Source organism: Herpailurus yagouaroundi, unplaced genomic scaffold (assembly GCF_014898765.1).
Source record: "Herpailurus yagouaroundi ecotype Mexico unplaced genomic scaffold, PumYag 139, whole genome shotgun sequence".
In the NCBI taxonomy this organism is placed as follows: domain Eukaryota; kingdom Metazoa; phylum Chordata; class Mammalia; order Carnivora; family Felidae; genus Herpailurus; species Herpailurus yagouaroundi.
The window spans coordinates 42,626,687-42,698,775 of NW_024412394.1; the positions used below are offsets into that span (position 1 = coordinate 42,626,687).

Genomic DNA, 72,089 nt, shown 5'->3' on the forward strand with positions numbered 1-72,089 from the left:
ATCCGACGATCATGGGATAGATCCGTGTTGGGCCCCATCCTGAACATGGAGACTGCTTAGGATTCTCTCTCTTTCTCCCTTTACCCCTCCCTTTACCCCTCTCTCTAAAATTAAAGTAAAATAAAATTTTCTAACAGAACCAAGTTTTCAGATGCCTGCAGCCCCATATCTGATTGCAAATGCATGAGAGATTCCAAGTGAGAACTACTAGTTTGTAATGTTAGTGTTGGTGTAATTCATTATGCAGTATAATGACCAGAACAGCCAATAATAGAACCTAGGTGTTCTGGCCTCTAATGCTCATTTTAAGCTATACATTTTACTGCTTTCCTTAAACCTTTGATATTATTGCTACTTTTCCACAATAAAATCTAGTATGAAACTCAGTTTAGTATAAAATTATATACTTAGTTATTCAATTAACTTTAGAATATCCATAGTACTTAGAGTTCTGCAAAAAATTTCCCTGAATTCTATTCTGCCTCTTAACAATACAGAGAATCACTGCTTTACAAATAATGGTCAAGTTCTCATTCCCTCAACCAACATTTATTGAGTACCTACTATATGTCAGGCAGTATAAAAACTGCTCTCGATACAATAATGAATTAACATGAGCTCCGTCATCTTGTCAATGATGGGGGCCTGGGAGAAAATGAGGAAGGATGCACATATAACCAAATAGGACAACAAAATAAGAGAAGTTCTGTGATAGAAGAATGCATAAGAGAGATGTTGGTTAAGTCTAAAGTTAGTGCCTTAGGTGGTTGGAGGAAGAACAGGTACTAGATGGAGAAGGGAAAGGACTCCCTGGGCTGGTTCATCTGTAATACCAACCTCAAGCTCTTCCTTAGTCCAACACCCTTTGAACACTGACTACTCAGAAAGGGGAGGCTGGGGAGAAGAATTCTAAGTGTGAAAGCTAAAATGGTCTTCCAAAAAAAGCAGCTCTGGGAGGATTCTGAGCTTGAGAGAATCCAGAACTAGGCACCCAGATGCTATTCTGTCAGGAGTGTTTCTAAATTACAGGTCGCCTGTATTCAGTCTACCAGGCATCGACTTTAGATGAAGACATTTTCTCTCCTCTTGTTTTCCATTTAAAATAATTATAATAGCTCTTACGCATAAATTGATTTTTATTTTCAGAATAATGAGATGAGTTATGTATAACTCTATGTATAAGTCTATGGAGATTCATGATTTCTTCGCTAGGAAAAAAAAATGTTTCAGAGATGGAAGTTAACATTATTCCAGTAGTATAGGATTACATTTTAAGAATAAGGAAAACATCTCTTTATTTTTGTTCAAGCAGTGAACTCTGTTCAAGGGAGCTATTTTTAATACACTGTGTCTCTTGCTCAATGAGGTAGCAAACAGTGTTTTCTCATATGCTTGAGTTGCTCACATCCTTCATTTAGCCACCCACAACTAGTGACTGCCCTGTTTATTTAGTAAGTTAGTAATTTTTGTATCCATATTTATTTTCTTACCTTTCTTTGCCCAGACTCCTGTCTGGGGAACTGTTTTTTTTTTGTTTTTTTTTTTTTTGGAACAGAGCTGTGGAACATTTGGCCTCACCTGTCCTAGGAGTGAACCTGTTACTCAGGCTGGCCAGCAAGAGTATTGTACTCCTTCTCAAACACAGTGATTGGTCCAAGGATGGGCAGGTGATTCAAGGGAAGCCAGAAAGTTTTCCAAGGATTGATATAGATGATCAAGGAGAGAGGATTACTTTTACTCATTTGAGGTCATGAACTTCAAGGACTGTGTAAATATGGTGCTGTCAGGATGCATCTTCATTACGTAGACACTGTCAGCCTACAGATTAAAACCAAAACCAAAAAAATAAACGAATAAACAAATAAAAAAGCAAAGTTGGTAAATTAATACAAGCAGAGAATGCTTCCTGAAAACTTCATTTTAAGTACCTGGTTCTATGCTGGAAGTTGTTACCCCTTGGACTTGTAGGTTAAATAAGCCAATATATATATTTTTCTGGCTTAAGCTGGTTTGAATTGGGTTTCTGTCACCAAGAGTACTGGCTAATTAAATTTATTCTTGTATATGGATTCTCTTTTTGGGTTCCTGGACCCAGTTGCAACATGCACGTTAGGTGGCAGAGGTGTGCTTCCTCCACAACACCAAGAAATTCTTGGACATCAGCAGAGTGCCTGAGAATTCAACTCAATTTTATGGCTATCTATCCAAAGATAGCATCGGATTCCACAGGTTAAGAACTGAGTCCTATAAGACTCTTCCCTAATCCCCCACCCACTTCTGATGCTAGTCACAAATCCAAATTGTTACCTGTAATTCTGACTGACTGGCTATATATAATCAGAGGTTCCCAAGGCTCCCTCCTCAGGTTTCACTAATTTGCTAGAGCAGTTCACAGAACTCTGAGAAATGTTTTATTTACTAAAATATCAGCTTATTATAAAAAGATATAACTCAGAAACAGACAGAAGAGATACATAAGTTGAGGTGTGGGGAAAGGGCTTGGGGCATCCATGTTCTCTCTGGGCAGCCACTCTCCCAGCATCTCCACACGTTCACCAACGTGGAAGTTCTCTGAACCCTACTTTTTGGGTTTTACGCAGGTTATACTACATAGGCATGGTGATTATTGGGAACTGATCCAACCTCCAATCCCTCTCCTCTCCCCAGAAGTCAGGGGGTGGGACTGAGAGTTACAACCCTCTAATCACATGGTTGGCTCTCCTGGCCACCAGCCCCCATCCTTAGATGCTTTCCAAAAGTCACTTCATTAAAATAACAAAAAACATATTTACCACTTTCAATTCTTAGGACATTACAAGAATTTTGGAAGCTGTGAGCCAGGAACTATAGATGAAAACTAAATATATGTGAGAAATAAATTTCAGTCATCTGAATGATCAAATCTATATTTCTTTTAAATAGCAATATTGTAGATTCATAATTCTGGAAATAACTTTATCTGTACGATACACCATCTCACTACCCTTCTTCCAAACTTCCTGACACATTCATTCAATGCGGTGTGGTTGTTAGGAGCAAAGCTTTGAACACAGACAGAGCTAGGTTTTAAGATCAGCTCTACCATGTAGAAATTATGTGTCTTTGAGCAAACCAGTGATTTCCTTAAATCTGTTTTCTCTGTAAAATAGGGATATTTTAACATGCATCTCCCAGATTTATTTTGAGTTGATTAACATGAAGCACTCAGCTCAGCACCTCCTCTACAGGCTATCCCAGGCACCAAAAATGTGACAGAGAGGCTTGGGCAACATGTATGTCCATGTAAATACCATGGGTATTTCTCTCTTTTGTTCCTCAAGTCATGTCAGAATTAACTTTATAGAAGACAGTATTTTCCTGTTAGAAATTTCATGACACTCTGTCTTTGTCACCATAGTAAAAGGCGAAAGATTTGTTCGATCTGAAGAGAAACCAGAGTATCTTTGTCACCATAGTATATGCCAGGTACATGCAGCTCAGAGCCATATCTGCTATTCTATGATTGCTCCCAGGTGTTGAGGTAGTCATCAACCCATCTAGGGAGTTAGGTTGAACCTAGTGTCTTCCAGAAATTCTTCCACCACCCTCTTGGTAATTGTAGACACAACAGATAAAGGAGGACCAGGCAGGAAAACAAGTTGGCTGGAAGCACCTAGGAGTTTATAATGCAGCATCTATTCTCTGCAAAGAAACAAAGGCATCCCTCATTTTAGTATTCAGCCCTGAGGAAAGAATCACTCCTGTAACCATTCTCCAGCTTTTGGTAATTTGTTTTTGCCTCAGTGATTTCAAAGAGTAATGTAAACTCTTCTCATGGTTGGTGGAGAGCTTGAATTTAGTTGCAATAAAAAGAATTTAGAGTTCAAAAGTGTACATCCTCAATTGTGCTGGTTTCTCCAGGTGCTTAGCTTGACTTCTGGATCTGTTGTTGCAAGTTAGTTTTATGCTTCAATCATTGCTTTTCTATTTCTCATAATATAGAGTATCTCAAGCTAACCTGTGGTACAAATGCGGTAGGAATCTTGGTAATAAGACAAAGTGAATACTTCCTTTGCATCTTGCTTTGCCTGTGACTCAGAGCTTTCCCCAGAAGTAGGGAAGGTAGGGGGATGGCTAACCTGTCTCCACAACAGCCTTCCAGTGTAATAGAAGGGGAAAGCTTCTCTGTGAAACAAAGTTTGAATGCAGTTGTTTCTGCCTAAGAGTAAGACCATAAATGGTCCTTAATCTTAGTTTCTGCTTTCAAAGTTACTTCCAAATAAATACACAATCTCTTCTGGTTAGTCTTCATAACCTAACCCCATCCCATTTGTTCTGGGCCATGGGTAGGGAATCCTGCAAATGACCTCACCAGGGCTCCCCTGCCATCTGGCTTCAGTCCATGAGAAGCATCAATTGGAGTCTGGAGAACAAGAAGAATGAGACATCAGGGTATTTCCTTCTCTACTCCCTTCCTGCTTTGGTGCCTATAACCCCTATGATAACAGCTCTTACTGGCTCTTCCACAGGTCCAGCCATTAACAGGCTCAGAGACACTATTTCCTTCCCATGTTCCTTCAGGCCTAGGGGTGTAATGTCTCCCCACTGTCACTGTCCCTGGGTGCCTCAGTGTTCCTTGTTGGTTTCTCTAACCTATCCACACTTCTGGAGACACTCCCTTAAGTAAAGTCTCTTCAGTTAAATCCCTTTAAGCAGAATTTTGATTTCTGCCAGGACTTGGAATGATGCACAATTAAGTTAAAAATAGTTTGTTTGCTATGCAAGTATAATTTCAAGTTAAGGTTTCTCAATTGCCTTTCAGTTAGATTAACCCTACAAAGCTCCTTTATCATAAAAATTCTGGAACTGCCTTGAGAAATATCATAATTCAATCCTGGAGCAGATGGTTCTTTTAAGGAAAAGATCATAATGAGGGGCACCTGGGTGGCTCAGTCGTTTAAGTGTCCGACTTCAGCACAGGTCATGATCTCAGGGTTCGTGGGTTCAAGCCCAGTGTCATACTCTGTACTGACAGCTCAGAGCTTGGAGCCTGCTTTGGAATCTGTGTTTCCTTCTCTCTCTGCCCCTCCCCGCCAAAAACCAAATAAACGTTAAAAAAAAGAAAGAGGGGCGCCTGGGTGACTCAGTTGGTTAAGAATCCAACTTCAGCTCAGGTAATGATCTCACAGTTCATGAGTTTGAGTCCTGCATTGAGCTCTATGCTGACAGCTTGGAGCCTGGAGCCTGCTTCAGATTCTGTGTCTCCCTCTCTCTCTGCCCCTACCCTTGCTCACGCTCTGTCCCCCGCCCCCCGCCCCCAAATAAGTAAACATAAAAAGAAAAGAAAAAAGAAAAGAAAAGATCATAATGAGATGATTATCTTGGTTAATAAAGGCCCACTTGTCATTGCTTAGGGTGAGGTAAGGAGTAGGAATATATTTATATTTCTGGGGGAAACCTTGAAGAGAGGAGTAAATGAGTAAAGGACTTGGGAAACAGGGAGAAAGGAAAGCAAAAAGGGAAATGGAAGAGAGGAAGCTCAAGATACAGCAGGAGACAGGCAGTGAGAAATTGTCAGCGGTGGGAAATGCCCCATAAATGCCAGGAATAGTGAAGTCTGAAATTGCTGAAGGTAATTTGTGTCCTGTGTTGAAATTACTGCTATCCTGTTCCTTTCACCCCATCCTCTCCCACCTTGCCATTCCTCCCTCCAAACGTCAAAAAAAGTAAGTTGGCTACAAGTAACAGCTTTGTAAATCAGTGCTCCAGGAGGCATGAAAGAAGAGAAGTGGAGGTCCTAGGTGGAGCCCTTAAGAGAGAATGGAGTTTGTTCACACTAAGATGGATGTTAGGAGGAAGTACACGTGGGGAATTAGGCAGCTAGGAACCTTAAGAAAAATTGCGAGTCACTTAAAAATCTTCAGAGATGTTGGGTTGTGTTTGCATACTATTATTTAATTAATACGGAAGACCATGGTGATGGACCTCCACTGTAAACTCCAGAAGGCAGGAATATGGTCACTTAAAGCTTATGTGACTCAATTAGAACAAACAAGAACGATAACATTAACTATACATGAAGGTGTATTGCTGAGTTTGGAATTTTTAGAAAGAGTTTCTAAAGTTGTGAGCAAATGCATGGACCTTTACACTGACAAATGAGAAGTTTTCTCTAAGTGCTTAGAATGGTACCTGGTACAAAGTAATTGCTATATGTGTGTTTGGTGTTTTATTGCTTCAAATGAGAAACATCCATAAATAAATAACTTAAAAAAATTTTTATTTGAGAGAGAGAGGTGGGTAGGGGCAGAGAAAGAGGGGGAACAGAGGATGAAGCAGACCCTAATGTGGGTCTCAAACTCATAAACCATGAGTTCAGGACCTGAGCCACAGTTGGATGCTTAACTGACTGAGCCACCCAAGCACCCTTATAAATGAGAGATAAGGCCATACAAGTACAGTAGGACAGATGGGTGGATTGATGGAGGGATAGATACACAGATGGAGAAATAGATGAATGGGTAGATAGGTAGAAAGGTGGATAGATTTAAAATATTAAACAAGTAATGCTTACCATTTCATTGTTGTTTTTATGATCTGGGCTTCATCATCCAAAGAGTGCCCCCTTTTTCCTGCACTCAAATTGTGACTTCTGATTTTCAGGAGGATCACACAGCTACATAATCCAAGAAATTCTGATTTAAGTTAAGAATACAAATGTAAGTGTGTGCTCATGGTATATAGAAAGCATCATTGATGGAAGAAATAACTCAGGATACTCATAGGAAAGCAACCACAATAAATATTATTCTTCTGTACTATGTACAAGACCCCATTTAGATACATTTGATACTCAGAGCTACCTTATTATCTCATCTCACAGAGAAGGAAATTGAGGGATAAAGAATTAACTTGCTGGAGATTTTGCAGCTAGCAAGTAGCAGGGTCAGGATTCAAACCTAAATAGTTCAGTTCTAGAGGTGCAGCTCTCAATGACTAAATTACCTAATCTTAAAGCCAGAAATAACCAGCCTGGTAAACATTCCACTTTGGTCCAACTCCCTAAATATTTTATTGACACATTTGGGGACATAATTCTAAAACTGCATAAAATATACTAATTATCATTGAATGTGGGAAGGCAATAATCTAATGGGAATGTGTCCGTTTTTTCAATAAGTATTTAGTGAGCATTTACTAAGTGCGAGAAATTCTCTAGGCAATGGGCAATAGCTGTGGAAAGAAATCCATGCCTTCACAAAGCATAGATTCCAGTGAAGTGGATACAGGTAATAAACAAAGTAAGCATAAATATTATGAAATAAAAACAAAGTGAATAAGAAGGATGAAATACCATGGAAAGCCTCCACAAGAAAGTTGTTCATTTGTTTAGGAAGCCATGGAGAAGGAAAATGAAATATTGTGCTTACTTTTTTCCCCTTTACTTTCCCCTTTACTTAGTGTTCTTTTCACTAAGATAAAGCATGACTGGGAGCTAGATGGCCACGTGAACCTGCTTACCATAATTTTAGACATTACTCTTCAACCAATGCAAAGCCAGAAGTATTGCTAGTGTGCTGTCATTACTCCTCAAAACTCTTTTAAGGCCACAGGGACTTCCTATCTCGTGCTGGGGTTCACACACATGTCTGTGGTTCTTGAAAGATCCTTCTAAGCCAGAGCAGCTCCTCCACCTGATCATCTCTCTGTTAAAGTCAAATAGAGATTTATTTGAACTTTGCCAAATGCCTTGGGCAGTTCAGTGTTCTTTCATGTAGGGCATTTGACTTGTGAAGAGATGAGTTGGATTCCCTGAGGCTTGATCTCAAACTTGTCTGAAGTGAAGACCCTGGATGATGAGATTTTTCCCTTCTCTTTCTGTTTTGTATGTGTGCATGTCTGTGCTAAAAACGCAACATTGTCACAGAACCTACAGAGACAATCACTTTATCAGCATGTGTTTTTATCATGGTCGCATAAAAGATGTAGCCTAAACACTGCAGAATAACAGACTGTCCCCAAAAGAAGATAAATAAAATTTGAGCAAAATCCCCAATCATGAAAAGAATATATTTTAATTCACCAAAGGGTTTATTTCCACTTTTTAAAAAATCTCAGATATCCTAATTGGTCATCATTTACTACAGGTTTTTTCTGCTTCTTGAGGAAGGACATTTTCTCATTCAGAAGACATAACCATGACCGCCATCTCCAGTTTCAAATATGAACACAAAAGCTAGAGACTCAAGTATCAGTTGATGCTTTGGCTGTGGGGCATTTCTACACTAGTTCTCATAGTGCTTGATTTCAGTCTGTTCAGACATGAAACCATGCAACAAAGAAATGCATTCTCCAGGAGCATCCTTGCCACCTTAGATCAATTCCCCTTTCCCTCTATACCTGTTTCTTCCTCATCCAAAGCTACATTGCAATTATCACTATTCTACTGTCACTCTTCCTTCCCTTCTCCTGTTTATTCCTAGATTCTCAGTTGTTCTCAAACTTCAGAGGAAATACAGATCAGCTCAGAGCTCATTAGAAACATATAGTCTTGAATCCCTCCTCCCTTACTAAAGATTTTTTTTTCAGGAACATAATTTTATTTTTAAAACATTTCTCCCAGTTTTACTGAGATATAATTGATATTTATTTATTTATTTATGAGAGAGAGAGAGAGAGAGAGAGAGAGAGAGAGAGAGAGAGAGAATGAGCGTGAGTGGGAGGAAGGACAGCGGGAGAGAGACAGGGAATCTGACGCAGGCTCCATGCTCAGCAAGCAGCCCAACGAAGGGCTCCAACCCATGACCCTGGGATTATGACCTGAGCTGAAATCAAGAGCCAGATGCTCAACCAACTGAGCCACCCAGGTGCCTCAATATTATTGACATATAACATTATGTAAGTTTAAATTGTACAGCATGATAATTTGCTATATGTATATATTGTAAAATGATTGCCACAATAAGGTTAGTTAACACATTTATCATCACATAGAGTTACCATTTTGTGTGTGTGCTCAGAACTTTTAAGATCTACTTTCTTAGGAAATTTCAAGTATACAATACAGTATTGTTAAGTACAGTCACCTGCTGGATGTTAGATCCATCCTAAAAATATCTATTTAATAGGCTTGGATCAGGGTACAAGAGTCTGCATTTTATTCTTTCTTTATTTATTTATTTTTCATGATAAATGTACTCTTTAATCCCCAACACATATTTCACCCATTCCCCCACCCTCCTCTCCTCTGGTAACCACCACTTTGTTCCCTATAGTTAAGAGTCTATTTCTTGGTTTGTCCCTCTCTCTCTCTTTTTTTCCTTTGCTCGTTTGTTTTGTTTCTTAAATTCCATATATGGGTGAGATCATATGGTATTTGTCTTCCTTTGACTTGTTTCACTTATAGCATTATATGCTGTAGCTCTATACATGTTGTTGCAAATGGCAAGATTTCATTCTTTTTATGGTTAATAATATTCATACACACGCGCGCGCACACACACACACACACACACACACACACCACTTCTTTATTCATTTATAAATCAATGGACATTTACACTGTTCCATATCTTGGCTATTGTAAATAATGCTTGTGTAAACATAGATGTGCATATATCCCTTTGAATTAGTGATTTTGTATTTTTGGGGTAAAAACCCAGCAGTGCAGGGTTGTTATATTTTTAGCTTTTTGAGGAAAATCAATACTGTTTCCCACAGTGGATGTACCAGTTTGCATCCCCACGAAACTAAGGTCAGGATTGAGACAAAGATGTCCACTCTCACCAATTTTATTCAATACAGTACTGGCAATACTAGCCAGAGCAATTAGGCAAAATAAAGTAAAGCCATCCAGATGGGTAAGGAAAAAGTAAAACTCTCACTATTTTCAGATGACACAATACTATATATAGAATACCCTAAATACTGCACCCAAAACTACTAGAACTGATAGAATTCAGTAAAGTCATAAGATACAAAATCAATGCACAGAGGTCTGTTGCATTCTTATCCATTTATAATGAAGAAGCAGAAAGTTAAATTACGAGAAACAATCCCATTTACAATTGCACCCAAATGAATAAAATACCTAGGAATAAACCTAACCAGGGAGTGAAAGATCTGTACTCTGAAAACTATAAAACACCAATGAAACAAATTCAGGACAATACAAAGAAATGGAAAGATATTCCATGCTCATGGGCTTGAAGAACAAATGTTAAAATGTTTATACTACCCAAAGCAATCTACACATTCACTGCAATCCCCATCAAAATACAAAACAGCATTTTTCACAGAAGTAGAACAAACAATCCTAAAATTTGTATGGAACCACAAAAGAGTCTGCATTTTGAATAAGCATTCCCGGTGATTATGTTATATGGAAGTTTGAGGACCATAATTTGAAAAATAGTGCTAGTGACAGTAAAATAATTTCTCAAGAGAGGATCTACTAAAATTTTAGATTTCAGGTCTGTTCCATGTAGAGTGAGGAGTAAACTTGAGAACTGTAAAATCGTAGCATTATGGAATATTCTGGCTGAGAAAAAGATCATTCTAGTCGAGTGCCTTCATTTCACAGATGAGGAAATACAGGTTCTGAGTAGTTGGGTGATACGCCGAAGGGTTATAATAAGTTTGTGGCAGGAACAGGGCTAGAAATAAGGTCTCAATGTCTCATTCAGGTTTTCTTTTCCCCATTTTACATTCTAAAATGAAGTAAAATCAAGAGGATTAATTAGAAAAGTTCTCTTTGTGTTTTTAACCTTTTGTATGGCTCTAGAGTTTCTAATCGTCTCTCAAAATATAGCCCTGTTCTATTCAAACATTTGGAAGGGTAACAAAGGAGTTGATTACCACAAAAGCAGAAAAGAATGTGGAAAAATACAGCTGGTAGAGATAAGCTTTTCTATGTGAAGAGATTCTAAACCATGGTTTTATGTTTTAAATGCTTGTAATTAGACCACTCTATATAAACACTCCAGTCTCCCTTTTGCCTTTTCAACATACATTCATACTTTTTTTCCTGCACAGCAAGGTCAAACTGTGTTTCACTGATGCATGCATGATGACCAATGTCATGTGTCGTGAAGGCTAACATGTGTGGTCATTATTACTTTCAAGAACCAAGAATTACATACCTACTACACCAACATGGAAAACCAATCCTTTGACACTTGCCTGTCAAGCTCTTCTCCATTTTTATAGGATTAAAATTGATCTCATATTGCTAGCAGTTTTTCAGGACATTTATAGCTTTTAAACATGGCCAGTGATTTCCATGTAGGAAAATGACAAACATGAGTAACATATAAAGTTACTATACAAAACTGTGCTGGCCTGATTGCTTGGAATGTCCACCACCCCAAAAAGTCTCTTCTTCAAAGGGAAATATACATCAGAAAGTAAACCGCACATTTGAAACTTGAAATCTTTCTTTAAAAAAGTTTCCACTCTCTCCACAAAAGAGATGGTGAACATACTAGAATAGAAAGAGCACTAGTGTTGGAACCAGGTGACAGAAGACCTGGCTTGACTGCTATAACAAGTTTTAACTTCAGTTTGCTCATGTGCAAAATGAGGGTATCTCAACCTATCTGACAGACTGTCATGAGGCTTCTATGAGCTTATAACTGTGAAGTGATTAAATAAATAAGATACTGTTATTTAGTAACTGATATGTTTATTTGCAGTAAAAATAATATTAAGAATATTATATCATGTGGTACAAGGAGGAAATGGTGACAATATTTATTATTAAATAATGCCTATTTCTGGTAAAAGAAGAACACAGTCTTTTGCAAGCACAGCATTGCATAAAGCATTTCAGTAATGTCATTCAGTTGCCTCCCCAGGGTCTTGGAACCAGCTTGTAGGTGCTGACTTGTTCCAACCCCCAAATTCCATTCTAGGCAGGAATTAAGCCAAATAGAAGGAGACAGACATCTGCAGGGAAGGGTAACATGAATAGAGATTAATGACAGTTACACTCTCCCTGCTAGTTCATCAATTCCTTGTACACAAGTCCAAATTTAAGATTGTTTCTAAGTGGACCACCTACATACAGTGTTATTTGCCTCTTAAACTTGTGACATCTAATTCACTAAATTAGAAAAATCGATAGCAATGTCTGAGTGCCACATTGTCATAAAACAGAGCTTGGAGCTGGAAGAGAAACATTTTTAGGAAGCTTCTTAGATGATTCTGATACTTAACCATGTTTGGGAATCAAAGCTATGGATAATCTAATTTAGCAGTTTTCAATCTCTGTTAGAATCAATAGGAGAATTTTTTTTTTTTAACTATCCAGATATTTTATTGAACTGGAATCAGAATATTTCAAAAATCTTCCTGATGTTTCTTTTTTTATGTTTTTTTTTTTTTTTTTTTTTTTTGAGAGACAGCACAAGTAGGGTAGGGGCAGAGAGAGAGAGGGAGACACAGAATCTGAAGCAGGCTCCAGGCTCTGAGCTGTCAGCACAGAGCCCAATGATGGGCTCGAATCCACAAACCGTGAGATCATGACCTAAGCTAAAGTCGGATGCTTAACCAGCTGAGCCACCCAGGTGCCCCCAAAATCCTCCTGATGTTTCTAATATGCAGTCAAGGTTAAGAACAACTGATGTAGTTTAATTCCTTACTCAATGAGGAAACTGAGCTCCACTCCTCTTGAAAAGGGAGTAAATTATTAAATTTCTATAAGCATGCACAAATATGAATACTCAATTCAACTAAAAAAATCTTAATGATATAAATCCTGGTCCAAATGGCTTTATTGACTCATAAGAGGGTTGAAAATAATTCAAAACAATATCAGGCAAAATAAGGTAAATGCTATGAGGCAGGAAAAAACAAGGTGTTTTGATATTTCAAAGGCCTGGGAAATAACTGGAGTTCTTCATCAGGAACATGGCAGAAAATTTCTTAAAATCAGAGGATGTTGACTTCTAAAAGCTAGTGAGTTCTGAACCTGTGTAACTGTAGATAATAATGTGATATGGATACTGTAATTTCATCTCATGCCTTGAGATGACTGTATGCTAAAGAATTGTAAAGACTTTTCTTATTGTGGACAGTAGACTATAAAAATGTCTTGAAAGGAATACTGCTATAAATAAGGTAACCTTTGATTTCTCTTAAGTGTTTAAGTTACAAGATTGCACTATTTCTAAAGTTCTAAAAAATTACTTGAGAATGACTACAAACGATGGCTATGGAAGACGTGGTCATTCCTGAGTATCTTTTTAAAAATGTTTAACTTCCAAAATATATTCTAATATGTCACTACTCCAATTTCAGGGATACCATCTAGTTCAGGGTCTCATTACCTATCAGCTTAATCATCTCAAACTCTCCTTTCTGGTTTTCTTTCTTCTAATCTCTTTTTTTTTCCTCCAAATTTTTATTTACATTCTAGTTAGTTACTATGCAGTGCAGTATTAGTTTCAGGAATAAAATTCAGTGATTCATCAGTTAATACAACACCCACTGCCCTCCTTAATACCCAACCCCCATCTAGCCCATCCCCCACCCACCTCCCTTCATCAACCCTCAGTTTGTTCTCTATCTTTAAGAGTCTCTTGTGGTTTGCTCCCCTCTCTCTCTTGCCCCCTATATGTATATCTGTTTTGTTTCTTAAATTCCACATATGAGTGAAATATGTGGTATTTGCCTTTCTCTGACTTATTTTGCTTAGCATAATACACCCTAGCTCCATGCACATCATTGCAAATGGCAAGATTTGATTTTTTTTGATGGTTAATTAATATTCCATTGTATATATAAACCACATCTTCTTTATCCATTCATCAGTCGATGGACATTTGGACACTCTCCATAGTTTGGCTATTGTTGATAATGTTGCTATAAACATTCAGGTGCATATATTCCTTTGAATCTGTATATTTGTATCCTTTGGGTAAATACCTAGTAGTACAATTGCTGGATGGAAGGGTAGTTCTATTTTTAAGTTTTTGAGGAACCTCCATACTGTTTTCCAGAGTGGCTGCACCAGCTTGCATGCCCACAAACAGTGCAAGAGGTTCCTCTTTCTCTACACTTTCCTCTTATCTCTTACTTTATTCAATTAATTCTGCATGTTGTTGTGCAATTAGTAAATCTAAAACACTAATTGTTTTTGTTTGTTTTAGAAAGATAGAGAAAGAGATCATGCAAGCAGGGGAAAGGTACAGAAAGAGAGAGAAAGAATCTTAAACAGGCCCCATGCTCAGCGCAGAGCCTGATGTGGGGCTCAATCCCATGACCCTGCGATCATGACCTGAGCCAAAATCAAGAGCTAGACATTCAACCCACTGAGTCACTCAGATGCCCCCAAAACACTAATTGCTTTAAATGTAAAATTCAACTTCATTTTGCTATACATAACTTTATATTATCCACTTACATGTTTTGTCCTTTCAAAGCTGAATTATTATTTGTTTATCAAAGTAATACATATAAATAATTTAAGAATCAGAAAATACTACAAGACTTATAATAGAACACAGCTCTCTCGTACTTTATCCCTTCACATTTCCAATTTCTGCTCCCCAAACTTTTCAATATTGAACGCTGCCTATTGATTTTTCCACTCTAAAAAATCCAAAGGATTTTCTACTCCAATTATACACTCCCTGCCCTCTGCCTTCCTATAAATAATAGGGGATATATTCGCAAACAAGACAAAGTCCCATATGTATGAACTTACATTCTCATGTAAAATGGTAAATAGACAAGTAGCCAAATAATCTAATAATTCCAGAAAGTGACCTATGACATGAAAAAAAAGAAAGAAGGATAAGAGGAAAGGATGCCAACATAGTTATATCAACATTTTTTATATCTTCATTGGTATAACTAGACAAATATTACCCAACACTGAGGTATAACTTGTGCTATGATTACCTTGCATTTATTGTACAACCACTTGTTTTCTCTGAGTCTGAAATTGCCTTGTTTTTGCATTTGTTTACTTTCACATTTCCTGAGAACTAATTCATTCCTAAACATGCTGCCAGAACCATATAGCTTCTCTCAATATGGTCAAACACTACAGTTAATCTCCCAGGTCTTCTTCCTTCCCCTCCTCTTTTTCCTCTTTCGTCATTCCTTCCAGAGACCTCTGCCTTCTTGCTCCAGTCTTGCCTGGTGGCTTTCTGGGCCTGCAGCACAGCTGACACTCTGGGGCTTCCCTTTATCACCTTCCAGGATTTCCCTCTGACTCTCTCTTTGGCAGATGTCCTTTCCTAGATACTCTATATTCCTTTCTTGATTTAGTCCTCCAGTAGCTTCTTGAGAAAGAGGCTACAGAAAGTAAATTTTTGTATGATTGAGAATGTTTTTGTTCAACTCTCACTCTTGATGGAGAACTTGAGTATAGAATTTTAGATAGAAAATTACTTTACCTCAGAAATTTGGAGGCATTTCTCCATTGCCTTCTAGTTTTCAGTAGTGCTATTGAGAATTCTGATGCCGTTCTTATTCCCAGACCTTGGTATGCGACCTATTTGTTTCCACTGGAAGCCTCAAGGTTCTAAAATTTCAATAATTTGGCTCTCACAAGGTCTATTTTTTTTCTGGAAGGGCAGAAGGTGTGATGATTAAGAGCACAGGTTCTGGGACCAGACTGCTGGGTCTCTCACTTAACTAGCTCTATACCTTTGGGCAGTTTACTCAACTTCTTTGTGCTTCTGGTGACTGTAAAAATGAGGATAATACTACTGCCCACATCATCAGATCGTGGGGGGGGATAGTAACAACACTTCAAAATGTTTAGTACAGTGCTGGATGCATAACAAGATGTATGTAAGCATTGGCCATTATTATTATTATTATTATTATTATGTGTTTATTATGCTGGACATTTAGTAGACTCAATTCAGAAACTCAGATTTTCTGCACAGCTAGGATATCTGCATCTGTTATTTGGTTGATAATTTCCTCCCCTTCATTATTTCTATACTTTACTTTTGGAATCTTTGTTATTAATCCACTTCCCTCAGTGATATATTTCAATCCATCTGCTATCATATTTTAAATATCCAATAATTTTGTCTTATTTTTTAAGTGTGTATGCATGTATGTATATTGTATGTATATTTATGTATTTATGTATGTGTATATAAATATTTTTTAAAGGATGCAACATTATCTCTCTCTTTTCTGAGGATGTTTGTTTTAAGGTTTGTTTTTGTTGTTGAGGTCTTCCTCTGCTTTTTTCCATATTAAAGGCTTTGCTCTGGTGAATTGTGGCTATTTATACTTAAAAGTGAGGCTCTTAAATTTCAGGATTTGCCAACTGGTGAGTTTTGCCATAGGGACTTGGGTTGGGGTAGGGATCCCCTGAAGAGACAGATGGGCCCTGTAAATGTCAGTTTCTGTAGACTTTATTTTGAGCTGGTCAGTTTTTTCTAATCTCTTCCCTGGGAGTATAAGCTTGGCCACAAGTGCTTTGGGAGCTGAGCTGTACAAGGGGTGAAAGAGAACTGTTTTTCATGCAGATTCATACAATCCCCTTATTTTTAGTACGATGTCTCTTGGTCCAACCTTTCCACCCTAAGGTGGATCTAAGTTTGGTGGAATCTAAAGCTTATACATTTGGGGAGGCCCTCTTCCAGAAAAAAATTAAAAAAAAATAAAATTATGAAGCAAAATTCAATACAGGGCTTTGGAAGGGACCTGTGCAAAAGGGCAGCCTGAGGCCTAGGCTCCATTAGCTTCATGATAAATCTGGCTCTTCAACCTGCCTGCTAACAGGAGCAGAAATGGTGTACCTGATTTATTGGCTGAAGAGAGCATCTGGGAGGTCTAACTGTTGCTTGTAGTTTTTTGGTTAATGTTAATCCTCTTCTTTTTCATCCTACTCTATACCCCAGCTCTTCAGGAATAACCAATATCTTTGAATCCTGACCCTTTATGGCATTTACAGTTCAATTGGTGCACCTCTTGCTGGGACATCTCTCATCTCAGGCACTTGGGCTTCACCTTCCTCTGCTGAACTTTTACCACTCATTCATCTCATCTCCATTTTCTAAGATCTTGTACATATCTCTCAGCTGTTGTTATAACCCATCTTGCTCTTTTTGTTATAATAGGTTTATTCCTTTTTAAAAAATCTTTATTTTTGAGAGAGAGAGAGCGTGTGCTCGCGCGCGCGCGCGCGCGCACACACACACACACACACACACACACACACACACACACTCTCACGCAAGCGGGGGAGGGGCAGAGAGAGACAGGGAGACACAGAATCTGAAGCAGGCTCCAGGCTCTGAGCTGTCAGTACAGAGCCCAACGTGGGGCTGAAACCCACGACCTGTGAGATCGTGACCTGAGCCAAAGTCGGACGCTTGACCAACTAAGTTACCACCCAGGCGTCCCATACATTTATCCCTTTTGACAATTACTTTGCTGCCATTTATATGGGGCTTTAGGAGAGTATAGAAATAACCAACCAGGCTCAATTGCCATGTTTAATTGGAAGCTTCATTCCATCATTAAATATTTTTATGTCTGTCGTTAATTGTAATATTTTATTGCTGTTGAAATGACTTAATTATAAACCAAAACATTTGTTGTACTACATACTTGAAAAATAAATACTTCAATATTTTTATAATCTGGTATTTTTTGAGCCAATAAATCAATACTTTTTGACCCAAAACGTATGCTTTCATACTAATCAAGCTATGGATTTTCTGTGAAGGAGAACATGCCATACAAAGCCTACAATTTTTAAAAACACAATTACAAAATAATGCATGCTAATAAATGAATTTGTAAAAAAATCCCTTTGTTTATGTTCTTATGGAAGAAATGCTATAAAAAATGGTTTGTCTAGTTTATTCTTCTAGATGGTGTTCAATACATGTTTGTTAAATAAATAAATGCTCCTGTAAGTAGTCCTATCTTATCCACTCAGCTGAATTCATTTGTGTGAAAACATTTCCTTTCCCAAACTACTCTCCAAACTCTTGGCAGATGATATATAAAAGTATTTACAGTAACTTTTCCCAAATTGTGTTCCTTGTAATCTCAGATTTGCAAAAACATCTTAATAGGTAAAATCTAAGAAAATGATCTGTAGTCAAGTACATTTTATGAACTCGACGTTCAACAAAGTTAAACACAAAGTCTTTGCATCAAGGACTTCTTAAAGCCTTCCCTATGATAATATGCACTGTGAATCTTTAAGAAGGGAATAATTATTAGTATTTCTCAAATTTATTTACTACCAATCCTGTTTTAGGTAGCATACTATTTATTCTTGATAAAGCAAATTGCTTCAAAATACAGCTTGGAACATTTTTTATCAACACTAGATTTCCTGATTCTATACCTGTAAAAGATGTCATTTTCATCCTTAGGAGTTTCCATTCTAGATCTTGATCCAATTCCATGCTAGATCTTGATCTCTCAGGATTGCTCTATCTTGAAACTCTCTGGAATATCAGGCTGACTGTGTTCCCACGGGGTCTAAATGATGCAGGGTGAAATAAAAAACTGTCAGAGGATTCCTTACATTCAAGTTATTGGGGAAAAGAAGAAATGAATAAAGATAACAGTGGGATGGCATAGCACAAGATAGGCCATTCAAGTAGTCCTAAAATGAGTATCTTGCTTGTGCCTGAGGATCTGGATTAATTTTAAGCAGAGTCAGGTAGAGAAAGTGATAACACTAATGGTAGTTATTAAGTGTTCTCTTCTCTCTGCTCTGCTCTTTAGTATTTTCCAAACTTCCTTTCTGCATGTACTAAACATGCACATTTTATAGTGAGAGCTTCAAACTGACTGAAGCAGACTCTCCAGGGGAAGGACCTCGGAATCTGTATGCAAGAAAAGATGCTTCTTAGGACTGGCGGGTTTAGGAAATACTGCACTTTGCACCACAACCATGGAGCTTGCTTGGCCGCTCCTGACCGTGACATCCACTTTATTCTCAGATCGATGACGATCCTGTTGGAGAATCTGAACTTACTTTTTGCCATATGCACCTGCTTTGCTTCAGATTCTGATTGTGTAATATCTGAGCACAGCTTCTCATTCTGGTTCTGATTTCTTTGCTTCCCTCTACTTAATATTTTGGGCAGGCATTCAATGGAGTGAATTCTCTCTAGGATTAATCTTGCCAGAGCAGCTCAGAAGATCTGCATACCTTCTCCTAATATTTGAGGAAATTAAATGTTAAATAGATTCAAGGTAACTGAAGAATAGTCATGGAAGGGGATTAAAACAATTGATTAACACAGAATTCAAAAAGTAGCAAAAAAGCAATCACTAAAAAGTATGGTTTTTCTCTACTACTTCTACCAGCTATGTAGTTCTACTTGAAGGCCACTAGCATTTTATGAATGCTTCTAGAAATATGCTAATACGTTTATAAACATTTGTGTAATGTGTATGTGCATATTCTTTCTACATGGAGATATTATGCTACATGCCCTGTTTTGCTGCTTGCTTTTTTTACCTAATTTATCTTGGAGATTGTTATAGATTGAATTGTGTCACCCCCCAAAATATGTTGACGTCCTAATCCCCAGTATCTCAAAAGGTTACATTATTTGAAAATAAGGTCATTGGGGGCGCCTGGGTGGCTCAGTCGGTTAAGCGTCTGACTTCAGCTCAGGTCACGATCTCGCGGTCTGTGAGTTCGAGCCCCGCGTCGGGCTCTGGGCTGATGGCTCAGAACCTGGAGCCTGCTTCCAATTCTGTGTCTCCCTCTCTCTCTGCCCCTCCCCCGTTCATGCTCTGTCTCTCTCTGTCTCAAAAATAAATAAACACTAAAAAAGTTTTTAGAAAAAAAAAAAAGAAAAAAAAAAAAGAAAGAAAATAAGGTCATTGTAGGGGTGCCTGGGTGGCTCAGTCGGTTAAGCATCCCACTTCGGCTCAGGTCATGATTTCATGGTCCATGAGTTAGAGCCCCGTGTTGGCCTCTATCCTGACAGCTTGGAGCCTGGAGCCTGCTTTGGATTCTGTGTCTCCCTCTCTCTCTCGGTCCCTTCCCTGTTCTCTCTCTCTCTCTCTCTCTCTCAAAAATAAACATTAAAAAAAAAAAAAGAGAGAAGACAAGACCATCGTAGGTGTGTCAGGATGACATCATATTGGAGTAGGGCAGTACCCTAATCCAGTATGACTGGTGTTCTTATCAGAAGGAGACACAGGGGCAGACAGTGACTATGCTGTATGGCCGCAGACAACAGAGGCAGAGATTGAGACGATGCAAGTGTAAGCCATGGAACGCTAAAGCTTGCTGGCAAATCATCAGAGGTAGGAAGAGACAAGAAAGGGCTATCCCTTACAAGTTTCAGAAGGAGCCCTGATATTGGACTTCTAGTCTCCAGGACTATGATACAATAAATTTTTAGTTTATGTCACACAGTTTGTGACACTTTTTTTTTTTTTTTTGGCAATTCGAGGAAAACCGATACAAAGATATTTCCATATTTAGAGAGCTGCTTCATTCTACTTGATAGCTGCAGAGTATTCTCTTGTATGGGTGAAGCATAATTTATTTACTCGGTCTTCTATTGATGGACATTTAAGTTGTTTTTAAACATTTCCCACTAGAAGCAATGCAAAATGAATAGCCTCATATATGTCATTTCATATCTGTGTGAAATATCTTGGGCTAAATATACAGGAGTGGTAACCAAATTGAAATAAGATGTTTTATACATGAACAAGTGAGAAATTATTATAACTTGAGTAACCTTAAGTTTCCACAAACAGAGGATAATAATAAAATTATGCTCAAGACAATAATGATGCTAAATGGCAGGACTTTGTCTTGGGTCCTTTTTCATCCCTCTTTCTAACTGTCCACCTGCTACATGACCTTTAAAAAAACCTCTCTTTTTTTTTTCTCTGGATCTCTGCTATACTTGAGTTTTTAGTGTTTTAATACTTCAGTTCTCAGGATGGTTGTAAGGATCAAATGAGAACAAATTGTGAGCGGGGTACCTGGGTGATTCAGTCAGTTAAGTATCTGACTCTGGATTTTGGCTCAGGTCACGATCTCATGGGTCCATGGGATCAAGCCCTGCATTGGGCTCTGCACTGAAAGTGTGGGGCCTGCTTGGGATTCTCTTTCTCCCTCTCTCCCTGCCTCTCCCCTTATTGCACATATGCACACTCTCTTTCTCTCTTTCTCTGTAAGTAAACATTAAAAAATTGTGAAAGGAATTGCCCCACATAAAGACAGGAAGTACTATTGTCTTTGCCTTAAAGCAATGCTTGATAACTTTATTATGCTCTTCATCCACATTCTACACACACACACACACACACACACACACACACACACACACACAGTTGCTCTGGGTTATATATCTATTTCTCATATTTGTTTTCAAATATTTAGTAGTTTGTTACTGTCTTCTTTATATTTGCCCACAATAGTTACTATACTGTCTTTTCTACAAATGTTACTTCCTGACTAATAAATACATATTCAGTGCTTATGCATGCTAACTTTTTCATCAATGAAAATTCTCTACTTCCTGAAGGTAGCCTGAGGTTTTCTTTTTCTAGAAATACAGTTCCTATGAACTACATTCTTTCTCTCTCTTTTTTCAGATTAAAATAACTGTTGGGGATATATTTTGTAACCAATGGAGTGAAAACAATCCACACAAGATACATTTAATTGTTACAGCTAATCTATACACAAAGGAGGTAGTTTCACCTGTCTTCCTAAATCACCAAGACTTTTCTTTCGAGGCAGGGTTTAGCATTGAGACTCTAGTCACATGGTTATGATTCTTAGGATCCTCAGCCTTGTAGCCTGCCAAGAATAGTCAGAGCTGAAAGCAGGCTGTTGTTTATATGATATAATTCGTGAAGTGCTGGGAAGAGCCCTGAGCCTTCACACATCTCCCCTAGAGCATTCCAAAGTACTTAAAATTCCTACCTTCAGAGTCAATGCTTTCTTTTGCTCAAATGTAAATACCCTGAAGGGATATCATAATAACCATTATCAGTCATCAGCAACTCAGCATGAATTGGTCTATTAGATTCTTTTCCTACTAACAATAGATGGCCAAGAAGAAAGTGAGAATTTAACAGAGAAGCTTTCACCAAAGTGAGTTGGTTGCTGCTGCTGCTGCTGCTGCCTCCATGAGAGAAAAATCTGGAGAGGCACTTTTCTTTCATCACTCTTTTCACTCACCTAGGAACCAGAACTCCTTTGGAGGGAGGATTGGAGCCATCTAGAGAACTGAGCTAAAAGGATCATCTTCACTTGCCTGCAGGATCATCGTGAAGATGTCGCTGTTAAGTCTTTCTGAACTCTAAGTATGACAAGTAGAAGTATGATTCTGGAAAAGCTAAATGGTATCTGGCAATCAAAACGGTTTATCACACTTCTTTAACTCCTAACATTCAACACTCATTTTTTTGAACCAAACTACTTAACTGAGATGAAAGTATTCTGTACTCCCCTCTGTTTTCCCTTTTCCCCATTTCTCTCACTATTGTGGGGCCACTGATCTCCATCCATTCTGGAAAAGGCTATTTGACTTCTTTGCTGAATATTTATGACTAACAAAATCTAGTTAATATTCTCCATGTGTCCTACCCACTGAAGTTAATCCCTGCATCCCAAGATCTGTCTGGGGGATTGAATGCTTGGTCTGTTGAGCACTTCCTTCTCTCTCTCCTCTCTCTCCCCCCCATCATTTCCAATTCTCACATGAGTAGAATAACTATTGGAAAGAGGTGATATCTCATCTAGATAAAGCTGTCCAGACTCTTAGCCACATCTTTCAAGAATTCACATTCATTTCAGAAGCAGAAAAGAATTGTAAATTGAAGTGCTCCATAGAGGAAACACTTTTTTTGTTTGAGAACAGCAAATGAATTGTAGGTGGTTTCATAAATTAGATTTATCCATAGATGTTTCAACTCAAATATTGTTCTCTGTTATTGATTTATTGAACTTGTCATATTATCTCTTTATGAAATTTATCTGTTATGAGAAAATTTTCTCTAAATAAAGAGCTCCCCACTTCTTATAATAATATTTTTGTTCTATTACTGGTTCTTTCTCTTCTGCCTTAAAAACATGCTCAAGGCTTTCTCCATTGTAGAATTTTAAAAATCCCTTCTTGGACACAGTTTACTACTCAAGTGATTGTTTCATGTCTCTCCTCTTGTAGATTTCTTGAGAAGCCTCCGTAACCTAACCTCCCTTTTGCTCTTTAACTGATTATAATATTGTTATTATTAATAATAGCTAATTTTTATTGAGTGAATAATGAGTGCCAGGCACTGTACAGTTTACATGTATTATCTCATTTAAGTCTTCCACGAATCCAATGAAGTGTAGGTATCAGCAGTAGCCTTATTTATACACATGAGAACACAGGCTTAGAGGGTGTTAGTATGTTGCTCAGTAAATCAGACAGTTGATTGGATGGCAGAATAAAACTCCAGGTTTGGCCTGTAAATGCTCTCTATACCACTGCTATTATGTACTGTCTGTACCCACTCACTGTAATCAGTTGTTGCCTAATCATCATACCCAAGGCTTTGTGTTCAGTTTCATCCTACTCAATCTTCTCAATCTTCGCATAGCAGTTGCCAAACTTGGACCTTCAGACCTTTCTCCATCCTTTGTTTCCACTATATTACACTTTGTTAGTTCTTCTACATTCTACTTTTTGACTTTGCTGATTTATTCTTCCTCTGTTCTTTTTTACATATTGGGCTAATTTGAATTTTCTTCTTCCTTTAAATGTCTTCTCTGGGTGACTTCAATGACTATGTCTTCAACAATCATCCCAACTCAAATTCCAGTCTTCCTTTCTCCTGGACTTCAGTTTCATCTCTACTTATAGGCACCACAAACTAGAAATATCTAAATCAACCACATTATCTTTCATTCAAAGCCTTTCAGTCCCTCTGCATTACCTCACTCATTCTAAAATGTAGTTTATATAAACATACAAGCCTGAGGATGGGTAAAAATGTCTTTTTTTAAACATCTTTTTCATTTATGCCTGCATTTAATCGGTCACTCTATCCTGTGTATTCTAATTTTTAAATTTAAAACATTTTCTATTTATCTCCATGACCATTTCTGCTGCTGTCACTCAGACCTGCATCCTATCTCATTTCTTTTGAGGTTAAGTGCCATGTACTTTACTTTATTGAATTCCCTATAATACAATTCCCTAGCCCAATTTTGGGCATCAGACATTTGTTAAGTGAATAGATGAAGATCTACCTAACACTTATATTTCATGAAGATTACTCTACTGTCTAATACTAATACAGCACTTGTTATTCAGCAGACATTACTCTAAGTGTGTTAGCTGTATTGCCCTATTTAATATTTACAAATTTCTTTTGAAGTAGGTACAATTATTATTCTCTTTTTATAGATGGAGAGACAGACATAGAGAAGTGAACGGACTTCAATTTTATGCAGCTAATAAATGACAGAGCTGGATTAGACCACAATTTGGTTTTAAATCCATGCTCTTAAATCATTGTACTTCCTTACATTTCCTTTTGCTCTGCTTCTGTGTATTACACTGAGGTCCTAATTATTTTTCCATTATAGCTATGAGAATACAATAGTTACTCAATTTACAAACTTACAGATACATATCTGGAAGTAAATTAATAATCTCAGCTTCCTCCAACTCCTCAACTAATCCTAGAGCAATTGAGAATCAAATCAGTTCAGAGTTTAAAGGGAAACTTGAGATTAAAGTACTGTCCACTGGCCCAACAACAAGTAGAGATGCAAACAACTAGCATGGTTCATATAACCCAAAGCAAAATTAGACCTCAGCAGCTTTATCTGGACCTCTTGGTGAATATTAGCCCTGTCATGTTGGACAACAGGTAGCATTGGGTTGGAAAGATAAGACTATAAGGCAAGACAAAACATGGTATGGAGCTGTCATTTAGGACAAAGTGAGTAGATGCGCTAGAGAGGGCAAGTACAAGACAGGTCCACATGGAGGAATGGATTAATGTCAATAAATGTAAAGGAGTCAAAAATACAAAGACACTGAGAGCCAAGGTGGGTCAGGGGTGAAAGAGGAGCAAAGAGCAGACAGCAGGAGAGACTGTGTGCCAGAGATGAGCGGGCCTTCGAAATGAGGGTAAAGTCTCTTCAGATGTCTTACACTCTGTGGTAGATTTTGAACTGAACATCAGAAGACTTGCTTATAGTTTTATTCTACCATCAATCGGGGTGACCCTATAAAAGCAATGAACTGTCTGGAACTGACTTCTCTTGTATATAAAATCAAATTTCAACAAGGTTATCTCTGATAGTTACATAGTTACAAAATCTAGTATCCTTTACACAATGGTCTTAACAATTTTTGATCATGGACTCTTATTAGCAAAGAAATCTGAGTAAGTACCCCCATTTAGGAAAGTTCTAGAAGGACAAGTTTGTAAATTATTTATAAATGCACTAACTTGTACAAGCACTACTTTATTAATTTACTAACATTAAGTATGTTAGGAAACACAAAAATAGAAACATAGTAAGTTTAAACAACACAGTTAAATGTCTTGTCAATTGTGATGTATCATACAATCATTAACTGGTATCTCAAGGCACAGTATACAAATAGGGTGAGGTTTACCATTATAATGGATATAAATGCCTATTTTAAATAGCCCTAGACAATTTTTATTTTTGGCCCACTTCTTGTTAGATCTGATTAGATTTTCATTATTTTATATCACAGTTTGGTTGACAACAAACTCCTTCTTGGTTTTAGAGAAGTGTCAACAATGTCAGTTTCTTGTTCACTCGCTCTTCCATATCAGTATTATCTTCATTATGAAGTTTCTTTGAAGGAATCTTTTAAAAACATGTTTCCATTATGTAAGCATTGTTCTTTTAACTAGACAACATTACACAAATCCATTTCACCTGACGTTTTGGATTGCCTCAATAGCAGCCCCTGTGTGAAGGACTAAGTGCAGGTCATTTTCTTGGGAGGTGATATTCAGAAGCATGAGGGTACAGTGATACACAGGGTGTGCTATGAAGCACATTGCTGCTGTGGGCTCAATCCCAATAGTGACCTCTCAGAAGCCATGTTGGACATACCTCAGAATCATCCTTTCCCTGGATGATGAGGGCATTTATCCGCCAACTTTCATTCCCCATTGGTTGATGGTTTTCGCCAGTGGCTTTACCTCCCCTTCGCTTCTGGGTTACGCTTGTTTTGGGCAGAGAAAACTCCAAACTCCCATGGTGCTGGAGAATCAGACAGCGAGAAGAGATGCTGGTGCTAGAGATGGAAGGTTTTCAGCGTGATGCAAACTGTTTACTGCACCTTAGGTGAATTCAGGTGGGCCCAGCAAGTATGGGGCATGGTGTCTACAGTGTCTGTCTGCTACACCTGATGATGTTGAGGATGAGGATTAAGGTTAGGATCAGTGAACCATGATAAACTGAGGCAAAGAAACGATGGGCATCTACCTCTCCCCTCTTTCCTCAGGATATATTGAGTTCCACATTTTGGCAATTTGCTTATTAAACAGTAATAATCAAGTATATATTTTTTTCATATTTTTAGACAAAATATGTAAGTGGGAGAGGAGGCCCTAATATTTTCTTTCCACATTTTGAAGGTCATTTTGTATATCTCTTAGGGGCCTGCCTCTGATTTACGATCAGCTTCCTAGAGTGGGTGACCCAAGGGCCAGCCAGGCTCCTTAAGCTGCTGCTGAGATGCGCCTTCTGAGAAGGTTGCTTCAGTCCGGGGAGACAGATCCTGGCAACTTTTATGTCTCTAACGCACAATTGTGGACTTCCGCTAGCAGCGCACCAGCATACTGTCCAAGGACAAGTGCTGGAATACCGTGGAAGCCTCTGGAGGGCGCTAAAATATCAGAGTCCTCTTACAGGAAGTACTTAAGCGTGCGGCTGCCTATTCAAGAAAATGAACTAGAAGAAGGAAGAAAACGACATCTATCTGCATATAAGCTGATCTATAGAACAAGTTTAATTATCGTATCATCGATGTTTGCAATCGTGGTGGAGCCAACATTTTCTGTAAACATAGCTTTGGCATTATCACAATTCTATACATGAAGTTAAACAAATTAATTGGACAATTCGACGTCCGAATGACATTGATTCGGTAACTCTTATTTGCTAAATACCTGTAAAAAGTAGTGTGAGTTATAAAAAGATGAGTAAAAGTCAGTGTCTTACCTGCAATACAGTACGGGAATAAGCATTGTATATAGGTAACCATAAAGCAAGGTGGAAATAGACAAACTCTGTAAGAAAAATACCAAGAGCGGCAAAAATTCTAAGATAAAAACATTATTTCTGTGCCAAGCAATTTATTATTTCTTTTGATAACAGCTAAGCTCAGTCCAAATTCCATGCCTTGGAAATTTCTTTATACATGATCCACTTGTGAGCCCACCAGCTAAAGTTTAATAATAAGCAGCCTTGGGATTAGAAAAGACAGAGAAGTCTGAGATGGGTTTTTAACTAAGTGATAACTGCCATAGGCTCTAAAATTGTCCTTAAGAGACAAAGCAGAATACTTATCTGGTTCCTAATTATATAAAAAAAATCTAATGTTTTGTGGTCTGTTTTTAAGACATAAGCTTTTAGGAATACAAAAGCAAACAATGGAAAAAATTGTGCAATATTTGTACTGACAATACATTATTGCAGTTTTCTTGAGCATGAAAATATTTTCTCAATATTTTCTCATCATAAAATGGAACCTGATACGTTAGGTGTATTTTTTTCTTAGCTAGAAATCAATTTATAATGAGATTATACACATGAAAAAATTTATAACAGATATTTTAATAGAAAATCAAGTTTAGTAAAGCTATTCAGAATTATAATAAATAATATTTCATGCTCAAGTAACTAGGAATTCTATACTTTTCATATTAGGTACATCTTGAGATCTAATAAGTACATTTTTCCATTCTTTCCAAAGATGAAAAAAATGTTATAATGAATTGCTTACAATAAAATGTATTTGTCACATTGGCTATATGGAACATATATTTGGCAACTTCTTATTTATTTATTATTAGTATTTAAACATATTGAAATATAGTTGACATACAATGTTATATTAGTTTTAGGTGTACAACATAGTGATTTGACAATTCTATACATTATTCAATGCTCACTAGGATAAGTGTAGTCACCATAAAATGTTATTACAATATTACTGATTATATTCCCTGTACTTTTCATCCGTGTGATGTATTTATTTTACAACTGGAACTTTGTACTTCTTAATCTCTTTCACCCATTTCACCCATCCCCCCAAGCCTTCTGGCAACCACCAGTTTGCTTTCTGTAATATTTATGATTCTGTCTGTTTATCTTTGTTGTAAGTGAAATCATATGGTGTTTGTCTTTCTCTGTCTGGCTTATTGCACTTCACATAGGACCCTCTAGATCCATCCATATTGTTGCAAATGTCAAGATCTCATTCTTTTTAATGACGGAGTAATATACCATTATATACATATACACACCACATCTTCTTTGTCCATTCATCTATTCATGATCACTTGGGTTGCTTCCCAATTTTGGCTGTTGTAAATAAAGCTGCAATAAACATAGGGGTGCAAAACTTTTTGAATTTGTGTTTTTGTTTCCCTTGAGTAAATACCCAGTAGTGACATCACTAGATTATAGGTTATTTCTATTTTTAAATTTTGGGAACGCTCCATACTGTTTTCCACAGTGGTTACACCCATTTATATTCCCACCAACAGTGCATGAAGTTTCCCATATCCTCCACGTTCTCACCGACACTTATTTCTTTCCTTTTTGATACTAGCCATTCTGACTGGTGTGAGGTGGTATCTCACTGTAGTTTTGATTTGCATTTCCCTGATGATTAGTGATGTTGAGCATCTTTTCATGTGTCTGCTGGCCATCTGTATGTATTTTTTGAAAAAATATCTACTCAAGTCCCCTGCTCATTTAAAAAAAATTTTTTTAACGTTTTATTTATTTTTGAGACAGAGAGAGACAGAGCGAGACAGAGCATGAATGGGGGAGGGGCAGAGAGAGAGGGAGACACAGAATCCGAAGCAGACTCCAGGCTCTGAGCCATCAGCCCAGAGCCCAACGCGGGGCTTGAACTCACGGACCACGAGATCATGACCTGAGCTGAAGTCGGACGCTTAACCGACTGAGCCACCCAGGCGCCCCTCCCCTGCTCATTTTTAAATCAGATTGTGCATGTTGTGTGCATGTGTGTTTGTGAGTTGTTGTATCCACTCTTTATATATTTTAGGTATTAACTCTTCTTTTAATGTTTATTTATTTTTAAGAGAGAGAGAGACATACTGCCAGTTGGGGAGGGGCAGAGAGAGAGGGAGAATCCAAAGCAGACTCCAGGCTTTGAGAGCTGTCAGCATAGAACCTGACATGGGGCTCCAATTTATGGACTACGAAATCATGACCTGAGCCAAAGTCAGATGCTTAACTGACTGAGCCACCCAGGCGACCCTAGATATTAACTCTTTATCGAATACGTCATTTGCAAATATCTTCTTCATTCAGTAAGTTGCCTTTTTGTTTTGTTGATGCCTTCCTTTGCTATGCAAAATCGTTTTAGTTTGGTATAGTCCCGATAGCTTAATTTGCTTTTATTTCCTTTGCCTGAGGACACAGATCTGTACGTATGTTGCTAAGGCTGATGTCCAAAAGATTACTGCCTGTTTTCTTTTAGGAGTTTTATGGTTTCAGGTCTCACACTTAGGTCCTTAATCCTTTTTGAGTTTATTTGTGTATGGTGTAAGAAAGTGGTCCAGTTTCATTCTTTTGCATGTAGCCGTCCAGTTTTTGCAACATCATTTATTGAAGAAACCATCTTTTCCCCATTGTATACTCTTGCCTCCTCTGTCATAGATTAATTGACCATATATGCATGGGTTTATTTCCATCCTGTTCATTGATTTAAGCATCTATTTTTGTGCCAGTACTATACTTTTTTGATTACTATAGCTTTGTAGTTTATCTTGAAATCTGGCATCGTGATACCTCCAGCTTTGTTCTTTCTCAAGATTGTTTTGGCTATTTAGATAACTCTTTAAAAACATTTCAGTCACTACTCCAAATTAGTATTTATGGGGTGCCTGGGTGGCTCAGTCAGTTGAGTGTCTGACTTTGGCTCAGGTCATGATCTCACAGTTCATGAGTTTGGCACCCACATGGGCTCAGTGCTGTCAAAGCAGAGCCTGCTTCAGATCCTCTGACCTCTCTCTCTGCCCCCACTGCTTGCATACTCTCTTTCAAAAATAAATACATAAAACAAAAAAGTAATGTTATACCAAATTAATATATTTATATGTTTTTATGTGAGCTTGATAAGCTTTGTTGAAATTTCAAAACTTCTCATAACACCAAGCTGCTGAAGTACCAAGCTAAATTCTGTTGTTTGATGCAGTGAATATGAATCTATATCATGAAAAGTGTATTATTTTTTAACTTTTTTTTTAAGACAGGGTGACTCATCTGTTTTTCTTTAAGAAGGAGAGTAAAAGAAAAGTCAGTTCCCATTAAAAGTACTAGAATATATAAGGCACTTGGGTGGCTCAGTCAGTTAAGTGTCCAACTTCAGCTCAGGTCATGATCTCACGCTCCTTGAGTTCAAACCCCGCGTTGGGCTCTGTGCTGACAGCTCAGAGCCTGAAGCCTGCTTCAAATTCTGTGTCTCCCTCTCTCTCTGCCCCTTCCCCTCTCATGCTCTGTCAATCTCTCTCTCTCTCTCAAAAATAAATATTAAAAAAAATGAAAAAATAGTGCTATAATTTCTAAACTATTTTTCTGGAAGTTACAAATTATTCTAAAATCCTATTAGCTAAGAAGGTATCAGATTGATTATTTAAGTATTTCAAATTGCACTAGGATTAAAGTAGATGATTGAGACTCTTAGGTTGTAATCTGTCCATCCATCCACATCCATCCATCCATCCATTCATCCATATAGTCCTTCAATAGGTGCTTTCCTTGGCAGTGAGTATACAAAAAAAAAAAAAAAAAAAAAAAAAAAGGACTACAGTCTGACATAGAAGTTAATGATGTAAACAAATAATTATCATACATGAGGTGTCATAACTTGCATGGGTAGTACGTAGATTAGAACAGTGCATGTTCTCTGAGGCCAAAACATTTCAAGAAGAAGGTGATGTTAAGATGAGTATCAGAGAATGAACATGAGTTTACAGGCAGGTGAAGAAAGTATCTGAGTGGAAAGTCCTCTGAGTAGTGTTGAATATTCAAAAGCAGAAGGAAAGAAAAAATATAGTGTGTTTAGGGAACCACAAACTTATTGGTATTTTGGGAGAATGGGCTATAAGGAATTGTTTGAGGAATGGGGTGTGAGGGGCTATGAATGTTACATTAAAGGGTCTGGACCTTATTGTGGAGGTGATGAGGTATTATTAAGGCTTTGAGCAGAGAATGAATTGCTCAGAATTTTGCCTTTAAAAAGATCTCACCAGTGACAGTATGGAAGATGAATTAGAAAAAGGAGGAACTGGAGGTACTGGGTTTTGTAAACATATTTCTGTTCTTCATATAGAATGTCTTATGTCCTTCCATATCAGCCTATATTCTTGTGAAGTTCTTTAATCTGGGAGATGTAAAGTTTAATACTTTTAAACAGCTCTCTCAGGACTTTCTTAATTATGGTCATTATTATGTTTAAAACTCATTTGTCCGGATTTTTTTAATTCAAAAATTTTGGTTATTAGTTTTAACAGTTTTATTGAGATATAATTTACATATAATTCATTCATTTAAAGTATACAAGTCAACAGTTTTTTAGTATATTCCCAGTTATGCAACCATTACCATAATCAATTTTAGAACATGTCTATCAGCCCCAAAAGAATCCATGTCCATTAGCAGATACTCCCTATTTTATCCACTACCAATTCCAGCACAGGGTAACCAGTAATTTACTTTCCGTGTCTACAAATTTGCCTATTCTTGATATTTCCTGTAAATGGAGTTATACAAAATGTGGCCTATTTTGACTGGCTTTTTTCATATACCACGTTTTCAAGATTCATTCATGTTATAGCATGTATTCGTACTTCATTCCTTTTTATTGGCAAATAACATACCATTGTATGAATGTACCATATTCGTTTATCCATCCATCAATTGATGGACCTTTGGGACAATGTCCAAACACTGTTCAAACAATGTCCAAAGAGTGGAAACAGTTTTTGGCTGGTATGAATAATGCTATGAACATTCATTTACAAGTTTTGGTTTGGACATGTTTTCACTTCTCTTGGATATATACCTAAAGGTGTGACTGTTGAGTCATATGGTAACCTTTTATTTAACATTTTAAGGAGCTGCCAAACTATTTTCCTTTTTTTTTTTAATATGAAATTTATTGTCAAATTGGTTTCCATACAACACCCAGTGCTCATCCCAAAAGGTGCCCTCCTCAATACCCATCACCCACCCTCCCCTCCCTCCCACCCCCCATCAACCCTCAGTTTATTCTCAGTTTTTAAGAGTCTCTTATGGTTTGCCTCCCTCCCTAACTTTTTTTTTCCTTCCCCTCCCCCATGGGTTCCTGTTAAGTTTCTCAGAATCCACATAAGAGCGAAAACATATGGTATCTGCCTTTCTCTGTATGGCTTATTTCACTTAGCATAACACTCTCCAGTTCCATCCACATTGCTACAAAAGGCCATATTTCATTCTTTCTCATTGCCAAGTAGTATTCCATCGTGTATATAAATCACAATGTCTTTATCCATTCATCAGTTGATGGACATTTAGGCTCTTTCCATAATTTGGCTATTGTTGAAAGTGCCACTATAAACATTGGGGTACAAGTGCCCCTATGCATCAGCACTCCTGTATCCCTTGGGTAAATTCCTAGCAGTGCTATTGCTGGGTCATAGGGTAGATGTATTTTTAACTTTTTGAGGAACTTCCACACTGTTTTCCAGAGTGGCTGCACCAATTTGCATTCCCACCAACAGTGCAAGAGGGTTCCTGTTTCTCCACATCCTTACCAATATCTATAGTCTCCTGATTTGTTCATTTTGGCCACTCTGACTGGGGTGAGATGGTATCTCAGTGTGGTTTTGATCTGTATTTCCCTGATGAGGAGTGATGTTGAGCATCTTTTCATGTGCCTGTTGGCAATCTGGATGTCTTCTTTATAGAAGTGTCTATTCATGTTTTCTGCCCATTTCTTCACTGGATTATTTGTTTTTCGGGTGTGGAGTTTGGTGAGTTCTTTATAGATTTTGGATACTAGCCCTTTGTCCGGTATGTCATTTGCAAATATCTTTTCCCATTCCGTTGTTTGCCTTTTAGTTTTGCTGATTATTTCCTTTGTAGTGCAGAAGCTTTTTATCTTCATGAGGTCCCAGTAGTTCATTTTTGCTTTCAATTCCCTTGCCTTTGGGAAATTGCTGCGGCTGAGGTCAGAGAGGTTTTTTCCTGCTTTCTCCTCTAGGGTTTGATGGTTTCCTGTCTCACATTCAGCTCCTTTATCCATTTTGAGTTTATTTTTGTGAATGGTGTAAGAAAGTGGTCTAGTTTCATTCTTCTGCATGTTGCTGTCCAGTTCTCCCAGCACCATTTGTTAAAGAGACTGTCTTTTTTTCCATTGGAGATTCTTTCCTGTTTTTGGTCAAATATTAGTTGACCATATATTTGCGGGTCCATTTTTGGGTTTTCTATCCTGTCCATTGATCTATGTGTCTGTTTTTATGCCAATACCATACTGTCCTAATGACTATAGCTTTGTAATATAGCTTGAAATCTGGAATCGTGATGTCTCAACAAGATACTACTAGGAAATCAAACACAACAGTACATTTAAAGAATTATTCACCATAATCAAGTGGGATTCATTCCTGATGGCAGGGCTGGTTCAATATTCACAGATCAATCAACGTGATACACCACAATAATAAAAGAGAGGATAAGAACCATATGATCCTGTCAATAGATGCAGAAAAACTATTTGACAAAATACACCATGAATTTTTGATAAAAAGCCTCAACAAAGTAAGGATAGATGGAATATACCTCAACATCATAAAAGCCATATATGAAAGACCTACAGCTAATATCATCCTCAATGGGGAAACCTGAGAGCCTTTCCCCTAACACCAAGAAAAAGACAAAGATGCCCACTTTCACCACTACTATTTAACACAGTACTGGAAATCTCAGCTTCAGCAATCAGACAACAAAAAGAAATAAAAGGCATCCAAATTGGCAATGAAGAAGTCAAACTTTCACTATATACAGGCAACATAATACTCTATTTAGAAAACCTGAAAGACTCCACCAAAAAATTGCTAGAGATAATACATGAATTCAGCAAAGTTGCAGAATATAAAATCAATGTGCAGAAATCTGTTGCATTCCTATACACCAATAATGAAGCAGCAGAAAAAGAAATAAAGGAATTGATTCCATTTGCAATTGCACCAAAAACAATAAGACAATTAGGAGTAAACCTAACTAAAGAGGTAAAAGATCTGTATTCTGGGGGCGCCTGGATGGCGCAGTTGGTTAAGCGTCCGACTTCAGCCAGGTCACGATCTCGCGGTCTGTGAGTTCGAGCCCCGCGTCAGGCTCTGGGCTGATGGCTCAGAGCCTGGAGCCTGTTTCCGATTCTGTGTCTCCCTCTCTCTCTGCCCCTCCCCCGTTCATGCTCTGTCTCTCTCTGTCCCAAAAATAAATAAAAACGTTGAAAAGAAAAAAAATTAAAAAAAAAAAGATCTGTATTCTGAAAACTATAGAACACTTATTCAAGAAATCAAAGAGGACATAGGAAATGGAAAAGCATTTCATGCTCATGAATTGGAAGAACAAACATTGTTAAAATGTCCATACTACCCAAAGCAATCTACACACTTACACATTTAATGAAATTCCTATCAAAATACCACGATCATTTTTCACAGAGCTCGAATAAATAACCCTAAAATTTGTATGGAACCACAAAAGATCCCAAATGACCAAAGCAATTCTGAAACAGTAATATAAGATTGTTTAAATAAATTATGTCACATCAGTTTGTGGTAGACTGCAAAATAGCCACATTTCTTCAGATTTTCCTCTATCCAAGCCCTTTGCTCCATCATTTTGCTGTGCTCTCCCAGTGTGGGTGGGGTGTAATTCTCTACTGTTTGGCCTTACTTAGCATGCGATTTGCTTTGGTTGATAGTATGTTGACAGATGTGATACAGGCAGTATTTTTAAAGGGACTTACCTGTTTTAGGTAAGTGCTTCTATAGTTATTAAAAGAAGAACATGCCTAGGCTGTTCTGTTTATCTTAGGAGGAAGGTAGTAGCCATTTGGAGAAGAACTGTCTTCAAATAAGGTGCCCCAGTCAGGCCCAGCCTAGAATAGAGAACACCAGTCAATTTCTAGAAACACAACTAAGTCCAGATTAGCAGTGCTTGCCAACCAAGTCCAACCCAGATTATCCAATCCTGCAGATGCATACACTATACATACAAAGAATTATTGTTTCAAGCCACTGAGTTCTGAGATGGTATATTACACAGCAATAGATAGTTGATACACTATGTAATCGATACCATCTACCCAGAAAAGAGTTCATTATTATATTAATAAGCAATAGTCTCTGAAATTTATTTTACAGTTCAATTAAGTGCAGAAAAATGTAAAGCATCCCATCATTTGTGAAAATAAATTTGCATACATACGCATAAGATATGACTAGAAGGATACACAAGAAAAGGTGATAAAAGTTGGTTGTCTGTGGAAAGGTTAGCTGGATAGTTGAGGGACAGGAGGAGTGGAAAGAGACTTTTCCCTTGTATACCTTTTTGTCATTTTTAAAATTTCAGCTGTTTAAATGGATTATGTACATTAAAAAATAAGTTAAATTACTTTTTAAAACTGAGGCTATTCCTGGTGCTTCAAATTCTCCTAGCAAGTAACAGAGCAGAAAAAATATCTGAAATTAGTTAGATTTTTCTTTCTTTACAAATGCCAATTTTTTTTGCTTAGGTGATTACTGGATTCTTTACTTCTCCCTTAAATCATGAGTATCAGCATCTGTCTAGGTGCACAACTCTAGTTTATTATTATTTCTTGGTAGTTGGAATATATGTGTGAAGAACTCTTAACTGAAACTCAATCACATGAAAACAAACAGCCCAATGTAGAAAATGGGAAAATGAATTGATCAGACACTTCATGAAAGAAGACATACCAGTGGCAAATAAGAGCATTAAAAAGGTGCTCAACATCACTGACCAATTAAAAGTAAAATGAGATACTACTACACACTTTTTAGAATATCTAAAATTAAAAAGTCTAAAACCATGTTAAGTATGTGTTGGAAAGATGTGTTGGAAAGATGTGGACCAACTGGAACTCTTCTTCACTGCTGGTGGTGATGTAAACTAGTATAAACATTTTGGAAACCAGCTTGGCAATTCCTGACAAAGTTAAAAATGCATCTACCATATGACCTAATGATTCCATCTCTTGTTATTTACGCGAGAGAAATGATAGCATATGTCCACACAAAGACTTGAACACGGTTGTTCATCAGAGCTTTATATGTGATAGCCCCCAACTGAAAACAGACTGAATATCCATCAATAGGTAAAGGGATAAACAAAATATCATATACCTGTACCATGGAATACTATTCAGTTAAAAGAAAGAGAATAAATTATTGATACTCATAACAACATTGGTGAATCTCAAATTAAGAATGCTGAGTGAAAGAAGCCAGATAAAAAAGAACACATACTATATAATTCCATTTAAATAAAATTCTAGAAAATTCAAACTCATTTATAGTGACAGAAGTGAAATCAGTGGTTGCCTGGGGATAGGTTTGTATGGAGATGACATGTAGATGGAGGGATTATTAAGTCATGAGGAAACTTTTGAGGGTGATAAATATGTTCATTTTCTTGATTGTAATAATGGTTTCAAAGGTGTATACAGAAGTCAAAACTTACTAAGTTATACACTTTAATTATATGTAAAAGAAACTTGAAAAAGAAACCAAGTGTTAGGATTTGTAAAGCTGAGCAGTAACTACACAGGTTTCCGTTACACTATGTGTTTTCTGGACTTAATAACAAAACATTTACATTCAATTAAAAAAGAAAACTAGATTTCCCACACTTCAGATAGCTTACTTAATAAACTAGTGGAAACAATAAGTTTTCATGAAAACAGGGCCCTTGTCTGTTTTATTCACCATTGTGTCTCAGTTCTCAGCACAGTGCCTAGAAGCACTCATCATACACTCCAAAATCATTTATTTAATAAATTATGAATAAATTCAGCTTATTCATAACTACTGGTTATTTTCTTATTTTAAAGAAGCTTCTAGTTCCTTATGGTAAAGCTTGGAAGTTATGGGACAATTTTAGAGTGATTGCCCATACTGTGGAGAGTAGTTGATGAGATTGTCAGAAATTCTTATCTATCTATTTATCTATCTATCTATCTATCTATCTATCTATCTATCTATAATCTGTCTAATCACAAATCCTATATATATATGTATTCAGGCAGGTTGTACAACAAAGTCCAATTGGTTGCCTACAGGTGGCGTTCTGCTTGATTATTGAACATTTATTAGTCAGTGTCTGCAACCTACTGATTATAAACTATTTTTAATGTCATCCCTTTGCAAATGTCATCACATCAATATTCTTGGGTTCAAGCACTCCTGATGCTACACATACTTCCAACAGGTTTTTGTTCAAGTTCTGTATAGGCATCCTTTGGCATGCACTCTGCACCTAACTCCTTTACTCTACCATCACTCACACTGCTCAGGCCAAATGATTTGACACTGGTTTGATTTTGTCCCCCTAGTTAAACTCTAACTTCCATTTTTTTTCACTGCCGAGTGATGTGATAAATCCCAATTCCAAAATAGACTAATATATTTAGTCCCCTCTTCCTGAGCTTTTATATGGGATTCTAAACTAAATCTGGTACATGTTCACTTATTGACTTCAAATATTTCAAAGAGTTTTGGCAGGCAACTTATTAACCTATGAACTTTAGCTCACTGAATAAGAGTTATAAAATACATTAGAAATACAAAATACTTGGGTCCTGTATCCAAGTTTTGGCCCAAGTCTGTGTGCTGAACTTCTGCCATGGACATGCAATAGATCACCTGTCAATGTGCCAGGGTTAGAAATTTTTTAAAGGAAAATTTCTGGCTTTGGAGGTGGCTCTGTTTGGAAGACAAAGTGAGTACCACAAAAAAAGGCACATTAATAAACATTTATTGAACTGTATTAAATTTAATTGAAATTAATTGAATTTGGATGGTGGCTACAATTGCAACTGCTCCCATTTCTTGGCTGAATTCGTTTTGGTTTAGAACTCAGTTTGAGCAAGGACTAGAGAAGTGGAAAATCTTCAATGTCACCTTCAAAGTTGAATTACTTTACATTAGGAAAAGAGTATTAGGTAATATTGCTGATTTAAATGTTTATCATAATTTCCTTTGGAAAAAAATAATTTCAACGAAGTAAGTCAGATTTTTCTTCACATAAAGTTCACTATTCTAGCCTTTACGTATGTCTCAACTTCTTACAGTCAAATTTGACTCTTCAATCTAGAATTATTAGAATTTCCCCTGGACACCATTGAAAATATAAAAATTATCTATGATTTTATAAGTTTTAGAATTATAAATGTCTCACCTCCATACTGAATAAGTCACTACAGTGTATAGATTCTAGCTCTTAAATATCTGTTTTCAACCCTTTTGAAACTAGTGTTTCCTTTTTAAAATGAATATTTTATAAAACCTCCTCGGTACATAAAATTAACCTTCACACATACATTTTATTATTAACTATAATATAAAGGAGTTACAAAAGAATAATTATATATTACATAACATTAATAACATATAAATATTTGGGCATAACTATATTAGAAGACGCAGTGCTGTGGTAATATACTTCCACCTACTTATAAACAGGCTAGTATTTAAGAGAAAGTAGACCAATATTCAAATAAATAGTGAGAATATTTTTCCTTTACATTAGATATTTTGAATATGTTTTAAAAACCATTTATTTTTATTTATTTTGAGAGTGAAAGACAGCACTAGCAGGGAGGGGCAGAAAGAGAGAAGAGAGAATCCCAAGCAGGCTCTGGGCTGTCAGAGCAGAGCCTGATGGGGGTCTTGAACTCATGAGCAGATCATTACTTGAGCCAAAAGCAAGAGTTGAGGGGTGCCTGGGTGGCTCGGTCAGTTAAGCAGCCGACTTTGGCTCAGGTCATGATCTCCCAGTTTGTGAGTTCGAGCCCCACATCAGGCTGTGTGCTGACAGCTCAGAGCCTGGAGCCTGCTTGGGATTCTGTGTCTCCTTCTCTCTCTGCCCCTCCCCCACTTGTGCTCTAGCTCTATCAAAAATAAACAAAATATTAAAACAAAAAATCAAGAGTCGGATGCTTAACTGACTGAGCCACCCAGGCACCCCTCTATTAGACATTTTGAAGGAAGATTCACTTTGGATGCAATAACTAAAAATGCAAACTGATACAGTTGGGTTGTATTGGTGATTCAAATAGCATGAGCAGCATGGCTGTCAGAAATAAAATTTTGTAAAGTTCCAAACAAAACAATATATATTTTCCTTTCAATAAATACTGTAGCTGCATTCCTGGAAAATTCAGTGTATATTAAAACCATACTATAAGTATTTGCAGTTTAAATGTAAGATGGAGTTGTTTCTAGGATGATTATAATCTGGTTTTTCATCTGCAAGAATGTCTAGAGGGATATTTGATATATATGTGGGAAGCAGAATTATTTTTCATTGTGTATTACTGCCCTCTAATTACAGGAGTTCTAATATCCCTGGCATCTATGCGCTAAATGTCAATCACTGGGACAACCAGAAAATGACTCCACAAATATCCAAAATGCCCACCAGGGGCAGTGTCACCCTGTTGAGAACCACTGGTCTATACAATCTGCTCCTGCCTTGCCAATCTTTCACAGCTACTTTAGTTTGGTTCTGCAACAACTAAACACTTGGACCTCCTACCTTCTCTCCCTACCCTCAGTCTTCTCTGCTTGTATTTCACCCTTCTGACAGATAGCAAAAGTATATTTCTAAAATGCATGTCTGATCATGTCATTTCATAGCTGAATATGGTCAGAGGCTCCCCAGCACTATAGAATGAAGTCAAACTTTTTAGAACGGAGGGCAGCAATCTGTTCACATTATATTTCAAATTTTTACCACTCTCTTGAATGTGTGTTGTGGTCTTACCCATGTAGTCTCTAGAACTGAACAAGTTCTCTCTTTCCACCAAGTTGGCCATCTTTGGTCTGGTGAGTTCTTCCTAATAATTCATAATGCAACTCAAGTATTGCTTCCCCAGTGAAGCCCTCTCCAGTCAGCTCCCCACTCTACCCCTGACCCAGGCGCTTATCATGTTCTACAACTATTAGTTTGTCTCTACCACTAGACTGTGAATTTAATCTGACAGCAGCAATTTTTCTGCTATCTACCTTTGTGTCCCAAGAACATCAAGAGGGTGGAGGCCTTATGGTAAGGTCTTAAAAAGTTAAACACGTTTAAAATTGAATGATCTTGGGGCGCCTGGGAGGCGCAGTCGGTTAAGCGTCCAACTTCAGCCAGGTCACGATCTCGCGGTCCGTGAGTTCGAGCCCCGTGTCAGGCTCTGGGCTGATGGCTCGGAGCCTGGAGCCTGTTTCCGATTCTGGGTCTCCCTCTCTCTCTGCCCCTCCCCCGTTCATGCTCTGTCTCTCTCTGTCCCAAAAATAAATTAAAAAAAAAAAGTTAAAAAAAAAATAAATAAATAAAATTGAATGATCTTGTAATGTTAACTATGTGGAGTTCTGCAGATTACCATGTAATCATCTTTATTTACCTTTCAATATTTTCTCACCCTTGAAGAATCACATATTGCACCCAGTTTAATCTTTCCATCTATTACAGCTTTTTATCTTGTTCATGTTCTTTCTTAAGTATTTATTTAAACTCCAATAAATTTTGAAACATCTTAGTTATATTTTCCTTTTACTAGCTCCACCCCTCCACTATACTGACTCATGAAAAAAATATGTCCTTTTTGACCCAACCCTGGTTTATATTTTATTTAATTTGAGTAAAGTTAATTAAGTTAACTTTACTTATTTAATTTACTTTACTTAATTTAATTTGTCTTTAATTTACTTCTTTATATCTCAGACAAGAAGCCCATTTCTTTCTAAAAGAATTTGAAATCAGCTCTTGATTGCTCAAGAAACAATCAGCTCATTGTTCCTTTCATCAACAATTTTTAAAAATTGTTTTCTCCGTGAGTGGATACATATAACCTCAGGTTGATTGTTGTGGTTTTAAGTGTTGTTTCATGGTTTTATGACATAAGCGCTTGATGTTATTCACCAATACTTGATTTTGTTTTATATTTTTCAGATTTGAAAGTGTTTATCAATTTCTTTGCTAATTTAAGGCAGAGACCAAAATTTAATAGTTTTACATAATGTTGATGTTTGTCCATGTTGGACTGTTTGGCTTCCCTCTGCTGGTTTTCATGAGAGTGGCCATAATCAGTCACCCCCGCCCTTTTTTTAATATTACATTATTCTTTGCCTTCCTAGGACTTAACAGCAATATTCCAATAATTTACTAATGACTTTCCTTTGGGTCATTAGAAGAAAAATGGTTCCTGTAGAAACAATTTAAATAAATGATAGTGCAGAGACATTTTCCTGGAGGCTACAAAGTGACCTATTGAAATACACTAAATTGTTCTTCTCCATTAGGACATTCAGATCCTCCTTTTATTTCGTTTTGGAATGAAAGAATAAATGGGGAACGAATATGCTCTGAGATCCTCTGGCCTGCTCTAGAGCATATAAATAGCATCTCACACAAAAAATTTCCAAGATGTCAGGAACAAGGCAAGTATGATAATTTAAGATAATTAAAATTCTTAAGATGAGCAAAATAGAATGGATTCTAGTAAGCTTTTCTCACTCAAAGGAAACTTCTTTAAAATGTAGTTACTGATCTAAATGTCTTTCAATAAGGCAATTAAAAAATGTGGTATAACAATTCAAACCATGGAATATTTTGCAGCCTTTAAAAAAGAAGAAAGCAAACCTCTGTGTATGGATATAGAATGATATACATGGTTGTCCTAAATTAGAAAAATTATGAATAATGCATATACTGTGATCCCATTCATATAAAAAATAGCAGAATCACAAGTGAAATATATACAAAGGAGAGGAGATTGGAAAGCTACACATACATCAAACTGCAGTCAATGTTGTGCATTGAAAGCTTTAGTTTCTACGTCTGTTTCTTCCACCAGGTTATGTGTTCCTTGGTTACCAGATCAAATAAATGGATGCCCAGTTAGATTTTTTTTTAATGTTTTTTTTTTTTTTTTTTTTTTTTTTTGAGAGAGAGACAGTGTGAGCAGTGAAGAGACAGAGAGAAGGGGAGATACAGAATCTGAACCAGGCTCCAGGCTCTGAGCTGTCAGCACAGAGCCTGATGTGGGGCTCCAACCCACAAACCATGAGATTATGACCTGAGCCGAAAGGGGGTGCTCAACCAACTAAACCACCCAGGCGCCCCCCAGTTAGCTTAGAATTTCAAGTGGAACGGATTTTTTTAAGTACATCTCAAATATTACACAGGACATACTTAATACTAAAATATTATTCATTATTTATCTGAAATTGAAATTTTTATTTTTTTATTTGTGAATTCTGGCATTTCTACTTTAAGGAGACCATAAACCATTCATCCTTGTACTCCTATCATTAGCATATTTACAGATATATAGTGGTTGCACAATAAATCATGAGAGGGAGAATAATTAAGGAGAGCACAATAATAAAGGCAATTTTGCTAAGTGTGTTACATACATTATCTCAATTCTAATGGAAATGCCTTAAAGTTCTCTTAGTGGTCATATTTTACAGATTAAGGAACAGAGGTATACAAAAGTCACACAGTAAATGGAGGAGCTAGAAATGACCCCAAGTTTCTGGGTCCTGATTCAGCAGCCATAACCAAGTGCCAGCTGCAGGGAGGAAAAGAGAGAAAAGAAGGGGAAAGAACCAGGGGCGAGGCTTTGATTTTGCCTAAGTGTAGCTGAGCAGGCCTACACAAAGTCTTTAACCTTGCTGGAGGTGGAATGTGGGATATGTAGGAGAGGCAGATAAATCTGGGCCTTGTCCCCATATCCACCACGCATTAGAACAAGTTACATAATTTATTTTTGCCTCAATTTCTTGCCCGTACAACTGGAGTAAGAACACCTGAGTACTGACACGATGAATAAAGGAGATAATTTCTGTAAAGTGATCAGCACAGGGCTTGGCCAGTGAAAGAACACTAAGTCAATGCTAGTTATTCTTGGCCCAGAACCCCAGTTTTTTCATTTAAAAAAACTCCCAAAACAGAATAACAACATCAATAAAAAGACAGTGATATGAATAATATCAATAATGCCAAGTTGATTTGAGGATCAGATGAGAAATATGTATTATCTCTCTAAATTCTAAAGTGCTTCTCTTTCTCCTCAACAGAGTACTTGCTCTTCAGATCAGAATCAGAATCAATGTCATGCCAGAACATTATTACAATGTTTCCCCTGAGTAATTCATTTTGCTTTAAAAATTATCATACATGAGCACTGGGTGTTGTATGGAAACCAATTTGACAATAAATTTCATATATATAAAAAAAAAAGAAAAAAAGAAAAATAAGGTGACAATCTTAAAAAAAAAATAAAAAAAAATAAAAAATAAATAAAAATTATCATACAGTAAAATCGACTCTTTTCGGTAAAGTTTTATGAATTTTAAACCATGTACAGATTCATGTAACCACTACCACAGTCCAGATACAGAACATGACTGTAGCTTTTGAGATTCTTTTTTCAAAGCATTTCACATTCTTGTTGCAAAACAGTTTTAAAAAGAAGAAAAAAAAAGAATTTAGATAACTGTGAAGATACGAATTAACAAGACTGGCTTTTTGTACAAATCACTGCAGTCTCCAACACCTCTAGGCCTTGTCTGGGCCATTTTTGCTGTTGACTCTGCAGACCGTTTCCACCAAAGTAATCAGGAATCAGGTTGAGAATCGGGGCATTTCTTCCGGCTAAAGGCACGTGTCACAGGCCCAAACTTCAGCATTCCCTATTTGCTCCTTTTTATATTATCTTCCAGATCTTAATTTTCCCAACTATTTCCTCTAATTGCCATTCTCTCTCTAAAATGAAGAAGCCTGGAATGCCAGCACCTTCTCATCCCTTCGGGACAATTATTGGACAGAGTTATTCAGAGAGCAACGCTGGACCCCTCAGGACCCTAAACCTCTGGGATATAACAGATTCTCCAGGTAACAATCTATCCCTTTTCCATCCTCTCCACCTCCCCAGCCTGCCAGGCACTCCCAGGGAGGACAGACATCTGGACCAAACTTCCGTCCTCCAAGGGCCGCCCACGTCCCATCCCCCATCTCGTGGGCTCTCCCATCTTAAGGGACTTGCACTGACACACCGCTGCCACATCCGCTTTCTGGGTGACTCAAGTCATTGCTATTTGCCTTTTCTTTCTAGCATGCTTTGGCTGCTGTTTTCTTCCCTCTGCTTTTAATTTGGGGAGGAGAAAAGCTAATGAACCAAGAACGAATCTCCTCTCCACGAATCCTTTCCCCCCTTAAAGTTGGCTCTCAAGTTCCGGAACTATCCTAGAAGTGCGGGGGCGGGACAGGTGGGGATGCATTAATTACACCTAAACCTTAAATTGGCATGTAACGTTATCACTCGGGTGGGAAGACTTTCTGAAGCTCCCTTGCAGCTTGCTGGGCATTTTGCTGCTGCCGCTGTACATTTTCTGCTCATTTCTTAATGCTGCTGCTTCATGTGCTTCTGTCACCCCTAAATCTATCTCTACGGCCCAAGATGCCCAAATCAGGGTGAATTCCACGAGATTCACCAGCGGTTTTCTTCCTGTCCAAGGTAAATACATTATGCAAAATGAGGAACCACCAAAGGATGCAGGCTAAGGGGGAGAGAAAGGGATTCCCTCACCTTTCCTGGCACATCTCTCGTTAATTTCCACCGGAAGGAGGCGCGCGGCCCAGATCCCCCCAGTCTCCTTTCTTAAATCCCCCAACCGAGGGCTGCAAAGGTTGGCGGCGCGGCGGGAGAAGTCCCTCTAGCAGGCCTGGCTCTCCCCCGCCCCCAGGGTTGGTTTTTCCCAGCTGCGGAGGTTGGGCCAGGGGCAGGGGTGCGAGGAGAGTCGGCGCCCGCTGCGCGGAGCCGGGAAGTCGCCGCGACTCCGGTGAGACTCAGAGTTGTCTCCGGAGGTGACGGGCGCGGAGGTGAGCGGTGGGGAGCAAGCGGCGACGGCGAAAACGCGGAGGCTGCGCCGTGGCCCCTTACCATCTTTTGAAGGGATAGTAGCGTAGGTCCAGGGTCCCACCGCCGCTTTGTTCGCAGCCTCTCCCTAAGGTACTCTTCGGAGATGACTTGAACCCCCTCTGGGATCCGAGGGTCTGGCTGGGGCGGGGGGGTGGGGGGGGGGGGAGCGACAGCTGTTAGGTCCTCCATTTCCTGCTAATCCGGGAAGGTACCAAAAGAGATGAAAAGACTCCTGTAACCTGAAACTTCCCTCCGTTCCAAACCTGGACCGGGAGGTGAGGTTCGGGCGGGGGCGGAGACCCCGGAAGGCGGGTCGCCAGCCGAGGCGGTGGGGGACGGAGCTAGGAGAGAGTGAGAAGTTTGGTCAGGAAGACGCTGGGGATTAAGAAGTTAGACTCGGGGGACGAATCTGATCGGGAAAGAGGAGGGCGGGGGGCTGGAAGAGTGTATATATAGTGTGGGCCTGGGCAGAAGGAAGACTTTACGCTCGGTGTCTCGGGACGCGCGCCCCTCTCCCGGGGAAAGATGTGCGTGGGAGTGGGGGAGGCGAAGCCTGGACGGTGTTTCGGAGGGAGGTCCTGGGGACCGAGTGGGGACGACTTGGCTTGGGGAGTCCGGCTCCCGCACTCGGGGAGCTGCGGCCGCCGCCGCTCCTCACGCTTCTCTCCCGCCTGTCCCAGGTCCTGAAGCGGATCGAGCGCGAGGCGCCAACAAAAGAGACAAGAGGGTGCCACCCGGGGGCGGCGGCAGGAAGAAGAGCGGGAGGAAGAGCGCGGAGCTGAACGTCCCGAGCCTCCGTGCGTACTTTTTAGAGGGAAGGGGCGGGGGAATCGGCCCCGGGAGGGGGACGCCGGGTGACGAGGGGTTTAGCCAAGTTCCGGCTGCGGCGTCCCTCCTCTGCTCCCACGAGAGGAAAGTTTTCTCCAGACGCTTCCGGCCGGCCGGCGCCCTCCGGACCAGCTCCCGAGCCTTCGGAGCGGGCGCCGTCCCAGCCCAGCTCCGGGGAAAGCCGCGCCGCGATGCCTGGGGGGTGCTCCCGGGGCCCCGCCGCCGGAGACGGGCGGCTGCGGCTGGCGCGGCTGGCGCTGGTCCTCCTGGGCTGGGTCTCTTCGTCCTCTCTCACTTCCTCGGCGCCCTCCACCTCCTCCACGTCGTTCCTGGCCTCCGCGGTGTCCGCCCAGCCCCCGCTGCCGGGCCAATGCCCCCAGCTTTGCGAGTGCTCCGAGGCGGCGCGCACTGTCAAGTGCGTTAACCGCAACCTGACCGAGGTGCCCGCGGACCTGCCCCCCTACGTGCGCAACCTCTTCCTCACCGGCAATCAGCTGGCCGTGCTCCCCGCCGGCGCCTTCGCCCGCCGGCCGCCGCTGGCGGAGCTGGCCGCGCTCAACCTCAGCGGCAGCCGCCTGCAGGAGGTGCGCGCCGGCGCCTTCGAGCATCTGCCCAGCCTGCGGCAGCTCGACCTCAGCCACAACCCGCTGGCCCACCTCAGCCCCTTCACCTTCTCGGGCAGCAACGCCAGCTTCTCGGCCCCCAGCCCCCTGGTGGAACTGATGCTGAACCACATCGTGCCCCCTGAGGACCACCGGCAGAACCGGAGCTTCGAGGGTATGGTGGCGGCGTCCCTACGCGCCGGCCATGCGCTTCGCGGGCTCCAGCGCCTCGAACTGGCCAGCAACCACTTCCTCTTCTTGCCTCGGGACGTACTGGCCCACCTACCCGGCCTCAGGCACCTGGACCTGCGCAACAACTCGCTGGTGAGCCTAACTTACGTGTCCTTCCGCAACCTGACACACCTACAAAGCCTCCACCTGGAGGACAACGCCCTCAAGGTCCTTCACAACGGCACCCTGGCGGAGTTGCAGAGCCTGCCCCACGTCAGGGTCTTCCTGGACAACAATCCCTGGGTCTGCGACTGCCACATGGTGGACATGGTGGCCTGGCTCAAGGAGACAGAGGTAGTGCAGGGCAAAGCCAGGCTCGCCTGTGCATTCCCGGAAAAAATGAGGAATCGGGCCCTTTTGGAACTCAACAGCTCCCACCTGGAGTGTGACCCTATCCTCCCTCCATCCCTGCAGACTTCTTATGTCTTTCTAGGTATTGTTTTAGCCCTGATAGGTGCCATTTTCTTACTGGTTTTGTACTTGAACCGCAAGGGGATAAAAAAGTGGATGCATAACATCAGAGATGCCTGCAGGGATCACATGGAAGGGTATCACTACAGATATGAAATCAACGCGGACCCCAGGTTAACAAACCTCAGTTCTAATTCGGATGTCTGAGAAACATTCGAGGACAGCTATGCATGAGATGTAGACTTAAGCTTTATTCTGTCCTAAGCTTGCTCCACTTCCACTCTCCACTATGGACACCACTGACCTTGACTGAAAGCAGTGAAGGGAATTTGCTCCCTTGTTATGTGAAGTGTCTTGGTGTGTCCTGTTAATGTAAGACGATGAAAAGCTGTGCGTAGTGTTTTATCTTCTTCCTTTTCTTGGAACTCAACTCGTGTGGATGGATTTTTCAAGTTTCAGCATGAACATGGACTCCCGGCTGTCTGTTTCTCTTAGTACAGTTCGAGGGGTAGCCAGTGTACCCGTAACACGGATAGCATTCAACAAGAGCTGCCTCAACTTTTTTGAGAAAAATACTTTATTCATAAATATCAGTTTTATTCTCATGTACATAAATTGTGGAGAAAATAAATGCATTCCATAGACTGCCTGCAGATCTTAGCAAGCTCTTCAAAGTTAACTCCATAGTACACAGGAGCACCTGCATCCGAGAGCATGCTTACATTTTACTGTTCTACTTATTACAGAGAATAACTTGCAACTTCAGATAACTTCTTTGACAAAGTAAATTACTTTTTTGGTTGCAGTTTATATGAAACTGAAGTTTTTTTAATAAACTGCATTGAGATCCAACAGACTAAATTGTTAAGAAAAACTTCAATAAAGATTCTTAAAAGAACTACAGTTGTGTTCAAGTTTGCTATTTGAAATAAAAAGGAGTAGGAGTAATGTCTTCTATAAATAGATTTTGGGAATAGTTTTGAGATGGTGGATCCATTCAGGATTTAAACAGAGTTGAATATTCATGTGATAGACATCTCATGGTCCCAAAGTTAATGCTATTCATGAAGCAATTTTGAAAGAGTGTTATAAAGTTGGTAAGGTAAGAGGGAAGAGTTCTGCATCTTAAACAGCTCACAGTTTGGAGCTTTTTCTAGACTACGTTGTTAGAATGGAACAAAATTATTTGCTTAATAAAACTTTATATATGAAATTGTTCTGCGGGTTTTTAGAGCAGACCAGGAAACATCTAATGCAAATAAATGTTTCCAAACGAAGTGTCTTAAAGAAACAGAATATCCTAAAATAAGAGACTTAAAAATGTAAATTAAAAAACATTTCCTAAGATCATAATGTAAATTGGAACTTAGATTTTCTTGAGAATATTTTTTCAAAAACATTTAAAATGGAATATACATGGTCAATAGTTTATCAGAGATCCTGCTTGTATGTTTAGAAAACCGTCATGATAGGCTATGTATTTGAGGCAATAGCCACAGATAAATGTCTATGTCCATAAACAAGTGTCTCAACTAATCATAGGTTATGTTCAGTTCAGTATTTAAGAATTTGGGGATATTCCGATTTTGCCTAAGCTCTACATACACCTTTGTGAAGAATAAATCACATTTAAGAGTAAATAAAAGCAATTGGTTAATCAATTGACACTATCAATAATAGACAAGATTTTCTTTTGCTCAGTTTGTTATGAGCCAATTAAACTTAAAAGTAAATTCCATTAATCTCCAAGCTATTATATACAGTGACTTAAATTTAGTTGTTATTACTTTACATACAGTGTAGGTAAACTTGTATCAGTAAGTCTCAGGGCCTTCTTTCTCTTTAAATTGATTATGTTTTACAGTGTTTTATATTTGAAATAAAATTTCCATTTCCATATTTTTATAAATGAAATTGGAATGTAGAACTTTAGGTTCTAGTGGTCTTTGCCTATTTCTTCTCTGAGTTAAACTGGGAAGTTTTCAAAATAGGGCTAAAGATGTATGAATCTGTTCCTTGTTTAGACTCTAGTTGGAATATGAAGTTTTAACTATATTAACTTTCATAAGGCTCATTTTATGAAATATTACAGTATTTATTACTTACAGGTTCTATTTCAGATCCTATAACTAATCACCCGAGAAAAGGTTAAATATACGGTACTAAATATTCCATTAAACATTTTAAGTGTTCACCAGGAATTCATAAACTGGCTGGCTGCCATTATTTCCTAGGAATGATGAAGATATTAGCCTGCCAAAAATAGTGAAAGTATCTAATAAATAAGGGCACACACACCATGTTAGAAGTAGGCTACTGATGGACTTTCACTGGGAAGTCTGCTGCTACTGTGGAAAACAAATTGTAATACTTATAGTCTATTTAGAAGAATTCTTTAGTCCTCATATAATAACCTGTTAAAAACTGAGCTGTATCTAAGATCCAGGGAAGCAGTAAATTCATTAGTTTTTCTCATCTACTCACTGAAGCAAGATCTGGAGTAAAGTGAAGCTGTTTTCACTTTAGGTGGATGGCTTTTTTGAAGTTAACGATTTCTTGCTTCTTTTTCATCCCCTTGTTTCTTCCTTTGTGTGAACTTCCCAATTTGCTACTGCTCCCTTTTCTGTCACATCACTCCTTGCTATTCTCCAATACATGGCAAATAGAACATTCTTCTGACAAAAAATATTACTCTTTGGAAACAATTGCTATTGTGCAGTCATAATACTCGAAGTCTATAACTTCTAAGGTAGTCTGAGATAAATCCAATATGTATAAGTGAATAGAAAAATGAAATAAAAGTATCATCACTTTATTTAAGCGTACTTGTTTTAAAAGCTGATCTTTAGTACCATTATGCATTACTAATGCTAGAAACCTGTAAGTGATCCATTTAAAAGAAACTATTTTGGTTGGTAATATACTTTATTACTCAGCTTGAAACAAAGCTGTTTCAGCAAAACCATCCTTCATTTATCCTTTACAAGTTTCTTTTGAAGGAAGTTAGAAAATACTTAAAAATTTAAGCACTTGATAAATTCCTCAATTTAAAAAGCTATTAAAATGTCCAATACATTTCTATTTAAAGTGCAAGATTTTAGGATAATACACTATTTGACCCTGAATTGCAGCTGCCTCCTTTCAATGTAATCATTCAGTTTGATACATTAATATGTGTATACATCATCAATTTTGCTGCCTGGTGTGATTCGATGGTGACCTGTAAGGCACATGTGTACCTTATGGCTGAAGGATTTTTTTCCCACAAAACCAGGAGAATTTGAAGCATAGTCAATAAAAATTCTTAATGAAAAGGAGCTACATAAATTGATACTATCAATAATAGACAAGATTTTCTTTCTTTCTTTTTTTTTCCCAGAAGTGAGGAAAGGCTTGGTTGAAATAAATGAGCAAATCACAAGTGGTAAATTCTTTAAATTATCTTGCTTGGCAGAAAATTTGGATTATGCTCATTATTTAATTAGAAATAACATACCTTTGTTTTCTGTCTTTTAACATAAATTAGATGTTAGAAAAAAAGAAAGAAGGAAGGAAGGTCCAAATGAACTGTGATTGTTTCCTTATGGATTCCGTTTTACTCTGTCCCTTTTGGCTAATGTTCCAATATGGGCTTACCTTCTTGAGGACATTCCAGCCTTTGCAGCTCTAGGTTGGAGTTTTTTCGTATCCTTTCTGCTTTCCATTTAAGTTTTTCTCCAAAGAGTACACTAAAAGAGACAACCATGAGGATGTGCAAGGTTAAAAACAATTTGGCACGTGCTTTCTTCTTGCTCCCAAATCCATTTAGTCATCCAGCCTTCACAGAGCAGCACCATAAAGTGAAGACTGACATTTTTTAGATGAGATTCAGGTTTCACTTTTATATTTGTGTGAGTATTTTTCACAGTAAAGGAGAGGGAAGAGAGGAAATTATATTTCTAGATAGTAAATGAAAAATACCTTCACAATGCCTTTTTAAAATCTTTCAGTAATATTGCAGTGCTGCATTAGAAATAATTAAGAAAACATATTCTGTATTGTCAGGTGATCCTGTCTTCTTTTAGCTGGAGAAAAACAGCTCCTCGAGGATGTTTTGGACAGTTCTTATCCTTACCCATTTTTATCCGTTCTTATCCTTACAAATGATTCAGAAACTCAAGCTGGCTTCATTTGTTTTTTATCTTAAAACATGGTCATGGTTAAAAAAAATCTAGAGTTTAAAAAATATTTAATTTGTGTTGATGCAATTTTGACAAGAGTAAGAACTCCTAGTATTTCAAAATGGGAGGAGTTTTAGATGTGTGAAGCCCAATTTCCTATTCTATAAATGAAGAAACTAATAATTGTGATATATCATTATGTTATATATTGACAACTAGGATTAGATATCAGGGTTCCTGACTCCCCTTCTAATATTCTTTTTGTTACATGATGGTATTACTAATTACCTATCTTTAGACCTTTGGAATTCCCATGTTTAACATAAAAAGGCAATTGCTATGAATTTGTCTCATTGTTTTTGCTTTGCACTTATTAAACATGTTTTGGTTTGATCTAAATTTCACTTCCACTGTGTTAAAAATTACTATGTTTCAGGCCCCTGAATATGCCTTAAATACGTTTTGAGATAATTTTTTCACAGGAATCTTATTACTTTTAAAGCTCCTTGAGTCTATGATAGGAAATATTTTGGAAATGTAATAGTGGTGTTTCTTTTGAAAAGAAAAATAAAACTGGAAAGCTGTGCTAGCTTGTGTAATTCTATCTTAAAAAATGAGTTAGCTCAGCTGGTGAGAACACTAAACAAATGAGACCAAGTTCATGACCATGGAGACAGTCCGTTTTGCATGCTCCGGTCTGTGCCTGTTCCAGGTGCATGCTGCAACCCTTCCTTTGAGGGCCTGGACCTAAAGGGACTCTAAATCAATGCAAATTTGTGTCACCCAGGACAACCAGTGGACTGATGGGCCAAACCCTGGCAGCTGTACTGCTGCTGTGTTAGTTTACCGTCTTTACCTACGCAGGACCAAACATGACCGTCCCCATGCCCTTGCTGTAGTATGTATGCCACAGATCACAAAAGGTTTCTCATTTATGTGACTTTTAAGAAAAATCTCTCATGAGTGCCTTTTACTACATCACAAGGGAAATAGGTTTGCTTTGCTATTTGAAATGAAAATGTGGTTTAAGATTCAGGATCACGATTACTATATCACAAACTTGTATGTGGATGTTTATAAAAAACAAACGTAGTTTATGTTTAGCTGACATTTCATGATGGTAGGGTTTATTTGTGATTCACAATTTAAGGTCATTAATGTAAGGGTACAGTTGTTTTTAAGGGAGAAGAGTCTTAAAATATGACTATAATACTTTGTGTGAAAAGTAGATATTCAAAATAATATGTTTTAAGAAACCTGAGGATGTTATCAACATAGGCTTTTTTAAAAAAATTGAATTTGATAGATTTCCCTACTTCTCTACCCCTAGAATCCTATTTCTACTCCTGTATCTTCTCCCAAGGAAAACTATGATACACATTTCAAGGTGACTGTTTGCACACAGGAGAATTGAACTGACTGAAACATTAGGTGGGTCAATTTACAAATATACATTTCTCTGTATGAAACAGTTTCTCCAAGTTTTATAATACAGTTAGTGAACTGTTTTCAAAGAGGACTATCTTTCACTTGGACACATTCTGCCACTATTCTTATAGACCACGGCAAACACGTAGGTATTAAACATTTAAAAATGCTTCAATATTGAGATAAACTGCCTTCTGTTTATATCACATGGTATCTTGTCTTTTCACTTACAATGTTGTGAACATTCCCTGGTATCATTGAAAACAATTTTATATCTGGTTTTAAAGTACACAGTCAGTCACATATTTTACACATATACGATGCTTCTTGCAATTTTAAGTAATGTTCTAATGAGCATTGTTGTACCTACCTGTGTTTCTACATCTTTCATTTTTCCCTTAAAATAGATCTTTGAAGGAAAATTACTGCATCAGAAGGTATAATGTCTTTTTTCTAACTTTTAAAAATATTTTTGATGTCTACTTAAATTAGGAATATTAAACATAGACCACCATAGTTCATTATATATTTTAAATCTCACATCAAACTTTTTACAGAATGTTGAATGGTCTGTGAATAGGATTTTGAACAGAAAGAAACCTTAAGTGGCTAGTTAACTTGTCACTGTTTTTAATCCACAAATGTCTACTTTTTGTTAAAATAACAAAATTAGGGAATAGCTAAGCAAGCTAAGTGTGTGTGTATGAGTACGAGTGTATGTGCACTACAAGGGTGGGAGAGGCTGTGTGGGATATGGAGGAACATCTGGAAAATTAACTTAGCTAGTTACATGTTAGCAAGCAGATTCAAGACAAACCTATATCTGCCTGAATTCTAATCTTTTTAGATAATTGGTGTGTGTGTACTTAGAATTAATTTAGATTCCATGCACGTGATTTAATTGTCCTAATCTTACTGTTAATTTGCTTTAAAATTTCAGTGAAGTCCTGTGAATCATTTATTTAGTTCATTCAATAGATATTTATTAAATGTTTTCTATCTGCCAAACACTATTGATGCATTGGATTGAAAAAAATAGTTTTGGATTGATAAAATAGTTTATGATGTAAAATTGTTTCTGATCCAGAAGAGGATAAGTATGATAGAAGCTAACATTTTATTGAGTGTTGAGTATGAATCAGACAGTAGGCAAAACCTTTCACATGTAAGATTTTATTTCTTCTCATTTAGGAAGGACTTGAGGCTTAGGAGAGGTGAATCACCCATGGGAACTAAGTAGCAAGAATCAGATGTGGATATTCATTCATTCATTCATTCATTCATTCATTCATTCGTGTCTGTTTCCAAGGCATATGGCCTGAACCCTTGAACTTTAGGAGCAATAAGATGTGAATAACTATATTATAGGGTAGAACACGACAAAGCACTTCCAGAGAGTCAAACGGTATGGTACAGGGTTCAAAGCAGGAAGATAGTTTGTCTGGTTGAGAGACTCAGAAAAGGGTTTATGGAAGAACTAACTTTTAAGATGGTCTTGAAGAAGGGGCAAATAGAGATGGGGGGGTGGAAAAGGAAACTCAAGACAGAGGGAACAGCATAAGCAAATAGAATGGAGGCAATTAAAGACTTAGTGTGTTCTGGCAGCAATAACATTTGAAAGATTATGTTTATAATGAGTATCGTGGAGAGTGAACCTCCACAGAAGGACAAGTCTGTAGGTATGATAAATAGTTTCTATTTAGTTCAGTGGACAGTGGGAGAGCTATTGGAGGTCTATGAGCAGAAGGGTGATACCCACAACCGTGGTTTTCCTTCAGAGGGTAAGAAAGCACCTTCTCCTCAAATTAGTTTGAATATCAGGAGTGATGATAACACATGCATCGAGTGAGTATGAAAAGGTTTATAACTCCCATAATGGGATTTTCTGGGAGAATAGGGCTTGGCTTTCTTTTCACTGTGATTAGGGGGTGGGGCCAGAGTGAGGGTTCTAGGTTTTTGTGGTTTTAACTACCCACCAGATGCCAAGGATGAAACTCATAGTATTTTTATGGGCTTGCCCAGATGTGGGGCAAAAAGTGGGAAGGGAAGGTATGGGGCTTGAAAGTTGTCAGTACTCAGACATCACAAATGGAGGTGGACTCAATTATAATTCATTACTGATGTTTGATGACTGAAACATGCTATGTGTCAGTTAGTTGATTTTGAACTTATGAAGTAAGCCATTATGACTCTATGAGGCTTAGAGCATGTGGTCATTGAAGTTTCATTGAGGTTTCACTGGATATCTTGTTCAAGAGTCCATGGTGTGTATTTTGAGAAGAGAAGTACATGCTTTGGTGACCATCAGTAATGTCTAGAACTCCAAAAGGGATAAGATGAAGCCTTTTATTTTGGCTGTAGTATAGATAGACATGTATGACCTTGATTTTTATTTTGGGTATCTGAGGCAAGAAATTCCCATAGTTTTTTAACCCAAAGGAGGTAACCTTGGATAAGGGATTGTTATTGCCATTGGTCAGACTAAGTGGCCAGATAATTGGTAGTGTCCCAAGATTCTGTAAAAACAGGCACACTGGACCAGTTTTTGGTTAAGCATCTTCTATTGCTAAGATGACTGCATGACGTTTGGCCAATTCTGTGGACCCTTGAGTCTTGCCCCTTAATCAAGTTTGTCCTGCCTAAAGGATGGATAACAGCAGCTTACTGGAGGGCTCCATCACATGTTATGGTGATCTCACCATGGGTAAAATAAATGAAATCCCTTTTTGATTCAGTTGATCCTGAGTAATTAAACACAAACACACTTTCTCTAGGTGGCCAGTGGGTCTGGGAGAGGGGTGACTTCCTCTAAACACCATTACATCTGGCAAGGGACTAAGGACAGGGGAAATCAATTTATCCTACAGGTGGGATATTCTAGAAAGCCAAGATTTGGCTTTATCTTGTAAGTACCATTTCCATTTTAATAAGGGGGCCTCTGTGACTGTGCCCAGTCTACTGGGTGCTGCCTCAGTGATCCAAGGCATAAGGGACAGCTGGGTGTGGAGAGTCCTGAACTGAGGGCATCTATTTCCAGAAAGGCCCCATATGCACCTACCAGTTGATGTTCAAATGGTGTGTAACACGGAGTTAAGATGGGCAGCTTCTTATGTGAGAGACTCAAGGGCAACTATTGGCTATCATAGGTGGCTCAGAGACTCTAGAAGGCATGAGAGGAGGTTGCTAAAGCCTCTAGTTAATGCTGGAGAGCATTAGTGGGAGTACCTATTATAATATACTTTTGTTGGAGGGGACCCTATTCAAGGCAGGCCAATTTGCAAGTAACAGCATAAATGAACTGAAGTAAAATTTGTAAACGAGGAGCATGTTGCCTCTGGAACCCAAAAAGTTTGAAAAGGTATTGGGTCAGCGATTATTTTCTGAGTGTCAGGGATGGAGCCACCCTTGACTGACAACATAATTCCTAGGAATTTAACTGAGGCACTTTTTGTAATGCAATGATCCATCCCTCTTGGTGAGCTCCTTTGTGAGTATTTGTATGTCTTGAATGAATGTGTCACATGAATCTCAGAAGAATAGGATGTCGTCAGTGTAATATCATACCTGTGTTCCTGGAGGAAGGTGGATGTGATGAAGATCTTGCTTACAGAGACCATGGGAGAGCAGGGCTCTTGAGATACCCCATGGACAGCCAGGGAAAAGTCTTATATCCCATCAAAGGTGAAGGCAAATTGTGGCTGAGAGGCTGTTGAAACAGAAACCTAATAGAAGATATTTGCCAAATGTATAATAGCAAAGTATTTTCCAGTTGTTGATTGGACAGAGTCAGAAATTTTAATAATATTGAGTACAAGGGTCTTAATTGTTGGTACGATGGCATTAAGGTTGTAATAATCCACTGTTAGTACCATTAATTTTTTATCGGGTTTGAGCATTGTCCAAATTGGGCAAATAAGAGGAAGGCAGAAGGCATAATGGCTCCTTCATTTTGTAGGTCTTATTTGGTGGGTCATAATTCCTATAGGTCTTGTTTTAATCTAAACTGGGCTGTATTAACTAACTATATTAGTTGTTGGGGAAAGGTCCATGAAATCCCATTGTGTTAGACAAATTGTAAGTGCCCAAAACTCACTTTCATTTCAGCTTATTACTTGTTGGGTTAAAGCATCCATGTTCACCATGGGATATTTTAGGTCAGTGGGCCCTATGACTATGGAAAATTTAGGAAAGACAGTTCTGGTGGTGAAGGTGAGGCATCCCCATTTGTTGGTAACTCCTCTAAGATCATAGGGAGTGCCTTGTTTAAATTTATTGGGATCTCCAAATATAAATGTAAGGTGGACACCAATATTGATTAAGGTCATGAAGGCCAATGGGAGCATCTTAGCTGATGTTAAAATTAATTTAGAATCTATGTTGTAGAGGCACAAAAGCCAATCTGTGTACTGTTTCATAAGTTATTTTAGTATATTTTAGATTTATAATTGGGTCAAATTGACAAACACTATTTCAGTTTCTAATTCCTCTTCCTGTATCCAAGTCAGCCCTACCTCCACTTGGTGGTTACTGGATATACTTTGGGGGGTTCTCTTTACTCTGTTCATATTTGTAAGTTTCTTCTTATAGAGAGTCCCTGCTCAGTATTGTCAGGGTTAGGAACCTCTACCATAGTGATTGTTGCTTTCTATGGTTTAGGGAGTCTGGGTTTAAGTCAGTTTTGAAATAACTCTTTGGCAGGCTGATAAATCTGTGTACTCAATAGAATCCAGATTATCTGTCCGTCCATTTTAAAGTTACCCAATAGGGTGACGGAATTCTCTGTTCCTTAAGGAGGTTGCTTTTCATAATGTTCAGTGCCTTATGGGTGTGCCATGTATATTTTTCTTAATAGCCTAATGATCAAGATCTTTTTGGTGACAGGTTTATATGAACAGGTTTATAACTTACATAGTGGGACTTCCTGGAGAGAAGAGACATCCAAGCTGGTCTAGAATGGCCTAAGCAGAGAATGTCTCCGATTTTTATTGCAGTGAGGGGGTGGGGCCAAGGTATGGGTTCCCAGGGTTTCTTTGGTTTGAACTCTTTCTCCACCATACCAAGGAGAGGAGCTCTGGGGCCTTCTTATTGGTTTATCCAGATGTGGGGCAAGAAAGTAAGAGTGAGAAGTGGGGCTTGAAATTGTTAGAGGTCAAAAGTTAAAAAAAAATGGAGTCTTTTTACTACCCTTTTGCTCCAGGAAGAATAATCTGACAGTATGAAAGGAGAGACAGGAGACAAGTGATGATTTCAGTAGTTAGGCAAAATTGCCCTTTATACTGGCTTTTCACTCAGATTTTAAAACAGAAAATTTAAAAGTTTCCCTGGTCAAATCTAAAGATGCTGCTGCTGTTGAGCAGGTCAGTTCTTAGGGCCAGTTTTTCTGACCTCTGAAAGAATAAATGGAGAGTGACTCTATGTAACAGAGCATTCCATAATCTATCCCTTCTTTTCCTGTTCCATCTTTTTTTTTTAAGGACCCCCCCCCAACTGTTCCGTCTTTGACAGATGTTCTAATGCGAATGAATTCACCAGAGAGATTGCTTGAACAAATCTGCAATCTTAATAATTTAATGCTGGCTAATCAAATTAAACTTTGGGTGGTATTATGTTCCCTAATGGTCCTTAGAGCAAATTGGTCACATATAGCTAGGGTAGTTTTAAATTACGTTTATACTACATACTCTAGAGACATTTTGTATTATTTAAGGAAGTGATTCTTATTTCATAAGTGACATATTTCATAATTCATTATGTAATATTAATATGCCCCAGGTACCATTCTAAGTGCTATATTAATATTAAATCATTTTGTCCTTTTAATGGGACATATGGGACAATGTGATATAGATGAGGAAAGTGAGGCATATTGGAGGTTAAACAACCTGCTTAAATTCATACAACTAGTAAGTGGGACGGCTAGGATATAAACCCCAGGTCTTAAACTTTAAATCTGGCTCTAGAGTCCACATCTCAACCACTGTGCTATATTGTTTCTCACAGGTAGCATGCTAACCACAATGCTTTATATTCTTAGAGAAATTAAGAATATAACAGGTTTCTCTATAACAAGGATGGTATATGGGATTATGGGGTAAGTGAACCAAATGATTTAATTTCAATTTCAAAATCTTTAGTTTTTTAATTTTTTGATGTTAAACACAAAATCATTACATTACAGTGGTATTTACTGTATGTGAAAAATGGTAATAATATAAGGTCCTGAATAAGATATTGTATATGGAAAAGAGCACCAATTAATTTCATTTGAAAAACTAAAATTAAAAAAAAATCACAGCTTATAAAAGAGTAGTGTAACTATTTTACTTTCAATATCAACATGGCTTCAAGGATTTCCTTTGTGACTTAAAAAATTTTTTTTAATGTTTATTTATTTTTGAGAGAGAGAGAGAGAGAGAGAGAGGTGGGGGACAGAGAGAGAAGGAGACACAGAATCTGAAGGAGGCTCCAGGCTCTGAGCTGTCAGCACAGAGCCTGACTCAGGGCTCGAACTCACGGACTGGACTGTGAGATCATGACCTGAGCTGGAGTCAGGTGCTCAACTGACTGAGCCACCCAGGTGCCCCTTAAAATTTTTATTTAATGTTTATTCATTTTTTTTTTTTTGAGAGAGAGAGAGAGAGAGAGAGAGAGAGAGAGAGAGAGAGAGACAGAGCGTGAGCAGGGGAGGGGCAAAGAGAGAGGGAGCCACAGAATCTGAAGCAGGCTCCAGGCTCTGAGCTTCAGCACTGAGCCAGATGCAGGGTTTGAACTCATGAGCTGCGAGATCATGACCTGAGCCTAAGTTGGACTCTTAACCAACTGAACCACCCAGGAGCCCCTCCTTCGTGACTTTAAATGATCAGTTTTATGCGATCCTTTGGCTGCCATCAATTTTTGAGAAGTGCTTTCCACAAAGTGAAACTTAGTTTTGAACAATTTTGAACCAGATATATCAGACATTTCAAGCCTTTTCTTGAATGTTTTGACCTTAGTTATCTGATCTGAGTTCTGCATTTCCATTTGAATCAGATGGTTGTGAAATTCTCCCTGCTAGAGTTCAGAATAATTTCTCATGTCTTCTCACTTAATCTTGGCCGGACCATTGCCCTCCGGGGGGGGGGGGGAGAAGCTGAGAACAAGTGCTCCTGCCCTTCCTGTCTGCCAGGGTGGTAATCCTAGTGTCTGTAGCAAGGCGTCGATTTAGGGATTCCTCTGTTACCTATGTCAACTGCAATAAGGATATTTTTCAACATCTTGCATCTTTATTTACAAGCTAACTTATTATTTTAACTGACTTCATTGGTCATATTAGCAAAATCACTGCTCAGTCTAAAGAAACAACTGTTTCAATTATCTTGACTTTTAGGATAAAATACAAAATGCATTTTTAGATTGACTTGACTTTTCTTCCCCTCCACTTGACTGTTTTGCTTGTGCAGGTCACCATAATTTTAGTCTGAGGATCTTTGGTAAAAGATGTAGCAGTATAAATAAAAAGCAAAGAACCATTAAGTCAGATTTTTCCATGGATCTCATCTACCCCTTGGTTAGAGGTTAGTTGCTTTGGCATTGGGAAGGCCTGACTTAATTCTTTCAGTTCTGAGGTAGAAAAAAATGGCATTTTACTAAACATAATCAGCAATGTTGATGTTTAGGATATCTGACAATTTGTTAATGTCCTTTGTTTTGCTTGAGAAACTAGAGATACAGCCAGTTTCATCAACAGAAGTCAGTGCAGACAGTATATGGCACTACTTGACTAGATGGAACTAGTTTTGGCCAATCTTCAAGTTGAGTTGAGTTCCAAGCTGGATTGAGGCTGGACTCAAGAGGACCCTCCTACTGGCAATGACTCCCTAACCAGCTTCAAAGACTGACAAGTAAAATAGTCTCCAGGAGAGACCAAGTGCATTAATTTGGATTAAGTTCAGCTGTGAGTGGCAGAAAACTCAGTGGAAGCAAATTTGTTTCTCTAAAAAATTGAAGATTTAAAGCTCAGAAGTGCTGGGGCACCTGAATGGCTCAGTTGGTTGAGTGTCTGACTTCAGCCCAGGTCATGATACCGTACTTTGTGGGTTTGGGTCCCTCATCGGGCTCTGTGCTGACAGCTCAGAGCCTGGAGCCTGCTTCAGATTCTGTGTCTCCTTCTATCTATGCCCCTCCCCCATTCTATCTCTCTATCTCCCCAAAATAAATAAACATTAAAAAAATTATTAAAGTTCAGAAGTGCTATGGCAGCCTTTCTCTATGAAGTCCTCAGCAACTCAGGATGCTTCTAGCTCATTGGTCCTCCATTTCTAGTGGGCAAACCTTTTGGTTTCAGTTGGCTTGACTCTGGGACCCCATTAGGATGAGCCCTTGGGAGCCATATTTCATCCACCCAGTAGCAAGTGGACCGGTCTTGAGAAAATAGCACTTTTTCCAGGATTTTTTTTTTTTTTTTTTTTTTGGTCAGTGGAGTAAGATCAACCCCTCTGTATTTTTGTTTCTGACTTTTCCCCATGTAGTCTGCTTACTGAAAAGCAAAGTTTATGTTAATTGCCAATATGGTGGAAGCCCTGTTTCCTTTTGGGTTCTTTTCCCCTGGAGCTAAAGTGAATCATCTGTGGTTCAAATTAATGAGGTTTTCAGTTCAGGAAATATTTATTCAAGACCTTCTAAGGGTCAAGGACTATGCTGGAGGATATGAAGAATAAAATATGAAGAATATAGAGTCCATGTGTTCTCATAGTTGAAATTAGACAAGCACACAAATCATTATAATACAAAGTAAAATGTGAATATAAAAGATACACGGTGTTGTGTGAAACCAAAGGAGAGATTACTTTTACTGGATGACTTAGAGAAGGCTTAATGGAGTAAATGTCATTAGATCTGGGCTTTGGAGAACTGGAGGCAATTGTTGGTTGCTTACATAATACCCATCACTTCCCTTGATCCTCTGCCTGGACAGTATAGTCCACTTCCCATGTTGGAGCCTGAAAATGTACATGTTAACATTTCCACCTTCTTTGAAACTAGAGAATGACATAATTCCTTTCAATTAGCAACTTAGCAGAGGTCTGCTAAGGGCATACTGGAAAGAGTTTTCCATATGAGGCATATGAGAGGAACTCCCGTCCCTATTCCTTTTTACATAGATATATGAGGATGTGACATGTGTGGAGCAGTGGCAGCTATCTTGTGACTATTTGAAAACAAACATGAAGACAATGGCCAACATGAAGATAGCAAAGTAGTTGTTGCTATGTAAGGTAATAAATGTCTGTATTATTTAAGGCACAGTTGAGTATTCTGTTACAGGAGACTATGAGCCTCCTAACTGACAGAGTAGGATTTTTCCTGGCAGTTTGGGGTGTGGTAGGGGGTTGGGGAGTGGTGAAGTGGTATTGGAGAAAGAATATGCCAATCAACAGGAACAGTGTGAAGATAAATATGAAATTTAAAAACTCAGATTATATAGGGAAATAGCAAATGGTTTGGTTTAGTTGGAGAAAAGAGAGGATGGCAAATAATGAGACGCACCTGGTAAGATAGTTTGAAGACTTTGTAAGCTGAACTTAGGGTTTAGAATTTATTCAGTAGGAAATAGTGACAGTTGAAGGTCTGTGAGGGGAACTGTAATCAAAACTATGCTTTCTTGTTTGAAGAATCTATCTCCATATGTGTGTGTGTGTGTTCATTATATATATATATATATATATATATATATATTTTGGTTACACTTGCCTCGTTTTGAATTTTCTTCATCCTATCATCAAGAATATATAATGTACAAAGTCAAAAAGAGGGGACGGACTGTTCTACATTGTATACCACTGCTGGTTAAACTTTACATAACTGCTTAACATGTTTAATTACAAGAGGCAGTTCCCTCTGATTAACTCTCATTTAAGCATCTCTAGATTTAAAATATTGATATTATGGACAGTTGGCAGATGAGAAGAACCCTAATCAGAAATGCACATTATATTTTAATATGCAATTATCTTGTAGTTTTATCCAGAGTTGAGACAATTTTTTGTTCTTTTTAAAGTAAAAGGTATTTTATTACAAAATAATAAATTCTTTATTATTAAATATTCAGGAAATTCAGAAAATTGGGAATAAGAAATAAATCAATAAACCCTCAGTCCATTATTGTCCTTTAAGCTTTTTTTCCCCCCTAAAACTTTTTTTAAAGGCTTGAAGATGATGCATTATATATTTAAATTTAGGTTGAAAATATGTAACTGGCACATATAAGTGAACAAAGTAAATCTGATTTCATGATTTGACAGTAAAATGTTATGTCACAACTCTCAATTATCATTTAAATAATATGTTCTTCTGGATTCAAGCATATTATTCATCAGGAGTTTTAGTTTATTTCAGAAAGTGAAGGCAGATTATGTCGGAATAAACAGCATTTGTTCTATCTCTGTAAAAATGAGCAAACCCTGAATTTTGTTTTGTGGACTTCCTTAAGGACCATCACAATCCAGTAGAGGTTACTCTTGTTCTGAACAAAGCTTTTTGCAATTTTGCCGAAGGATTTACAGCATAATTCTGTTATGATGAATTCTGGAAATACTGCATACGAGGCACAAAGTGTTTGATAAATGAGGACAAAATAATAAACCTGGCCAGTGTAAAAAATATTATATCAGACAAAACTAGCTGTTGCTGTTATATTTGTCATCAAGAATTTTTCTTTTATTCTGTAACTTGTGATTTGTTTATTATAGGTTGTTTGGGACTATTAAAATCAACTTCCAACTGCATGGAGGGATTTCTAGAAAAAAAATTAGAGTCACATTAAAAGTCTGTTATACTCATTAAATTGATTAAAAATTAAAAGTTTAAAATGTAGGATTTTTAAGAACATTTTTGGTTTAGCTTTTTAAATTAGTTCTGAGAATTAAAAAAAAAATCTTTCCTTTGTAAGAAATATGCATAGCTGTATTTTAGATCAGTGCTTCCCAAAATGTAGTGTGCACATAAATCATCTAGAGTGCTTGTTAAAATGCAGTTTCTGATTCAGAAGCTCTGGGGTAGAGCCCGAGAGTCTGCATTTCTAACAGCCTCAGTGCAGATGCAACTGGTCCACTGATTACATTTTGAATAACAAGGTTTTAGAGGAACAGAAAACACTGTTTCTGCTACCAAACCAGAAAATGGATTCTGCCAACTGTTTGATAGATCAACTTAATCACATGTAAATTGGTCATGAAATGCTGTGATCAAGAAAGGCAATCATTCAATAGTGAACTCTTCACAACTACAAAAATGTAGGAGACTTTAACTCATTACATTTTCTAAAATGTTTTTCTCATGTGCACTTAATAGCTCCATAGCCGTTCCTTACATAACAAGTTTAAACCAGAGTCTAGGCTGCAGACATCAAACACCAAATACAAGTTCGTATTTTGGATTCGTGTTTGTGAGGAAACTTGGAATGAGTCTTTTCCAAGTCTTTGAACATATTGAAATTCAGTCATTTTCATTAATTACTCTTAATAAGTAATTAATGCTCTGTTCGGTGTTTCACAGGAGCTCGTGTCTTTTAAATGCTGGTTGTGTTTGATATACCATGTTATAGACATTCAGGCTAGTTACTGGCCTTTCATAAACACTCCTGAAGCAGGAATGGGAGAAATTTAAGCAGAACTAATTCTGTAACTAATAACAGATGAGATGTTCATTATATACAGTTTGTGGGGTTTGTTGTCACTGTTGTTTGTTTTTAATGTTGAACTCTGCTCATTTAACAGAAAATTTCTATTTCTGCAAAGCAGACTTGTTTTCCACCGCTTGAGTAAAATCATCATATACAAGTAAAGGTTAAGGGAAGTAAATATTTATCTCCCTAGTTACAAACAGAGAGTTTTAAGTTAAGAGCAGACTCCTCTGGCCCATTGTGTTGGCTCCAAATAGATGGTTCAGGGTCCCCAGGCGTGGGTGCAGGGCTTATCCTGAAGGACTCCTTCTCCTATTTGGGAACCCAGCCCTCCAGGCAGCTGCAGAGGAGGGAGAGCCAGATGCAAAATAGTTTTGTGGTTTTTTTTGTTTTTTTTTGTTTGTTTGTTTTTTAACTGGCAGTTTTCTCTGCCTTACCTGTGGATGTCAGCAAACTAGCCATTAAATGTATTTCTATCAAAGTTAATTTGTCATATTTGATGTTCCTTCAAGATCAAGTCTGAGGTCAGGGATGAGCACCACAAATCTTAACTAGAGGTGATACGTTTATTATAAGCTACAAGAATGCCAGACTCTGATGTTGGTTCCTGGCCTAAAGAAATTTTCATTTCACTTGAAATTCTCAAATTTTCACTGTTCCCTCATTAGCATGCAGATCTCAGTTTCTAGGGTAGGGCAAATTTCCTAATTATGAAATAAAATGAGAAATAAACTTCCAAAAAAGAAAGAACAGAGATGCAGTTATTCCATACAACTTAGAGATCTTATGTTCTAAGAGATGTGTTATCAGATATACAAAATAGACTGCTCATTAAATAATAGCACATTTAATACATTAGTACACAGCATTTAAAAAAATTTTTTTAACATTTATTCATTTTTTGAGAGACAGAGAGACAGAGCACAAGCAGGGAAGGAGCAGAGGGAGAGAGAGAGGGAGAGATACAGAATCTGAAGCAGGCTCCAGGCTCTGAGCTTTCAGCACAGAGCTCCATGTGGGGCTCACACTCACAAACTGCGAGATTATGACCTGGGCAGAAGTCAGATGCCTAACTGACTGAGCTACCCAGGTGCCCCAGTAGTACACAGCTTTTTTAACTCTGGCTCTCTTTTCCTTTTCTCCTCTCCTTCTCCCTATATCAAACTGATTTAACCTAATTTGAACATTTAACGAGGGTCCACTCTGTGCCATTCATATCCAAAAAACACCTCACTGAAACTTCATTCTGGCCTCTTCTCTACAATCAAGCCCTCCTCGGACCCTCCCCTTTATATTCCATAAATTCAGGCCAACCTTTTGGTGTTCAGTGCCACAGTGATATGAAAGGACAGTATCAGCCAGAGAACTTTGTCAGCTAGATCCATTAATATGTTGCCCTGGCTACACTTCCTAACACGTATTCTTGGCATGTTGGAGGGTAGAGGGAACTGCGTTCTGTTCTACCTGTGCAGCTGGCTAAGCTGAAGACCTGCTGGGGTAACATGTTGTATTTGTTGAAAATCGTTTCCTTTATAAAACTGCCTCCAGATAAAAATACAAAACTTAAAGCATTAATTAAAATGTGTAAAACAGCAGTCATCATTAAGATAACCATCTTACCCCTAGATTAAGCCAGGGTAAAAGAAAAGCAATTAAGGATGTTGAAATTGTGAGCATGTTTTGTCACAAATGTTCACTTCTTTCATTAAGAAGATATGAGGTTTTTCCCTAATTTTAATTTAACATCAATTTATCTTTCAATATTTATGGTGTTGATCGATACATCAAGATTGTATTGAGTATGATACTGACCTGTTCTCTGTCCAGAGATTTTCTGAGCTTTTAATGCCACTTAATAATAGCCCATAGTTAACTGGCTCCTGCCTGGGGGACTCTCTGAAGTATTTACAAGTGGAATCCAATAGATGCTGTGTAAAACCAAAGTGAAGGCTTGGGGCTGTTATTAGCCTCATTGTGAGAAGGAGTAATGGGAAAGAGTGGCAGGAGTGGGCAAGAGAACCTTCACTGATCTGATGCTAGAACTGCAACAGGTTTCAGACACTGGACTCCTTCCAGGAGACACTGGCCTTTCTTTCTACTTCTTTTCTGAACACATTTGATTTAGCCGCTTTTTGGTGTGGCATGATATCTGTTAAGGAAATTCCAAATAACACTAGGGAAATCTGCTAGATGGTATATTCTGTGTATGTGTGTTTGTATGTGTGTGTAAGGGCACCTGTGCATATGAGCATATGTGTGAGTGTTTCCACCTCTAACCAGCGCGGACCCACCAAGCAGCACCGAGATCGTGAGATTTCCTGCCTAGCCAGTTCCCTCTTGTGCTTCCAGACTTTATCAACTCTTCTCTTTATCTTGGATAACTTTTTAGGAGTCACTTAAAAAGAACTGGAAAATTATAAGACTAATTTAACTTTAACAAATTCATTTTAAGTAGTACTTTCTCATGGAAGCAAACAGGAGCGAATCTTCTCATTTTCCTTGGCTGTCAGTTACAGGTTGAGGCAAATGGAGTAACACAAATTAGCCTAATGGAAAAACAATCTCTGTATCTTTAAGACTAGCTTTTCAGTTAGAAGATGCCAAGTATAAATTTTATTCATTTGCCAAAAAGAAAAAATACACACACACTAAATTGGCAGCAGGAGACTTAATACATTTGTGAATTCCTCTCTATCCTTGATATATCACTGCTGTTAACTTATAATAAAAGGAGGAAAACATCTGGCAGGCTGCAAAACAGTTCTTTCTGAAGCTTAGTGTTATATAGAGTGAAACTTTATATGGTATATTTTTTCTTTTCGTTCTAATGTTTTTGCAAAATAATAAAATAAATATAAATTGAATACATCAGTTTTTTTTTTTTCTAGGAAGAACAATCCTGCGTTTTTGTGTTACTACTTAGCATTGGGAAAAGTGTACCTCCTGGGGGTAAAGTGTTAATAACAATGGTAAATGTCTACTTTAGTAAAAGGAGTTCATTTACATTACACAAAACTCCTTATTTAGATGAAGCTTTTACAAAAGGTGTTTTTTTTCTGAATAATTGAGTTTTCTTCCCTGGTGTTTAAGTAGCTCTCCATTTTGTACTCTCCTAAGACTTTCAAAAGTGAGTTGAACTCACTGTGATACTTGTTTATAATATATATCATTAAGAAAAATAGACATAGTCCAGAAAAAACTGAGCTAACCTGTTCTAGTATGCTCAAACATTTAAATGTAATATATTTTGGGGAAAAATATTATTTTTTTCCCTAGCTGAAAGCCATAGCAATTTATATCATTTATAAGTTTTATTTATTCATTTAATTGTTTTAAGTGTTTATTTATTTATTTTTGAGAGAGAGAGAGAGAGAGAGAGAGAGAGAGAGAGAGAGCGCGCACATGAGCAGGGGAGGAGCACTCGAGCAAAGGGAGAATCCCAAGCAGAGTCTGTGCTGATAGCAGACATGGGGCTCTATCCCGTGAACCTGTGAGATCATGACCTGAGCTGAAACCAAGAATTGGACACTTAAATGGCTGAGCCACCCAGGAATCCCTTATTTATAAGTTGTTAAAATTCTCTTTTCTATGTTCATTGAACATAAATATACATTCTTTAAAGAAATCAGTATTAAAAATGATCACTGTATCATTCTTCTCTATATTTATAGAATATATGTTTCCTTTTTTTCTAAAAATTAATCTTACATATTTCCTTGTAAAATAACTGTTACGGCAAGTTGCCACAATTAAAATGTTTAGTCAAATAAAAAACGTACTACCAATGATATCAGTGAGTGGCTTATTTATTTTATTTCTTCCACAGTGATGATTCATAGTAGTTATGCATCTAATATGTCATTTTCCTGAACCATCATCACAATACCATTTTCCACATTACCTGTGTGGATAAGGTAAAAAAAATCTATTATAATTACAAAGGTGAAAGAAACTTTCAAATAATGCCTGGTTACACTTTGTCCTTGAGGTGGCAAATGAATATATGCCTAAATGTTCTGTATGAGGTTTTCATGAATCTCATGGGAAGCATTTGATCATCTCCAAAGAAAATGAATTTTTCTTTACCAAACCCAGACAATTAACAAAGCAGGAGACATAATGTTTTCACATCTCCCATCTATCAGCTCATATTCTACTAGCTCATACAGATTCTCCTACAATAACGGATGACAAAAGGGCATGCATTTCAGTGTGAAATTTGGAATGGGATAAGATCTCAGAAATTATGTGTTGACTTCAACTACTGTAGCATTCCATTTATATTTTGAGATAAGCTGTTATGCAATACTGCAAAGTCTTACATTGTGTGAACAGGGAATCCGAATTTGGAGAGGCAGTCACAGAGGAGTGCAATTAAGAAATTGGGCTGCAGTTGGGTGCCTGGGGGGCTCATTCCGTTAAGTGTCTGACTTCAGCTCAGGTCAGGATCTCACTGTTGGTGAGTTCAAGCCATGTGGTTCGTGGTTCATAAGTTCGAGCCCTGTGTGGGGCACTCTGCTGTCAGTGCAGAGCCCACTTTTGATCCTCTGTCTCCCTCTTTCTCTGCCCCTCCCCCACTCATGGTTTCTCTCTCTCTCTCTCTCTCTCTCTCTCTCTCTCTCTCTCTCTCTCAAAAATAAATAAAACAAAATGGGGCTGTGGAATCAAACAGGACTAGGTTCAAATCTTGGTCTTTCTTACTATCCATTTGGATGAATTTAGGTAAGGTATGTAACTTCTGCTAGTCCCAATCTTCCCATTTCTAAATTAGATCTTACAGTAGTATTTACCTCAAAGTGTCATGACAGTCAAGTGAAATACTTCATATAAAGTGTTTGGCATATAGGAAGTGGTCAATAAATATCTGTTGTTATATGAATTTCTTCCTCTGCTGATCTGATATCCTCAGTGATGATTTAGATCATATACTAACATTCACCTATTTGGAAAATTGTGTAATTTTCCTCAGTTGTAATAATTTTTTTCCTTAGCTATAATAATTTAAAATTTTAGAAGGGTATTAATACCTTTACAAATACATTCATCATATCATATAAAAATAGTATACTAATGCTCAGTTTAACTTATTTCTATATAGTATGATAAGGAAGTAGAACTATATCATGATCCTCATTTTTTAGTTGGGATGCCAAACCAAAGAAAAATTAAGTGAATTGACCAGAGTTATAGACTCCATAGCATAATAGGAAGTAGTTCTATTAAAATTCCAAAGATTTTGGGGCACCTGGGTGGCTCAGTCGGTTGAGCGTCCGACTTCGGCTCAGGTCATGATCTTACAGTCTGTGGGTTCGCGCCCCGCGTCAGGCTCTGTGCTGACAGCTCAGAGCCTGGAGCCTGTTTCCAATCCTGTGTCTCCCTCTCTGCCCCTCCCCCAGTCTCACTTTGTCTCACTCTGTCTCTCAAAAATAAATAAAAATATAAAAAAAAAATTATAAAATAAAATTCCAAAGATTTAGAACTTTGATTTGAACACGAGAAAGCAAATTTATATAATGAAGAAATTGTATGTAATTGATTCTATAAAAAGAACATTTAATACATTGATTTGGAAACCATGGCTTCTTTTGTAGTTAATTTTTATGCTAATAAGAGTAGACAAATTTTTCATACCTTTAATTGCATTTGAGTTTGCTTCTAGAATACTGGCAGAGGGGAAAAAAAACTTACTTTTAAGTGATGGAAAAGTTATTCAAAATATCATTGCAGAGAAAAAGATCTTTTTTCATGACAGTGCCCAAGTTAATGCTTAACTTCTGATATACATTCAGTGCTTTTTGAGGGTTTTGACACTGCTATAGGTGTCATGCATTTTCTTAGACATTACACCCTTTTCATTTCATACAAAATTATATTCTCTGACCGTATATAAATTGCCATTTTGCCATTCTCAATCTTGTTATATACAATTTCTCACTTTTGATTTCACAAAGATACACATTTATTTGCCATTTCGTTGAAATATGCCCTTTATGACAAAGTATTCTTGCCATAAATAAGTCTCTGACAGATTAAAACAATCAGTATGGTGACCTAATTCCCTAGTTTCTAGGGAAACTACCTACCTGGTCAGCCATCCTACATCTGCAGAACTATGAGAAGAGTCTCTCTAGTATTATTCCATTTTCATTTGTGATAGAGAGATGAATGATGTTGCCAAATCGTTTTTTTAAGAGTTTAGTGACTGGCTTATAAGAGAAGCATTAAACTAGCCAACTTGATTAGTCCATTTATGCCATAGCTCTAGGGTTCCTATATTCACATATGCCATTTCAGACTTCCAAGGGACAGAAGGCTCTCACAAAAGAAAAACTTTTACACTGCTTAAACGGTATAGAATCCACAAAATAAGCAATATACTGTTCTTGGTTCACCAGGCAGCTACGGTTTTTTTTGCCCTCTCTGGGTCCCTAGTGAACTGCAACTCATTAAACCCAGATGCATTTGGACATCAGACCCCCTCTCTAACGAGGAAAGAGGTCACCACAAGGAGAAACGCAGAACTGCCAGTCGGATTCACCTCCCACCAGAAACCTACTTTAATGAGCATGTTCTTGCTTCTCAGGGCAATCTTCATGCTCTCACTTTGCTCTCAGCAAGAACACCTGGGATTCTTCAGCCTTGCCATGTGTGGAGAACAGCCCAAAAATAGGCCTGCTAAGACTTCCAAGATGGATTGCTAGTCTTTGTGAGTCACCTCTGAAACCTAAAACTCTGTGCTTTGTGATTTTTGTTTGCATCATTAGGATGAGGAGTTTCAGCAAAGCTAACCACAATTACTTGTAGCTAATCTTAGCAGATATAAAAGCAAGCATTTTCTCTTTCAAACCCATATACATACAAAGGGCAAATAAAACCTAGGGTTGGATAACTCTTTTACAACTACCCTCCTCAACAAAGTACTCATTAACAAAAGCTTTTCAGTAAAAATATGGTATTCCACTAAAAATGAGAAGTGTATTTTCCAACTTGATACGATTTTAAATGCTTACCTTTACATACAATACTAGTAAAGAATAATTAGACCTGGGATATTAAGCATACAGATTGCACAGTGGCTCTTCATACAAGGAGGTAGGTCAAACTCTGGAAGGACCCATAGACCAGGCTGGCATTCTCATGAGACAGAAGCATACACTGAACTAGGCTTTACAGAATACATAGAACAAAAGGTATCATGGTGAGGCCATGTTTTATCAGAGTGAACTCCAGTACCCACAACCCATGTCCTTCCTCTTGTCTTTTTAGTAAAGAGATATATCATATCATAGAAAGATATATATTAAGATGTATATTAGGATGCATTATATCATATAATGATATATATTAGGACTATCTT

The 72,089-nt window shown here is 38.0% G+C and overlaps 1 protein-coding gene and 1 long non-coding RNA gene across 2 annotated transcripts; one reads left to right on the forward strand and one right to left on the reverse strand.

Moving 5' to 3' along the window:
* Positions 1–1,311: 1,311 nt before the first annotated feature.
* Positions 1,312–45,269, reverse strand: LOC121029725 (uncharacterized). The gene is made up of 4 exons (XR_005789862.1): positions 45,081–45,269; positions 35,226–35,357; positions 6,554–6,655; positions 1,312–1,818 (listed from the first exon to the last, which is right to left on the reverse strand). It is a non-coding gene; the product is annotated as an uncharacterized LOC121029725 (long non-coding RNA).
* A 1,059-nt stretch (positions 45,270–46,328) lies between these two features.
* Positions 46,329–48,388, forward strand: TPBG (trophoblast glycoprotein). The gene has a single exon (XM_040474032.1). It carries the CDS (start codon positions 46,433–46,435, stop codon positions 47,690–47,692), a length of 1,260 nt encoding a protein of 419 aa, XP_040329966.1. The 5' UTR covers positions 46,329–46,432; the 3' UTR covers positions 47,693–48,388.
* The last annotated feature ends 23,701 nt before the right edge of the window (positions 48,389–72,089 follow it).

Bases quoted from the DNA above. Each gene is read 5' to 3' on its own strand.
- TPBG (XM_040474032.1), top strand. From the start codon at position 46,433: ATGCCTGGGGGGTGCTCCCGGGGCCCCGCCGCCGGAGACGGGCGGCTG.